This window comes from Empidonax traillii, unplaced genomic scaffold (genome assembly GCF_003031625.1).
Source record: "Empidonax traillii isolate 1590-97213 ecotype Southwest subspecies unplaced genomic scaffold, ASM303162v1 scaffold68:size1967880, whole genome shotgun sequence".
NCBI classification, from domain to species: Eukaryota; Metazoa; Chordata; class Aves; order Passeriformes; family Tyrannidae; genus Empidonax; species Empidonax traillii.
The window spans coordinates 1,380,706-1,444,911 of NW_020955261.1; the positions used below are offsets into that span (position 1 = coordinate 1,380,706).

Below are 64,206 nucleotides of genomic sequence, written 5' to 3' on the forward strand. Positions count from 1 at the left end.
CAGCTCACTGCGGCTAAAGCAGGATGTTTGCAGTTCTACAATCAGCCTCCCAGTCTCTGTGCAAACAATTCCACTAGGAGCCAGGAACCAGCTCAAACGCTTTGGCTCTGTGCTGCCCCACACTCCCTATAACCCCCAGGATGTGACTGACTGGAAAGAGATGGGTCTGGGAGCTTCAAAGGTGTGTCGACATCCCCGTCTCTGAATCAATGCACTTCTTTCCCTAGTAACAGGCAGTCAGATGTTCAGATGCAGATACTGGTCTTGCGTGGTTCTCATCTTGAATGCTGAATTTCTTTCAAGGGAAATAGCATCAGGCACCCAGCAACACTAAAAGTCTTAAGCAGGCTGTCTTAAGAAGGGCAACAAAAAGTAATATTAATATTATTCACCATGATTTTCCCCTTCTAATTGTGAAGTCCTTTCACTTCCCTTCCTTCCAAGTGCACAGCTTAAAAGAGGTAAGCAAAACTCCTTTCAGTGTCAAATTCCCCCCAGTTTAGAGGGCTGGGTGCACTGAGCTACCATTACCATTTAACACACATCCTGATTTTTGTGGCTCTCTGTCTTGCTTTTGCTTTTCTCCATTTATTACCTTCTTTCCTTTCTCCACTTTCTATTTCAGGCTGTCAAGGAGAAAGCCGAGTCCAACTCCCGCAATGAAATGCTTCACCTGCAGAGCCTGCTGAGAGTGAAATTGATAAAGGACAGCACCAGCCCAGACAATTTCACTCACAGCGGGCACTTGCAGGTGAAGCACTACCATAAAATGGAGCAAGGTTACTTGCCCGCTGCCTCCCAGTACAAGTAACCTGCTGATAGCTGCTTCTTTCATGATCTTTTCACGCATCTCCTGCCAGGCAACACTTGCTCCGACCCTGGTGCAAAAGGCAGGAATTGGCCATGTAGACCAGCATTTGCTACTGGGGGTTGAGCCCAAGTAAGTGCTCCAAATGTTGAGCATTGGGCTGAAGCGTGGCCCGGCCACAGGAGGCCTGGAGGCCCTCTTCAGGCCACCTTCCCACTAGTGGCATTCCCAGGGAGGACTCCTGAAGTCCCACCCGCCTCACTGAGTAGGACAACAGTCCCACAGGGCTGTCACCACTGCAACCACCTAATAGGACAATGGCAACTTGTATATGTTTCTGTAACATCTGTATAGGTTACCAGGCTGATGCTTGATGTAATTTAGGACAATCCATACATCATTTTAGCTGGTGGCTCCCATGGATTTATTTCAGCACAAGTTTGATCACAAGGGGCAGGGACATTGGCAGTCCAGCATCACTTTGCCCCAGTCCCACTCTCTCCACTATTTGAAAAACTTGTGTATTAGAGGACATTTTTTGCCCCATATCAGGACTTTTTATTTTGATAGGAATATTCCCCAGAGACTGATTGATACCAGGTCTGGGATTTTTCCCTAAAAGGAGTTAGTATAAGGAGGAGTCATAAGGGAAATGTGGTGATGCAAGGTAGGGAAACTTGGCTCTGTCATCCACCCCTTTTTTCAATACTAGGAGTAGAGGATGAAACTTAAAAGCTCCAGATTTGAAACATATATAAAAAAAAAAATCCATAATTCATCAGGTATTTATTAAGGTAATTACACTATTTCATACCCAAGACAAAAATATTTTGAAATCTAAAAGGTCTTAAGCCATTAAGGGGAATAGTCACAGCTGCAGTTAGATCACATGGATAAAGCAGGCTTAAAAGTTATGGCAAATAACCTTTCTCATACTTCAGGGCATAAAATTCCAGGAATTGAAGGGATTATTGAGAAACTCCCTTTCTAAACAGTCCTTCTTATGGAGTGCTCTATAGTCCTTGTTAGACACCTAAATACCAGACAGTGACAGACGTGGTAAAGCAATTTCTGCAGCACTGGAGGGGGAAAACATTATGACAAATACTCTTTCTGTGAGTTAAAAAGTACTCAGCATACCATTTACAAAATTCAAGAACTGAAATTAAGACCTAAGTAGCATGGTGTGAACTCAATGTACATGAATATCCAATTCCTAATTTGGCACATAATTCGCAATTGAAACTAGTGGCAAAATAAGCCTCAGAAGAATTTAACTGCCTCGATACTTTCATGTCTAGATTTCCAGCAGACGCATCCCAAATCAGCTCTGCAGCCTTTACTGAGTTGTTCCAGAAGGCTTCCCTATATCTGAATTTCATAAATGTGTTTTGCTTTACAAATGTGCAAAATTCACCACCAGGAACTGATCTTGGGTAAAGACCTTTATCAACGTGGCTGATTGAATGTGTTAATATATCATGCCACAGAAGGATACAAGTCTAGGGAAGAATAGTTGAGAAATGTGAACAGATTAACTGCTAATAACCAAATGTGTCTCTGTGTATGCGTGTCTATGTGTGTTCATGTGTACAGGCTAGAAGTAGATGATCACACTTTTTTTTTAAATTATTTTTTCCAAAAAAGATCTGGTTTAACTCTTGTCAAAGATTCCAGTCAGTATCTTCTTGGAGGAAAAAAAAAAACAAAACAACAGATTCTTCTTTTCCCATTTGATAGAAACAGTGACCACCACGAGTGATATTTAAGCTTGAAAACTTCAACAAGCTTGGGTATTTAAGCTTACACTGGAACTATTAATTACTGACCCTGCACACTGCTGAACAGGTAACCAGTTCCACTGATTTGGGGCTCATAGAGCTATAAAAAGAAAGCATTCCTCTTTGTTTTATTTACCAACATATTCCTGTGTGAAGGTTTGTTTCTTCGCAATCCCTATAATTGGTACTGATGTTAACAGCAATTATATTCTTACACTCTGAGGCCTGAACACTCTAATTGGTGCAGCCTGAACCTGGAGCAGACCTGCTCCAAACATGGGAGACGTGGGCCAGGGAGGCAGCAATCTTCCCACACTTCCTTTTGTGCTGGTTTAAAACCCACCAGGGACCTCACAGAAACCTTACCTATAGCAACTGCTGGAGAGACTCATAAATGTAGCTGCTCCCAAGGCCCTCAGTGCTCAGACCTCACCAGCTGGTGCCACGTGTCCTTCTCCCTGCTGGAGGAGTCTGGTTAGTGTTTGCTGCAAGGCATAGCCACATCCCTCTCGGAACACTCATTTCTCCAAAGGCTATGCCCCGTCACTCAGGCAAAAGAGTTAGCTGAGCTTAATTTAGCCTTAAATACACGGCGACAGTCTCAGTATTTTCCTTTTAAGTGTAATTCATTAGCTGCTTTTACCTAATAGAGCTCTTCTTTGCCTATTTTATTCAGTAATTTTCTCTTTTTAATTTGGTGAGTCAGGTACTGGACAATTGCATATTTCCAGTGCCCTAGGAAACAGATGGAGAAAGGACATAGGTCTCTATAGCATACCAAAAGCCTGAAAGAGGTTGTGTTAAACATTAATTTGAAGTTGGTCATAAAGTCACAGGAAGTGCTGGATCTAACGCCTGAACAAAGATTTTAAAAAAAAAAAAAAAAAAAAAAAAAGACACAAAACCAGACTTGCAGGTCACAAAAGCCAAAGTCAGCAATGGTACGACCAGATGAGTTTCTCCACACCCCGTGACTACTCTAAATGCTGCACTGATTACTTAAGAAGTGAATTGGCTGCTCTTTCTGTAACACTGTAGCTCTACTCTGACCTGAAGGAGAAGCACACCTCAGGTGCCACCAAGTCCTGCAGAGTATTCACAGGTTGCAGTCCTGAGCTGCAGGAGGCCAACACCTACCCACTGGAGGACCCTGCCTTCGGAAAAAGGCAAACCAGCAGGACTTTTGCTCTGATACCTCACAGATGATGGTGCCATCGATCTGTGTGGGCTGATGATAGGATGCCTCCACTGCCCCAGGGTAACCTGGTCAATCACAAGTTTCTATTGCCATGGAAGCATTGGATCCACGAAAGACTAGGGCACTCGATGTGCTCGACTTCCACTTCAAACATAGAACCATTGCTCTCCTGTAACTCTGCTCTGCTGCCATCCCACTGCAGAGAAACGCAGACCCCTCTGTTTTCAGGTTCAAAGCTCCGTAAAGGTTGTTGTTCAATCACTCGCAGAAGTACCTTATGCTTAGCAGGACGTTATTGTTCAAATCTCCTCAGGTCAAAGTAGAATCAGTCTTCACAAACCATAATCCTTCACCTATTTCATCTGTGAGAAGCTCTTTGACACACTTGATACTCCTGCTGGGGGAGGAACAGAAATTATTATGAGCAATGATTGTTGGTACTGCCATCGAGGACTTGAATTCAGTTTCCACCTCCAGCTGATGAAGTCTTCACCCTTACTTCTCATTTTATAGAAAAATGGTCAGTCTACCAGTGTAGGGGCTACTTAACAGCAGGGGATTTCCACCCAAATACGAAAGACAAATATGAACTTTGTTATTATTATTGCCAGTTGTTTCAGAAGAGAAAAAGACCAAACTTATTTACAAAACTCTGAATTTTAGTTGCTAGGGGAGATTCAGGTTTGAGGCTGCAAACAAGTAGTTTATATTAAAATTAAAAGAAAAAAAAAGGATGAAATTACAATTAGCAGCAAAGTAAAGTGGATGTTAGTTGTATCCAGGCAGCACCCTAAACATTATGCAGCAGAGTATTATTTTGCTCTTCTGGTACTAAAATTGTAGCTGAATTGTAACCTGTGCCTCTAAAACCTGTAGTGGAGGAAACAATTGTGTGCTTGCAGCTGCCACATCAAGGATTATTGATCTGTTCCACAGCAAGTGGAACAGCCCCACAGCTTGTCTGCTAAGGCGCTATAGTGAGAAAAGCGGGCTACAGTGCCTTCGGGCAGAGGAGGGAATATGCTAGGAGAAGGCATTAGCCCCTGAGCTGTAGGATACAAGGGACTTTTAAGACTTTGAAATGAAGAACTAAACTGCGGGAGCTGTGAATCCTCAAACGAAGGTGGCACCCCTTGGAGACCAGATATCAGTAGCAAAAGGTGGAACCACCGCACGAACAGCAAAAGTTATTCACAACAATTTCTGATAAAAAGAAAGGTAAAACTTTTCAAGGAGAGACACTTACTTTCCCATCAGTTTCTGACCACTCTATATTCTTATCTCCATATTTTTTTTTATCACAAGAATTTATCAGGAAGAAACGCAGGCTGTTCTTTTGCTTTGGCTTCTGTTGGTTCATTAGTGTCTGAAAAAATATTTTTTGTGTGTTTTATTTCTCAGTCTCATATAACCTTGGAATTTCTAGTGATAAAAACCTGTGATACTTGTTCTTCTGGTACTAAAACCACACCCCCTGAACTGTAACCTATGGCTATAAAACCCGTAGCAGGGAAATTTAAGAAGAGAAATTATCAAGCAAAGTACCGTTGAAGTTCTAATTAAATTAGAGAAGATGGGTTTTTCCCAGTCTCAAGTTGGATCTCAAGGACCATGGCCATTCCTGGGATCATAACCCATGGTTGTAGTTGCTCCAAAATAACACAGCCTACAACCAGTTTTTCCACATCACCTTTGCAGAGTAGAGAGGAGGGGGCATCATAGCATATGGCACCGCATCCACTGAAAGGCTGTTTGGATCAAGTGGCAGAGCATCCCTTAAAATGGATGTGAGTCAGCAGGTTTTGCAGTCACAAAGGCATAGTAAAAGGAGAGATTGAAGCAGATCACAAAATACACCACAACTCCTACCCATTGTGCAGCTTTTGGAGCATTCTCAAGGAAGAAGAGGATTAAATGGGCAAAGGCTTTTAAATATTCTCTCATGTGATGGAATGGAATTAGGCCCACAAAAGTAATTTGCTTGGAATATTAACCTGGGAAATGGGAGATATGTTTGAACTCCCTTGTGGCAGAAAAGAAACTGAACTTGGGTCATTTACAACCTGATTATCCTAACCATGAGTAATTTTAAATAAAAAGAGGGAACTGGGATTTCTTCTCCAGCTGTGCTTGTCATAAGGCTTGATCTTATAATTGTGCTCTTAGGATATCTACAGGATGAGGCAAGTAGGAATTGGAATGAGAAAGGTAGATGAACAACCTAAATTTTAAATATATAGAGAGTTCAAAAATATCTAATGTATATGCTATAAATGAACATGCATTTATCTCAAACTTGAAAAATGGCTTGTGTAATGTAGAAACTATATCAAAATTTATTAAAATTATCTCACCTAAAGACTACATTATGTGGCCTAGGTGCTTAGATGTGTGAATTGACCCACCTGAAGCTTCACCCTGCCCTAGACAGGTTGGCCACGATAGGCTGGTATCTGTCTTCCTGATTTCTCAGGCACTGGAACATTGTACTGCAGGACACAGACCTTAGGCAACACCTTAGCTGCCTAAAGACCTTGGCTGTGTACAGGACTGTGTGAGCAACAAGTGTGTTCCCCCAATTCTGTTATAAATAGAAGAAAGGAAATAAAACATGTTCTGAGAATCAAGGAAATTAATGGAAATGCTGCAACATTTATAAATATAGTTTTTCATGAGAGGGTGTTTCTGAAGCTGCACAAATTCAAACTGATGGAAAATATTAGGAAGCAGGGAAAGGTGAAACGAGAATCTGAGCAATGTCCTCTTCTACCTTATGAAAACAGACTTTTTATGTCTGGTCCTTCTATTAGTTTTTTTTTTGGGGGGGGGATATTTTTCGGTAGATTGTGTCACAGGATGGCAGCCATTGGTGACATGAAGGTAACATGGATTTGGGTTATTCTGAACATTTGGTTGCAATGAGAGTCCACCACAGCCAACACCTGTCTGTGTGTTTCCTCCCTGGCTCCATTCAGCCAGCAGGTACATCTCACCTGAGAGCTCAGTCTGAAAACAGTGAAGAGTTGTCCGTAGTGAAACCCTTGAGAATTAAAAAAAAAAGACGGGGATGTTGATTGCTCCAGGTCTGGTATGGGCAAATAAGGTGCCATGGCCACACACCACCTGGGTTTGGAGACCAGTGTGCCTCCTTAACTACCCAAACTTCAGGGGTGATTGCTCCCTGCCTAGCTGTGCCAGTCATCATTTCCCCCCAAGGGCCTGTGGGAAGAGAAGTGAATAATATAGACTGGATTATCTATTTGAAAGAGATTAGTTTACATTTTGCATGAAAGTTTTTATATTTTTGTAAAAAGTAAGCCTCCTTACCCCTCCCCTTTTCAGACCACAAGCATATTATGCTGGGGAAGTTTGTGGTTTATTTCAGTGCTGTGAAGTTAACTTTATATTCAAATAATGCCTTTCACACTTAGAAACTCTTGAATTGCAAATTATAGGGAACTCCAGGGTGTTGGCAAGGGTGACCATGTGCGGCAGATCTGTCCCCCTGGTGAAACCTTTAAGAATTAAAAAAAAAACCCAAACCAAAACCACAAAAAACCCCACAAAAAAAAAAAACCCAGACGAAATTTATTTTAAAAAAAGACAACATTTATTTTAGAAAGAGCAGGGACCACTGGAGAGGAGTGAAGCCAGTGCAGCCTGACCGGGATCAGTGGGCCCAGGCAGGGGGGCCCAAACAGCTGCTGAATGCTGCTCCTGTCGGCTGTGGATATTCACAGAAACACGGAACAGGTCAGGCTGGAAAGGACCTCAGTGGATCATCTGGGCCAACCTCTCTGCTCAAGCAGGGTCATCCCAGAGCACACGGCACAGGATTTTGTCCAGAGGGTTCCTAAGTATCTCCAGTGGGGGAGACTCCACAATCTCTCTGGGCAATCTGTTCACCAGTGTTCAGTCACCCACAAAGTAAAGATGTTCTTCCTCATATTCCCGTAGAACTTTCCTGTGCATCAGTTTCTGCCCATTGCCTCCTCAGCCATTGCTTGGCACCACCGAGAAGAGCCTGGGTCCATTCTCTTGGCACCCTCCCTTCAGATACTTATAGACAGTATGAGGTCCCCTCTCAGTCGTCTCTTCTAAAGGCTGAACAGGCCCTGCTCTCTCAGCCTATCCCCGTCCCCTGTCTCCAGTCCCCTCATAATTTTTGTTGCCCTCCACTGGACCCGCTCCAGGGGCTCCATGTCTCTCTTGCACTGAGGAGACCAGAGCTGGACACTGCACTCCAGGTGTGGCCTCACCAGCGCTGAGCAGAGGGGGCAGGATCAGCTCCCTCGTCCCGCTGGGAAGCTGTCGCTTACACAGTCCCGGTACCCCAGCTCCCGGGGCGCTCCCGCCGGGATGGCGCCGCGCTGCCATAGCAACGCGGTCCGCCACGCCCCGGAAGGGACGGCGCGCGCCGGCCCCGCCCCCCCCTCCCCGCCGCATCGTCGAGCGGCCCCGCGCGCCGAGGGTGACGACGTGTCTCGCGCGCGCGCGCGCGCGGGGGAAGCCGGAAGCGGCGCGGCCGCGTCAGGGCGGGCGGGCGCGCGCGGGGGGGGGGGGAGAGAGAGAGAGGCGCGGCCCCGCTGGCGCCCAGCACCGCCGGGCTCAGCACCGCCGGGCACGGCACGGCACGGCCCGGCCCGCCATGGCCCTGCCGTCGCTCCTCCTCACCGCCGCCCTGCTCGCCGCCGCCGCCGCGCCCGCCGCCGCCTTCTACCTGCCGGGCCTGGCGCCCGTCAACTTCTGCGAGGCCGGCAAGGAGAAGCCCGAGTGCAAGGTGAGCCCGGGGGGCGCCGAGCGGAGGCCCCCGGGGCCGCCCGGGGCGCGGCGCGGCCCGGCCCGGCCCGGCCCGGGTGTTGTCCCCCTGCGTGGCGGGTTTTACCCGCAGCGTTCGCAGCCGCCCCGCGGGGCCGCCCCGGTGCTCCCGGCGGCGCCGGGGCTGCGGGGGCTCGGAGCGCGGTCCAGTTCCCGCTGTGCTCACAGGATAGTTCGGGCTGGGAGAGACCTCTGGAGATCATCCAACTCCCCCGCCCAGGCAGAGTCACCTAGAGCAGGTGACACGGGAACATGTCCAGATGGGCTTGGGATGTCTCCAGAAAGGGAGACTCCGCGACCCCCCTGGGCAGCCTCTTACAGCTCTGCTACCGTCAGTGCAAAGCAGTTCTTCCTCATGTTGAGATGGAACTTCTTGTGTTTTAGTTTATGGCCGTTGCTCATTGAAAAAGAAATTCATGAGAAAGAGGACCCGGGGGCGTGGTAGAGCGGCGGTCCTGATTCCTGGTTCAGGTCCGGCCCTGCTGGGAAGTGCCTGTGGTCCCTCCGAAGAAAGGAGGGAGCTGTCGGCTCACCCCGTGAGTTACGGCCACGTTGGGGAAGTAGAAAACTCCGGCCGTTCATCTCTCGGGCCCTTGTAGGAAAGCTGCAGCAAGTAAGGAGGGTCGTGCCGAGGATGTGTGATTCCTGGCAGGATGGAGCAGCTGGTGGCTGCGGGCAGAGTAAGCAAACCAGAGTAAGCATCCTTGCCCTTGCTCTGTCTTCTGGACGGCCAGAACCTCAAGGGTAGAGGCTTCTAGGCCCCAGAGTCTCAAGTGAAGCTTAAACTTGGTTTTGTGCCCGCAAAAGTGAGGTAAAGTTCACATAACCAAATTACTTGTTTGGTGGATGTCGGTGGGTCAGGGGTCTCTATTTAAAATAGTCTTTGCTTCTTTGGGGCACCTTTTGAAGTTTTTTGCTGCTACTGTGATGGAGATTACACCAGACTGTGTTTTAATACTTGAATGACAAAGTTCAAGACCAGTCAATTTAATGATCCATGGTCTTACTGCTGTGGAAGGTGGCTGTCTTGCACTTTCTGAGCTCTCAGCTCCTGCAATACATGGAACACTGGTCTGTGATTCTCCAGAATACAAGCTTGTTTAAACTGTATGCTTTTGGTAAATGTGCTGACTTTATTCATTTGCTATCCTGAATCAACAGAGCAGGTAATAAGCCAAAGATGTAATGAAGGTGCTTTGGTTGTAGTAGTAAAACATTCTGTGGACATTCTTTTATAGGACCACAGAAATGATGAGACCTCGGGAGGTCACATATTGCAGCCTCACACTTGAAGCACAGCTGTTGTAAACACTAGGTCTGCTCATCTTTACCTTTGTTTCAGCCAGCCTTGGAAACATCCAAGCAAGGAGCATCCATGTCCTCCCTGGGTGACCTATTATAGTGCTGCAGTACCCTCTTAAGGAATGTTTTTTCTTCAAATACAGGCTAAGCATTTCAGGCTGCAGTTTGTATTTTTTCACAACATCATCGAAAAACATTGCTATGTTTGGATTATTCCTGTCTTAAACTTGTAGAAGAAAGATTTATTTTTTTAAGTCAGGTGAACCCAAGTGCCTACTGTCTTTTGTAACCAGCCTGAGTCACATATTGGGTGACCTTTCTCAGATGTCTTTGCATTTTTATTCCTCATATAGTGTGTACAAAATGTTTGTCTCCTGAGAATTTATCATTTAATAAATGGGAATTCAGGTACTTGGGTCATGTAAATGTGCCATCAGTGGGCAGCTGAGCACCCCAACAGGTGTAATATTGTAAAAATTGGCCACCTCTTATCAATTTACATACAAAGTGAAACATAGGCATATGGAGAAGTCTAAATCACTCTTCACATCCAGTTCTCTCCGTGTAGCCTGCAAGGGAATGCAGTCTGGTGAGGAGAAACAATATGTGGTCACGTAATTGCTATATCATAATATTTATGTAAGTGACTAAAACTGAGCTTTCCTGGACAGCCGTCTTTTTTCACATGTTCTCACAGAGTTCTTGCAGTTGTCACTGTTGATTGCAATGTCAGTAATAGTAGTGAATTTTTCTCTGCCTTGAGGACTTAAATCCACATACCAGATCTCTAAATGGTATTCTTTGTCTGTTATGATCCTTGTGGATCTCCTATCCTGTGTTGATGAGAAGGTATGGGATGCTGTTAATGGAGCTTGTAAGTAGCAGCACAAGAGTGATGAGACTCATGACTTTTCTCCCTTCTTCCAAGTTGCCTGCTAATCTGCTTGGGCAAACTCAATTTGGCTACTTTTCGTGGTTTTGGTTGGGATATCCTCAGAAATGGAATGTGATTTGTGCAGGCTGAAATATTAATTCTTGCCTGAAGATTAGGAATCCTTACTCAGTTTAAAAAAAATACTGATGGCTCCAAAGGTTACTTGCTGTTGTATGGGAAACTGTTTACCAAAGATGCTAATCTGCAGGAATGCATACACTTCCAATGAAAAATTGGAGCATTCAGGTAAATCCTCTCCAATGAAAAACAGCTAATCTGAGGCCATGGTTCTGTGACCAGCTGAGGCAGTCTAATTCCCTGCTGCTGGGAGTGAGAGATTTCATTCCTGTCTTCCCCTGGGCAATGTGTTCCTGCCCTCTGCGCTGACCCAGCTGTGATTACTTGTTATGACCTTTTTTGAGCTTACTAACATGTCAGGAAAGTATCCAACATTTTACCAGTCCAGCTTTTTGCAGCACTAGGAAGTTGACGTGGCTCACAGAATTATGCCAAGTGTGCATTACCCAGAGATGAGCAGCAGGTCTGCATGGATGGCCTAGAGAGGGAGAAAGAGGAGCTGTAAGGTGTGTCTTTATTTAGTGGGTCAACCTAAGAGCTCACAGCTGCCTACCTCTCACAGAGCTGCATCCTGACTTGCACAAGAACAGCTAAGGTATATTGGTAAAATACAATACCTGACTGAAGTATTTGAGCTACACACAGAGGTGAATAATTCTATCTTTATTTTTTCTTTTGCTTTCCTCCAGAATTTCTTGGTTTGTCTAAACTTGAGTGGATTTTCATAGGGATAAAAAGCTCCCCTGTTGGTGAGAAAATAGATGACTTGCTGTTGAAAGCGAGAGGTCTTGTTCTTGAGAGCACTCATCTTCCTTTTGCTCTCCAGCTCTTGATTACATAGTAAGACAGGTCAACTTGTGTTCTGGTTTAACCCTACCTGGCAACTAAGAACTACACAGCTGCTGTTTCACTCCCCGCTGCCCCTGGTGGGATGAGGAGAATCGGGGGAAAAAAAGTAAAACTTTGTGTTTTGAAATAAGTAGAGTTAAATAATTGAAACAAAATAAAAGATACTAATAATACTAATTATAACAATATCCATAATAATAGCAATAATTAATGAAAAGGTGAAAGACAGAGAGGGAGAGGAATAAAACCCAAGAGAAACAAGTGATGCACAGCACAGTTGCTGACCACCCACTGACCGATGCCCAACCTGTCCCTGAGCAGGGATCAGTGGCTCCTGTCCAACTCCCCCCTTTTTATATAATGAGCGTGATGTTCTATGATACGGAACAGCCCTTTGGCCAGTGCAGGTCAGCTTTTCCTGGCCATTCTTCCTCCTGGCTTCTTGTGCACTTCCTTGATGGCAGAGCATGAGAAACTGCAACCTCCTTGACTACCCTGGGTAAGCACAACTAAAACATCAGTGTGTTAGCAACATTATGCTCATACTGAATCTAAAACACTGTAGCAGCTACTAGGAAGAAAATTAGCTATCCCAGCTGAAATGAGGACTTGCTGTGGTATTAAGAACTGTTCTTTAAAATTTTTGGGGTAAGTCTTTTGCTGTTTTAGCCAGTTGAAGTGGTTTACTGTGCAAGCAGGTAACTGCCAAAAACAGTGTAAGATAAACACTTAAAATGCATTGGGATTGTGGGGCTAGAGTAAGGGAAGGGATTTTGAGACTAAGAGGGAAGAGTGAAAGGCCTCTCCCTTTCCATAGCAGCAGGCTTCCCCATCTGTAATTAATGTGTATAGGCCAAAGTAGTCAGACTGAATTTCAGATTCTTCCTCAAGAGTTGGTAGAGTTACTGAAAAACTTCTATAAGAAGTTAAATCTTTGTCTTCTCTTTGGAAAGAGCTTCTGTTGAAACATAAAGTAGTGTATCAATCTGAAAAGATTGTTTAAATTCTCATAGGTCAGTTTTCAGCTGGAAAACAGATAAAATTATCTACTACATAGATAAAATTGTGGAGTACCTTAATTATAGGAAGAAGTACTGATCTTATCTGTACTTTTATTAATGTTCTTTTAAGACTTTTATTACACAAAAGTTGTGGTGATGACTAATATAGCTCTAACGTGGTACATAAAACACTGTCAACTGTGCTAACTGTATTATTTTTGTGCATGATTTCTTGCTGTCCTGTAGTTGGAGTGGTTGTTAGCCCAGAGTGGTTTTGTCACGTGGTCACTGCCTTTGTGATGGTTTTACTTCTGCTCTCAGCAGATCCAGTTCATTACACTTCCAAGATTACACGTCTCACATTTCCAGCTTTCCTTTTATCTTATTCAAACAGATCTATTTTTATATATCCATGAGAATTGAAGGAGTGCTTTAATATAACTGCTGATTGTCTCTACTCTTTCAGTCTGGAATCGAGCTGTTTGTGAACAGGCTTGACTCTGTAGAGTCTGTCCTTCCCTATGAATATACTGCGTAAGTATATTACTCTATTTATGTCGTTTTAGTTGTCAGTTATTGCAAAAAGATGGATTTAATTTATCTAAAAGTGTTATCTATGTCTTGCTACAGTCATTTGCCTCTGAGGGATGTCTATTTATTTTGTTAACTTAAGTTTGCATAAATAGAAATATCAGTGAGTGTTAATAAGGGTGTTAATTAGATAAACAGAAATTAGACTTTGAAAAAAAGTATGCTACTGAATTATTAACGTCATTACATTACTTCCTTCTTCTCTTCTTCTCTTCTTCTTCTTTGCTCTTACTTTAGAAGTAGTACATGGATTCATAGGCCTTCATGTAGGTTGAATGTACTTTGCTTGAGTGTAATTTAAGATTAAATGTGTGTGTGTATATATATATTTATATATACTATTCACTTTTCTGTATTAGTTGTCATTTTGTAGATCAAAGTATTACTGCTGTCTTTAGTAGCCTATAGCCAGATGAGTTAAAGTGGTAATGAGGTGCGAACATCCCATCAATTATCTTAATGAGGTGTTAAATGTTTTCTTGATACACGTCATAGGAGCAAACAAAATGTATCAGTGCCTGGTACAAGTATGTAAAGTTTTTGCTTCAAAGAATATTTTGACTGTTAATATTGAAGAGATTAAACACCGATTATATCTATACTTTAGTGAACACAAATATGATATACTTAAAAATAGACTGGAAAATCTTGGAGGATGTGCTATTAGATGTTTTGGTGAATAAAACTGCAACAACCTGTTTAATAGTGCTTGTTGTAAAGGAGCTGTCTGTGTATTATCACCTCGCCTGCCCGGCCCAAGACTCTGGTCTGCATGCTTTTTTCTCACAGTCATCATGAATCTCTATGTAATAAAGGTTTAAATCTTGGCTAAAATCCCTATTCAAATAGGGATTTACTGCTACTAATTACTCAAAGAAACTTTCATGCTACACTATTCTGAAATAACTTTCTGAGATTTGATTGTTTGTTCTGTTTTGTTTGGTTTATTTTTAAACCGTGAGTGTGATTTTCAACTTTGCTTTACAGTATAAGGAAGAAACTGTTGTCTAAAGGAAGGCTGTATAGTTCCTTTACCTCTGATGAAGGTGCTGATTAGGGAACAACATTTGCGGTTGAGAATATGTCATTAATTTTTGTATCTTTTCTCTAATTCAGGTTTGATTTTTGTCAAGCAGAAGGAAAGAAACGTCCTTCTGAAAACCTTGGCCAAGTATTGTTTGGAGAGAGGATAGAACCGTCTCCATACAGGGTTTGTTCTCTGACAGGGGGTGTTTGGTAACGTGTATGTTCAAATGTAACCAGAGGAGATAAGAATCTTCCAAGAACATTTTCTGAAAGACCTTCGAAATCTGAAATTCCACATAATAGAAACCTCTCAGTTTAATTGTAACTATGTGCTTTGCACCATGGAGTTGTAGGCTGAAATGGTGCAGAGGTTGTCTTTTCTCTTTGGAACTGGACAAAACCTGATTATTGCTCCTCAGCACTCCTGTTTCTTGGAACCGTGTCTGAAAATACTGGATCCATAAAATGGAAGAATTAGAAATGGTGTTAGCCAGCCTGTCTTTTCTGGTGACTGAAGCTCTCTTGTTCTCTCCTACAAGTAGTAGGAGAGAAAGTTAATCAGTTGAAGCTGTCTAGTAAATCATGGCAGAAAACTAAATATTTTAGTCAGTAACAAGATGCTCTTGATGCAGGGCTTCTACAGTGAGCACAGGAGGGGTTTATACCACACATCAATATAAAAACCTCCTATGCAGGGTTAATATACCTAGTCTTGGTAATTTGTTAGGTGTTTTTATTGTAACAGTGTTGGCAATTAAATTCATAGGGGAAATCGTTAAATACTGAAATAAGAAAAAAATTTTTACAACGTTAATGCTTATATGTCTTTCATTCTTCTTAGTTCACGTTCAACAAGAAGGAGACGTGTAAATCTGTTTGTACAAAAACATATGATACCACAAAGCCAGAAGATAAACAGAAATTAGACTTTTTGAAAAAAAGTATGCTACTGAATTATCAACATCATTGGTAAGATGGTATCAAATTTCATAGATTGGTTAGTCTAGTATGTTGGTGATAAATTAATTTAGTTTATCATTTTTTATTTGCAAGTTAATACAGATTTAACACTAGGTATTTTCACTGTGAACATATTCCCTTTCTGGTTTTGCAGGTGTTGTTTGTTGCCTTCATAAAAATACTTCCTTTACCTGGAGGATAAACACCAGGCATAATGGAAATTAATCTGTTTTCGAACACAAAGCTTTGTGCTTACTGTAAAATACTATTTCTTTGCACCTGTAAATGCAGAAATTAGTCCTGCCTTAGCTAGAGAAAAGTCTTAAGGGGCTTTTATTCTATTGCTATGTTGTCTTTGTTTTCCTTGAGAGCTTTTGCATTCCCCTTCAACTGTTGTGTCCAGGAAACAGGATCAATGATTCTGAAAGAGTTTTATGCAACGTTTGTTTGTCTTCTAGGATATGAAAGGGAAAAGAGGCCAGTGAAAATTCAATTAATGAAATCATCTTGAGGAATGCATAAACACTCGGTCCTTTCCTATTCTCTGAGTCCTTCTGTAACCATCTGAGTCACCTTGGAGCCCGCTTGGGCTCCGTTTCTGCTTGGACGTTTAGGTCCTCTTCCCATGGTCATTAAGGGTGGGGCAAGGCTGAGCGTGTGTGCTTAATCTCCTGGAGGTTTTCAGTTGGGATGTAGCCATGTGCTCTGCACCCACATTCCAAGAGCTGCGAAATGTTTACCAGCAGGATCCCTCGTGACACTGGAAATACCCAGCCATGCTGTCGGTGTTTGTTTAGTGCTTTTCGTGTTGGTATGCTCTGCTAACAGCAGCCTTCAGGTGCAGGGATAGAAGGAACAGCTTGGGCATAAGTTCCTCTGGCATGTTTTTGCAAGGAATACATAAGCATCATTAACCAGTGTTGCCCACAGGTATTCCCTGATTCCAAATATGTGCTTCCTGCTTCTCTGGAACAAGCATTTCAATCTTCATCTAATTAGATTAAAATTATCTGGATATATTAGTAAAAATGCAGGTGAAATGTTGAATGTTGCCACTGTCATTAACTTTTCTGTAATGTTACGCGCTGTTTCTTCAATTTTGTAACAGCCACCCGTGCTGGAAAGGCAGCAAGTGCATTTTCTACTGCTCTGGGGAATTGATATGGGATATCCCTCTGTGGGGATAAACTATTTGGATCAGGGGTTGGACTCGATGATCTTGGAGGTCTTTTCCAATCCAATCTATTCTATGATTCTATGGTTCTGTGGCTCACTGGTGTAAATATTTCTGGGAATCTCTTGAACTTAGTCTAGTAGGAAGTTGATAGATTAGGTCAGAAGGGTTCACAGGCAATAGCGATATTTTCAGGTAGGTGAGCAAAGAAGTAATAAAGAAACCCTGAAAGGTACGGCTACTTTTGCAGGGATTTGAAGTGTAAATGGCTAATGCTAAAATAAGTAGAGCTTCAAACATGCTGGTCTTGGTTATATTCCTGTTAAATACTGCGTATATTTATAGTATTTTCACCACTTTGAATTTTAGTGATGCATGTGGATCTGGCTTAAAGCCTCAACTGTAAAAGTTTGTGTATGTCTTGGTTTATAAATTAAAAATATTTTCCCAAAGCTGTGATATTTGAAAGAAATTAATCTTTTTAGGAAAACCCATAGCTTAAGCTGATAGAAACTGAAACAGAACTTTGTAAAACTAACCACACGGAAAATTCTTCAGACTGTTTGGGTTTTTTCCCCCATAGATTACATTGTTTTAGAGATATAGGTAGTGTATTTAAGTAGTATTTTTAGCCAGTATAGGTAACTTGATATGACTGTTGAGATTTAAGTAAGATATAGTTCTGTTTTTCAGTGTGAAAGCTTCCCTTGAAATTTAGGGTATTTCTTGTATTCTTAGTCTTTTTAATGGCATTTGTACTATTTTTTTTTTTTTTGCTAGGCCCACTGCCCTAAAATTTTAGAACCAGGGACATGAAAAATCCCTGTTTATTGCTGTTACTCCTCCTTAGCCATAGCTTCACAAAGTGGCAGTGGCTGGATTTTGTGAATAATGATGCATGCTCCAGGAGTATGGTACAGAGGTATGTTGAACAGGGATCAACAAGGTAGCATAAGCGAGGATTTAATAGAGGTTTATTATCCAGCTTCAATTTATCATGAAATTCCTGGGGAACACAGATGGTGCTAAGTACTTTTAAGGTTTTAAAAGCCACTTAATAAGATTAGGAATTGACAGACTGAATTGGACTCAACAGCTATGCTGATATCTTGGCTGACAATGTTCATCACCAGATGTTCTTGAGAGACGTATAAGAGCACTGTTGAATAGCATATTTGCTCCACATGTATAATCTCTTCAAGTCATTTTAAATTTGAAGATTAACTGTGAAAAATGATTTGCTGCTTAAACTATCAATTTGTTCCAGCATTGCTGCTTGAAGGCAGCTCAGTATGTCTGCTGCAGAAGATGCAAGGGAAAGCCTTTTACCCCAGCCACATTTACTTGCAGTATATTAATGTTTTACCTGGTTTTGATTGTGCGATTAAAATACTAACAGAAGCAAGAGTTCTCTCTAGCATATATTATGCAAGTAAAATTTCAAATATACAATCATAGAATTGTTTAGGTTGGAAAAGACCTTTAAGATCATTGAGCCCAGCTGTGTGGTGCATTGACCCTTGCAGTTTTTTTCCCCTTTCTTAAATCTGTTTCCCAGAGGTGCTCCCACTCAGCCTTGGCCAGTGGCAGGTCCGTCCTGGAGCTGGCTGGCACTGACTCTGTCAGACATGGGGAAAGCTTTGGGCAGCTTCTCACTGAAACCTACCTCTGCATCCCCCTGCCAACTAAAATTTTGCCACACAAACCCACTACAAACATTAACCTAATACTGCCAAGTACACCACTAAACCATGTCCCAGAGTACCACATCTGTATGTCTTTTAAATACTTCCACAGTTGATGACTCCAGCACTTCCCTGGGCAGCCTGTTCCAATGCCTGACCACCCTTTCAGTGAAGAAATTTTTCCTAATATCCAATGTAACCTCCCATGGCACAACTTGAGGCAATTTCCTCTTGTTCTGTCTCTTGAGAGACCAACCCTGCCTCAAAGATCCTTTCAGACAGTTGTATAGAGGTATAAGGTCTCCCCTGAGTCTTCTTTTCTCTAGGCTAAACACCCCCAGTTCTCTCAGCTGCTCCTCCTAAGCTCCAAACCCTTCACCAGCTCCGTTGCCCTTCTCTGGGTATCCTCCAGCACCTCAATGACTTTCATGTGGTGAGGGGCCAGAATTGGACACAGGATTCAAGGTGTGGCCTCACCGGTGCCAAGTACAGGGGAAGAATTACTGCCTTAGTCCTGCTGGCCACACTATTTCTGATACAGGGCTAGGATGCCATTGGCCTTTGTGGCCACCTGGGCACACTGCTGTTTTATGTTCAGCCGCTGTCAAAGGACCCCCAGGTCCTTTCCCACCAGGCTGCTCTCCAGCCACTCTGCCCCCAGCCCGTAGGACTGCCTGGAGTTGCTGTGACCCAGGTGCAGGACCCAAGCACTTGGCCTTGTGGAACCTCATACAGTATGGTCCAAATGTAATCAATCTGCATCTGGAATGGCTCCTAATTAGCACCTTAATTGTACCCTGTAGTAGCACGATAAAGTTAGGAACTGGTTGGTACTGCCACTGTTTGTGGCTGTGATAGTCTTTGGAATCTCCTGAGAATCTGGAAACTCTGTTTTTGTAGAGCATCTTCACTTTTTTTATTGTGTCAGTATAAGCCAAAAACAGTGCTACTTACTTCTGCTGGGTAGCTGATGGTAGGGATGATGGAGATCTCTCTCTGTTATGTGAACAAAGGCAGCAGGTACCACTCTTTACCTGCATCTCTTGAGGCGCTTTAAAAAGTAGTGCTACTTTAGAGACTGTTCCAATGTGCAACAGACTAAATAGTTCTTTGTTTATGTTGTCTACAGTCATAATTCCTGTGTTTAATTAGGTATTCAGACATATCAAGGTATTATGAGGTAGCTGTTAACATTAAAAGCCTAGTGGTTATAATGATGAGTGGTTGTAAAGATGTTCAGTAGCATGGTAAGTTTTACAAAAGAATCCGTGGTGTTAATTGTTGGTGGCTTACAATTTTTTGCTCATGCAAACCAACTGGTTAAAATATTCCTTACTCTTGAGTACCTACAACTGAGGTTAATGGTCAGGAATTTACTTGAATAGCAAAAGAAAAAAAAGTTTAGGAGTGCCATGAAAAGTGTATTTTGCAATGGAAGAGCAGTGAGGAAGCTGGAGAATGAATAATATGTGATGTACGCTTTTTTTTTTAATTTGGTGTTTTGTCTTGAAATAAATTTTAGCTGGTTTAGTAATGATTTTGGACGTTTTTTAATGACAAAATAATGAAATATTAGATTGTTGTGACATTGGAGTGGGTGAGTTTTCTGCCTGGGCTATTTCTGTAAGGGGACTTCAGAAAAAAGTCCGGTGAACAGAGCTATATGCTTGTAACTCATTTGGAAATTGGATTGGCAATCAGTGGAATTCCGTGGGTTAAGATGTGAAAGAAGTATTATTCTTGGAGTTAACTTACCAATAATGAATGCTAGCAAAGTTTAATTAATGTTAGTCTGGTGTTGTTTCCATTACACCGTGTATTTTGAAAAATTGTCAAATGTCACTCTGCCATTTACAGGATTGTGGACAACATGCCTGTGACCTGGTGTTATGATGTGGAAGATGGCCAGAGGTTCTGCAATCCTGGTTTTCCTATTGGCTGTTACATTACAGACGATGGCCGTCCAAAAGATGCCTGTGTTATTAACGTATGTTTATGCAATTATATATTTTTTAATATTCCCTTTTTACTTATTTAAAGACTAGCATTTCTCCTAGGTATGTTTCTGTGGTAAGTCCTTGCTATCTCAAGAACCCATGTGGCCCAAAACCACGTGTTTTGGTATCTCTGCAAGTAAAGGTGAAGGAAGGCACATTATCTTCATTACCAAAGAAGTTAAATTTGAAGGTTTGGACTTTACATATTTATGGGATAGAACTGTTTTCATGGTATTAGGTTTGCATAGGTATGTTTGTAACTGTGCAGAAATTAATACTTTTTGAAGGATTGCTTCCCTAAAACTGGGGACTAATGGAAGAAGGCATAATGTAAGATTTCTGCATTATCAAAATTCTGCTGTGGTACAGCTATTGGTTTAAGTGGTGGAGGTCGAGATAAATGCACTGAAAGCAAGGGATAAGAATGCAATAGAAAGTCCAGGAGGTCTTTAGATTATTTGAGACCTCCTCCATGGAGAGGTCACTGAGAACTTGGAATAGGGTTTGTTTTTTTCAGAATGGTTGATTTTACTTAACAGATCTTAGCAAAGACAACAGTTTTTGCAATTTCCAGTTTTGTTTCCTTGCTTCCATAATAAATTGGTTTCAGGGGCCTATATGAATGGATGAATTTATGATCGAATATGTAATCTGTCGATATCCTTTTAAACTTATTTAAATACTTGCTTTTAATATAAAGAAAATAAGCTTTGAAGAGGTAACTGAAGGACTGTAGAAGAACATTTATAAAACTCTTCTTATAATTAGGGTGGAAAGGTTGGGGATAGAACCCTTAAGAGGTACTAATTGAGCTTCAGTAGATATAGCTGTGTTAAGTCACAGGTCATGATTTAACAACCTCTTTAAATGACTAAATTCGAAGGCAATGTTTCCCTTCACCTGAGGTTTGTATTCAGCATTCCCGGCTGCTGCATGCAGTTCATCCCTGTGCATTTTTGGTTTCAAATGTCAAGGTGGTTCTGTCACAAAGAGCATTTATTTGCATTTTATTTGTTGTTTGTCTTGGAAGATTCTGTTTAAGTTGCCACAGTTATCTATTCAGTTTGCTAGTTAAATAAAATAGGACATCATCAGTTCCAGAAATATATTTTATAAATACCTGAAGTTCATTTTTCTACTTTTCAAGTGTAGTAGACTGTTCTTAGCATTAACTTTTCTAGCTTGTCTTTTTAATGCAAGGATGCACTTTACTGTCTTTGTATTCACAGAACCTCACATTCATACTGTAGGAGAACTTGACAGAAAACTGTATGCAGTCTGTGTTATGTAAGCTTCTGCCTAAGGCTTTTAGATGTCTTTATCTTTTTGATTGTTTAATATCATCTTTTATCATTGCAGTCAGAATTCCATGATAAAGATACCTTTTATATTTTCAACCATGTTGACATAAAAATATACTACCATGTTGTGGAAAATGAAGCTCTAGGAGCAAGACTAGTTGCTGCTAAACTTGAACCAAAAAGGTTAGTATTTGGAAGTAATTTCTCATCAAAAAGTGATCCATCCCAGGATACTTGCTTTGATCTGGGGACCTCCTGCTAGTCAGAAATTTTTTCAGATATGTGACCTGTAGATTAGATGTAATGTAGTGTAGGACACTCTAATGTGATTTTGTTCTGAATTCAGTGGATCTTGGTGAACTGTTTCCTTTTTGGGTCAAGAAAAGATAAAATAAAACCTGGAAGTATTGGTGGGATGTGGGGTGTGTGTAGTGCAGGTAGAACTCTCATTTCCCAACTGGAGGACATTATGTCTTGTATCGGATACTCCACCAGTGCCTGATGGAAGCATAATTGGAGTGCAGCGTTTCATGTCTTCAGCAAACAGGATTTGAGTAGAATGATTTCACAGATACACTCATCACTTTTTCTGGTGTCTTATGTGGCTTTTGCAAAATTGATGTCTTTTATTATTTCATAGCTTGTTGTTTTTCTTTTCATGGTATAACTGAACTTGTTGCATTGTTGGTTCAATTGAAAGTATTTTTTTCTGACAGAAGCTAGTAATTCTGGTGTTGTAACTTTTTGAGTGTTTTGGAGTTCTTAGCAGTGCTCAGACCTGTTTCATTTTTGGCATGCTGCTTTAGAGACTGTGCTCTCTACATTTTTCAATTTAGAGGAGACAACTCTTGTTTAAAAAGTTAAAGTTTCAAAAAGTCCTGAGATTATGATACCTTCCTTATGAGTTCTGAAATTTATGAGGCATTAAGAACAATTTCTATATTTACGGGAAGAATGCTTGATATGCTTTTGTAAGATGAATGAATTCTTTCTTAAGAGTGTTGTCAGTGAAACAGCTTTCATTTTGTGTGTTTTCTTCCTGCAGTTACAAGCACACTAATCCAGACAACCCCGATTGCTCAGGACTACCTATGGATATAAGTAATAAGGCTAGTGGAGAAGTAAAAATTGCTTATACATACTCAGTTTCTTTTCAGGTGAGTACTAAGATTTCTCTGGTATTTACCTCTTAAAATCATGCACTAATACTCTGAATTATAAAGATGGACAACTAAAATTCGCTCAAAATAGTAAATTTGTAGTTTTAAAACTTTATTTGAACTGGAATGTCAGAGGGGGCTTGGGATTTAACCACACACTTTACAGTTTTGCGTGCCACCACACACAGATTGAATGTGAAAGGTGGTTTTTAAAAGAATCACATTTCTGTGTTTACCTAGTTTTTCTGGTAGATTATTTTTCAGTCCAGACTCACGAGTCTGAAAAACTGTGGGTTTCATCAAATTACTCTTGTATGTAGGTTGAAGCTGATTATTTTCTGCTCTGACTTTTCTGGAAAGCGCGCTTGGAGAAATTACTGAAATAACATTCTGTTAGGAAGACACCCAGCCAATCTTATTACTTGGTAGTAGTGTTTGTGGTTTGCTTAATAGCAATCTTCAGGTTCATCAGCACTGTCCATTCCTCTTTCCATATTTACTCTACAAAATAAAACAAAGAAATCCTCTTTTTGAAGTGTGTCTGATTGATGGATGAAATGCCTGAAGGAGTAATTTGTTTTCCCTCTACAAATAGTGTAAGTTCTGTAGTATCGTCTCCCCATCTGTCTCGCAGTAAAAGCTGTTTGTAACTGGATTGATAGTTGGTACTGAAATGAGGCTGTATGAAAGCAAAGGATAATTTGGACAAACCAATATCTAGAGAGTGAAGCGTTATGCTGGAGACTGTATAGCATAGCTTAGTTTCTCAATGTGTGGACTTAATGTATGATAAAAGTGCACATTCTTTTATTATTCTGGTGGTCATTTGAATTCCAGGTGAACTCATGTAATTCTGGAAGGGAGGAAGCAGAATTAAATTAAATTGATAGGCCTTTATGTCTTAAGAAGATAGGTGCTCAAATTCAGAAAGTATTTTGGTTTTGATTCTATGGTCAAATCTTATGTTTGTTATAGGTAGTTATTACTAAACTATTTTAGGCATGGAGCACTGAATTCAATTAGTCACAAGATTTAAGATTGCTTTGCATGAACATCAGCTTGTAAATGTACAAGTCGGATACCGAGTGTATCTGAAGCTCATGTGTTTACTCTTTCAGGAAGAAAAAAGTATCAGGTGGGCATCAAGATGGGATTATATCTTGGAATCCATGCCTCACACTCACATCCAGTGGTTTAGGTGAGAAGAAATTTTGCCTTCAAGTGTGCTGTACTGAAGTGTTTACATTGCAGTTTGAATTATGATTTTCCTTTTTTTTTTTTTTTTTAATTCAGTATTATGAATTCCTTGGTGATTGTCCTCTTTCTGTCTGGAATGGTAGCTATGATTATGTTGAGGACACTGCATAAAGACATTGCAAGATACAATCAGATGGATTCCACTGTAAGTCAAAAATGTACCTCCTAAAATTTATTCGGAACCTAATTTTTCCAGCTAAATGTATAGCTGTAACAAGCTATCTAAATGGCAATCTACTGTATTAAAATAGGTGTATTTCTTTTACAGGAAGATGCGCAAGAAGAATTTGGCTGGAAACTGGTTCATGGGGATATTTTCAGGCCCCCGAGAAAAGGAATGCTGTTGTCTGTTTTTCTAGGCTCTGGCACACAGATCTTAATAATGACTTTTGTTACCCTGTGTAAGTAATCAAGTGGGGAGGAGTTAGTTGAATACAGGTGATTTTTTCACTGCTAGTTGTGTGCTACTAGTAAGAATAGCAGTATAGTTTTTTCTAGAAATTTCCTAGAAGTCATTAAAAACACCTGAGCTGCTATAGTAGACATGCAACTTAGTATACACAGATTTTAAGATAACTGATGTACTAGTTTTAAGTTATAGGCACTTTCTATAGGTGTGCATCTCTATTTCACAGTTTTTGCCTGCCTGGGATTTTTGTCACCTGCCAACAGGGGAGCTCTAATGACCTGTGCTGTAGTTTTGTGGGTACTACTTGGAACTCCAGCTGGTTATGTTGCTGCCAGATTCTACAAATGTGAGTAAAAGTTACCGAAAATGACAAGGCTTAAGTTCATTAAAGTAAATTATCATCACAGAACTGATTTTTATTTTGCAGCACTGTTTGTAGTTTCCCTTAGGGCCAATTGGGGCAATGTACTTACTGTAATAACAGAAAACACATATAGAACATTATCACAGTTACACTCGTTTGGATGTAAGCATGACCAAAGCCCCTGAATTGCTCTTGCTACTATGTGTTTGTAAAATTGGGAATCAAATTTCATTTTACTAGTACTAAGCTCATTATGTCAGACAACTTTGTACTTCTGTTTCCTGTAGTTGGGGGGATTCTTTTGACAAAGATAAATGTGTTCATGGCATATCATCCTTAGGTATTTATTTCTGTAAGCATTTGTTTACTCTTGCCATATGGAAAGGTTGATTATGAAAAAGCATTTTGATAGTAGCAAGTTTTAGACAGATCAATTTTTCATTGCTTTCTTCTATTGTCTGCATTTAGTTTTAGCCATCAGTGTTGCTTGGTAACGCACACCCCCACCTCAGTCATGAACCTCAGTTCTTGCATGCCTGTGACTGTCACCTCTTTTTAGCTAGTTCCTAGGTCTGCGGGAGAATAGTGCTTATCAGACTGTGGCAGGAAGGAGGATTATTAGGTGTTCTGTAGTTGTAGAATCAGCCCAAAAGTGTTTAGGCCTCTGACAGGGGGGCCTGAAGTATCAGCAGGTAGTTGATACTGCTTTCCTTCACGAGTCCCAGCTATTGTTTCAAGAACTGTCTGCCAACCTCAAAAGGTTGACTCCTGTACCCTCTGGTTTGTTTTGAGGTGGAGCATGGCATTCTGCATGTAGCTTGTTTTAATTATGCAAATCAAGCTAAAAGACTCTTTGACTGAGAGAGGTGAATCTTTTGGACTTCTGAACATACACGGCTAGAGAAGGAGTTTATTTCTGAACTTCAGCCTGGCAGTAGGCATTGGAGTTGTTTCTTCAAACCATTTTGTAATTTTCATATGGAGAGAGCCAGTGGAAAAAGTGGGTTTGTATCTTGTAGGGAGTTTTTCCACAGTGGTGGTGATGTGATAACAAACTACTCCTCTTCCTAATCTCCAAGCCAGTTAGACTTAAACAGAAGGAGATTTTAGTATGAAGAGCATAAATGAGGGCAGAATTATTCTTTATATCGTGCTATGTGTTTTGAAGGATATTTTGAAGTGTACTGATGGTACATTGAATCCTGTTTCTTTGGTGGAGATCTGACTATTAAGGATTGTGTTTCTTATTATACTTACTGGGAATCACTTAGCTTATATTTGAATGTTGTGTTTAACTTCTAAGACAGTGAGTGACTGATCCAGTGATGTTTTTGTTATAACATAAGGTAGTTCATACCCTGTATAGACCATGCAAGCATGAATGTTTTTCTTTATAGTATACAAATAAAGTAACGTGAGACAAACTAAAACACAACTGAAATGGATATCCAGTTTTAAAAGTTGGGGTTTTTTTTTCAACATTGCATTCAAAAAAAGGAAACCTGAGTTGAAATGAAATGGTTAATCTTAATAACTGCTGCCATGTTCTACAAAGTTTTTATGAAGAAATAGAAACTTAATTAAAATCACTCTAACCATAATCGCTTCTGACTCTTGAAATAAAGAAGCATGTCATTATGGCAGTGCTCATATGAAATTATCAGCTTCACTGAATTCCAGCAGGATATTTTCATTTGAAAGTATACTGACTAGAATTTTTATCAGCACAGTGCAAATTCATAAAGATTTTCTTAATAAAGCTATCTTTGGTCTTTTGGTATCACCACTGCTTAGTGCTGTTAAGACTCAAGAGAACATCACTGCTCCTGTAAGCATGTTAGTCCTGAGTCTCTTGTAAGATTCACAGGCAAGAATTATTTCAAGAAAATTGTTAAGCTTGCTTTTCACATATTTCTGAATCTTTTCCTACTGAAACCTGCAGTCAAATGCTAGAAAGCTTAAACTTCTTAATCACTCCAGGTTTAAGATGTTTTTTTAAAGACTTAAAAGTACTCCAAATCTACTTCCTTCTTTTAGCAGATAAACTGGTCAGAGACTCAAGTTTTAGTTGGATACCTTTCCTGACTTTGGTCTGAGACTTTGCTTTGAAGCTCTGTGGCTAAGCAATATGATAAGGAAATTTAGTTTTATTACTGAAGATTTAGTCTACTGTTTTAAATTTGGGCATGATAGGACGTTATTTGAGTATTTGCAAGCTAAGTATAACAGGTAAATGGACTGGAAAATTAATAGTTGTGAGCCTAATGCATATTTTGATATCTGTCAAATGTTTTAATACAGCATTTGGAGGTGAGAAATGGAAAACAAATGTCCTGCTGACATCATTTCTTTGTCCTGGGTAAGTTGAGAAATACCACCATGATTAACAGAATTAAATTGCGTCTCTGACATGCATAGCTAATTTTTTAAGTTTCAGCCCTACACGTAAATCTTATTACATTGTCCCTTTATTCTGAAAGTTACAAGAGTATCACAGTGCTTTTGACAAAGATGAATATGTTCATGACATATCATCCTTAGGTATTTATCTCTGTAAGCATTTGTTTACTCTTGCCATATGAAAAGGTTGATTAAGAAAAACGCATTTTTAGACAGACCGGTATTTCATTGCTTTCTTCTATTATCTGGGCTGTTTCTCTCACCACGCTGTAGTTGGTCTTATATAGTGTCATATACTGTGTAGCCACTCTGATAAATTTTTCTACTTAATCACAGCAAGCAGTTGTACCCTTAAGTCTAGTTAAGACAAGCATATATTTGAAATACCTTAATTGGATCGTCAGCTCCTGCTGGAGCTCAGTCCCACTAGATTAACAAAGAATTTCTTGTTTGACCTCTTTGTTTTGATATTTTGTGTGTCATTTGGTTTTAACAAAGATTTACATTGAAATCTTAAAACAGTGCTACTCTTTTGTTAACATTATAAAATGTTAAGGAGCATTTCTGTGCTCTCTGTGTATTTTTCAGAATTGTATTTGCGGATTTTTTTATCATGAACCTCATTCTCTGGGGAGAAGGCTCTTCAGCAGCTATTCCATTTGGTACTTTGGTTGCTATTTTGGCACTCTGGTTTTGCATATCTGTACCGCTGACATTTATTGGTGCCTACTTCGGTTTTAAGAAAAACGTAAGTGTTCCTGAGAAGTTGTTTTGTAAGTGTATACACATATATACACACATAATTATTTTTCACTGTATAGGCTATGACCCCTAAGCTAGTTGCATTGTTGACTTTGGTTCTGTTCAGTTACTTTAGATCTGTTAAATATCTGATCTTGGAATTCCAAGGCTTTGATATTCAGTTGGTTGTTGGGGGTGATACTTCTTTGCAATAGTTGGAGTATTGTATTTTTTTTGAGTGACTGCTACAGGTAAATCAGTGATTTTAATTTTATTTTTCATTTAATTTTTATTTTAATTGGCATCTTTTTCATTACTGGAAAAATTAGTTGACCCAGCAAACAAAAGGGAAAACAACATAGGCGTTTGTGGTTTTCCTCACGTATTTTTTGTTCCTGTTTGCCCACTACACTGAGGATATTTTCTGATAAAATTGCTAGAGTTCTCCTGTGAATTATCCTATTATCATATTTTTCTTAACCAGAACTCAGGGGTTTTTTTCTGATAACCATCTTGAAATTCCAGCAAGTCCCCCTGCATTGTACAGGGGCATTTCCTTTAAGAAAGGATGATTTGATAAACTAATAGTCAGCATGGTAGGTGCCACAAAAACATGAAAATCAAATCAGAAAGCAAGTACCTAGTTGGTATCTATTGATGCTCTTGATGTAATCTTTATGAAAGGGGAAAGATGGAAAAGTATGCATTTATCTGCCTTTAAATTTTTTCTTCCACCATGCATGAATCTTAAAGTAGGATTTAATTGCCAGGTTGAATCCTCTGCATTTGTAAGCTTATCCTGATGTGATTCTTGAAGTATATCCTGAAAAACAATATGCAGAGGTTTTTAGAAGGGGAAAGCAGGAGTCTGCACCACCACCTCCGCCAGCTGAAAAGTGATAAATCAGCTCAGATCTGATGATAAATCAGCTCTGTAACAGATAATAGATATAATAAAAGGCAAAATCCAGAATATCTGTCTCTAGATTTTCAATAATAGCTGAAAGCAAATGTAGAGCTGATAGTGAAAGCAAATGTAGTGGTAACTGGGTATACACATGTTCAAAGCAAAGAGCAGACTTTTGTCACCACTCATTTTAAAATGAAAGCAAAAAAGGTAGTGCTGTAATTTGGCATTTTATTTATTTAGTTATTTCTTTTGTTGAAAGGCTATTGAACACCCTGTTCGCACAAATCAAATTCCTCGTCAGATTCCTGAGCAGTCGTTCTATACAAAGCCGTTACCTGGTATTGTCATGGGAGGGATTCTTCCTTTCGGATGTATCTTTATACAGTTGTTCTTTATTCTCAACAGTATTTGGTAAGTTAACCACAACCTGTTTGAGTTTTCTCTGTCACAAAAAGTGGTAATTTCTTTGTGTAAGCTTTTCTTCAAGATGCTTCGCCTGATTTTTGGTGATGCAGGGTTGCCATAATATTGGTTCAGTAACATTTTGAATGTTAACATCTTTTTAATATTTTGTGGGTTTGAAGATACTCAGTGCCTGTTTTGCTTGTTTTGGTATGTAGAGAGGTGGCTTGTCAATTGACAGCTGACCTACAATATTCAGATAGCTCATTTTGTCATGCTACTCCTCTGACTTCACATGGAAGTGTTTCTGAAGCTGACATACGGCATGTAACTTAAAAGTAGTAAGAATATTAGAATTGACTTTTGAGGGTGGGTTTTTTTGTAGTTGTTGTTAGCCTAGAAAAGTATGTATACTTTTAGGAGAAAAAAAGATAAATATAGAACAAATCCTTGTGAAATCATTATAAAGGAAACAAGAGTAATTATTTTAAAAAATAATGCACTAAAGACTAGTCCAGTATAAGTGAATTTTGATGTGAGCTCATGGCACACTGACAAACTAATCTACTGTGAGGAATCTGTCTTCCTTCTGGCACAATTTAGTTACTGGATCTTGTTAAACTGTTTCTGAACCTTGAATAGGTGCCTCTACCCAACACAGACAGCTACAGCATTTGACATTTGTTATTTTGCAGCTCTGCCCCTTTGATTGAAATGTGAGGTGAAATCCAAGTTCTGCTGAAGTCAGTGGAAGAGGTCAAACTGACTTCACTGGAACTATAGTTTCACCATTATGTAATTTGTTTCCTAAAATCCCAACCAGGAGCATACTTTGGGATTGCTTTCTTACTGTTGTCAGGCTGAGCTGCCAGGACATTTTTTCTTTAGTTAGAAAATAAATTAGTCAATTGTATGGCCACACAGCTGACAATACTTCAGTAGGAAGGGAAATACTTCATGTGAAGTTGTTATTATTGCATATGAAGAGATAGTATTACCACAGTGGCCATTTTAATTTTTTTAACTCCCTTTTATAGGTCCCACCAGATGTATTACATGTTTGGTTTCCTGTTTCTGGTATTCATTATTTTGGTTATTACATGTTCTGAGGCTACAATATTGCTCTGCTACTTCCATCTATGTGCAGAGGTAAGAAATGCTCTTCGGTATTCAAACTTGATACTGTTTTAAGAATGCTTAAAAAAAATGTTAACACTTTTCTCATTGAAAATAAGTATTCCAGTATTCAGTATGAACAACATGAACAACCTCACCTTTGGATAAAGTTATATAGAAAAAGTAGCTCTGCATTGAGTAGTAGAGTCAGTGTCTTAGAAGTGCACTATTACTAATACTTCTTTTTTCCTCACTCCTTCTAGGACTATCACTGGCAGTGGCGTTCATTTCTCACTAGTGGTTTCACTGCAGTTTATTTCCTAATATATGCAATACACTATTTTTTTTCTAAACTGCAAATCACAGGAACTGCTAGCACCATTTTGTATTTTGGTTATACCATGATTATGGTTTTGATCTTCTTCCTTTTCACGGGTAAGTACTGAACCTTAATTTTAAATTTTGAGTCTACCTTTAGTTTTGCACAGTAGAATCCTTGGCAAACTTACCTTTGGTTTTTTCCAGATAGTTGTGTAGCATATTGCAACTCTGATTCACAAATTTTAGTGAAAGAGATTAAGTGAGGACGAGGCAAAACTACTGTTAATTTGAGGTGTGGCCAATAATTAGGTCTTCATATATGTTATAAATACTTCTCCAGATTTCATTCTTATGTGAGTCACATGACAAACTCATTTTTTTAAATGAGTTGTCTTTGGAGAAGCACACTGCAAATCACACACAATCAAGTATAAAGTTACAGTGTCAAGATAAAAATTGCAACCTTTGTGGAATAGGAGGAAGGAAAAGAGAGGAGTAAAAATTGATAGAGAATGTACTTCCTTTTTTTTTTTTTTTTTTTTTAATTTGCTCTCTTCCAGAATTTATTTACCTTCTTTCCCAGTTGCATTGAAGTGACATGGGAAGCAGACAGAATTTCTCTGGCATTTTTTGTATCAGTCTCCTCAAAACCCTTGTAATCTCTATTGTGAGCTTTTGGAAAAACACCTGTCTTGGGTGCTGCATTTCAATTTCCTCTTCAGTAAGTGAGATGAGGCCTCAAAATCACACGTTGTCATCTTCAGTAGTAAGAAGCAATCTTTAGTCAGACACATATATCCCTTGGTTAGGGTGGAAAAATGGCAGTGAAAATGCAGAAAGTCTCTGCTGAAACTGATGCAACCGCCTCCTCAAAAAATCTTAAGAATTCTACTGGAGCAAAATACAATCTGTCCTTGTATACTTTACTCTATAGAGCAGTATTTTTAAAACTATTTTGAATCAATCAACGGTTTAAATAATTTCAAGCTTTACAAGTTTATGATAACATTTAATGATTCTGAAGGCTTTGATGCATATTTATGTATACACACTATATTCTGAGGCTTCCTAGAATACAAGTGGCTTGCCATCAGAGCTTTTAGTACAGATCTCACTGTAACTATTAAGTAGAATTTTCATTTCCACTTAGCACAGGAGAGCAAAAATGGTCTAATGAAAAAAGAACTGACATTTGAGAATGGAGTTCATTTTAAGTGTAACTGTATATTTGTCAAAGACATTGCCAGTTCAGCTAAGGAAACATTGAAGCTGTTTGTGCACCATGACAATGCAGATGATGATGAACAGGAGCAGTGGCCTGCAAGGATTTGCTTGGGTCATTGCCTGTTAAAAGGAAGGAATGGGGCTTAGGTACATTATATAATCTCATAATGAAATGAAATGAAAACTGATCAAACTGTGTTCCAGAAGTGGTTAGTTTTATTTTCCATCCTTTACTTTTAAAGTCAGAGATTCTGCATCCCTTGCTCACTTGGTTTTCCTTGTCACACTGCTTTTCTCTGAACCTTTATTTCTGCTCTGGGTTTACTGATAGTCTCATTGAACTAAAGAATCACAGAATGCATGGTTGTTCAACTAGAAATGAATGTGTAGTGCTGTATGTAGATCGATTTTTAAATGCAGTACAAACTTTCAAAGTAGCGTGAAAAATAATTAGGCCTTACATAAGTGTAAGGTCAATTAATTTAGTTTCACTAGTTTCATTGAACATCACACAGATGTTCAGCATGTCTGCTTTTAATAGTAGTTTTGCCCCAAACCAGGACTGTGTTAGTCTTTCTCCCTTGTTCCCTGGGTTTACTTTGGATGCATGTAGTAATTCTGGAGTGCACGCGTTCAGGGGAATTTACAGTAATTTTCTGTGCACAGATTTGATTGAGCTGCCTTTCTGCAATTCAGGTACCCATATAATTTTCATCTTTTGCCCTTATTCTTTCATGTCATGCAAGTCACATGACATTGTCTAGAGGCATTAAAATGTACCTGGTGCATCCCCCTTTTCCTTTGCTCATGTGTTCACTTTCTGGTGACAAAGTGGCTGTGCAGTGCCTGCCAGCAGATTCAGGGAGTCATTTTTAGGGTATGCATGCAAAGAAGAGGTGGTTTATTCTCAGCCCCCTTAGATGCTTTCTGTGGCAGTCACTTCTTTGTGACTGGGACAGCGGAGATGTGAGTTGTGCTGTGCAATTTGAACTCTACGCTTTCAGAGTTTGTATACTCTTGGTTTTTTAAATTTTCAGTTTCTATATTGAAATCAGGGAAGAATACATATGAAGTTAACCAAATGGTTAGAACGTTGAAATGTCATATACTTAATGATTTTTTTTTTTGTCTACTTCCCCCAAGATTAAATTGTCTTATCATTTAAGGGCATAATCATATTCCTTAAATTTAAGAATAAATTTGTCTGTTTAGGTTGATAAGGACTCAAAAGCAGGTATGTTCAGTTCTCTGAGATTTACTGAAGTGCTCTGAGATAAGGTTTTACTGAAGAAGTTAAGAGATGGGGTAAAGAGGGAATTCTCCAGTTTCTTAAACAAAAAAGAATATTAGCAGCCCACGGGCAACTGACTTTTTCCATGTCAAGACGATAAAGAAGCTAAAAGGAAAAAATCATAATTGTTGTATCAAAACTATTCTGCTGCTGCTTACTCATCTGTTAAAAATCGTCAGTATCAGGAAGGGTTTTGACAGTGCCCTGCTGCTATGTAACACATGCTTCAGGCACTTGCATCCATACTGCATTCCAGGTCATTGATCAGACTCAGCAGGCAAAATACCGGGAGCTACATGACAAATCTTTGATTCACAGCTGGGACCACAACTACGTATCATAGTAAATGAGTCAGTTAAACATCAGTAGTTTAGGAAGCGTAAAGGGAAAAAGAAAATTACCATGATATCATTCATGGTTCCTTTCAAGGTTTTATAGCGTGTGAGTTACCACACAGATTTTGTTGTGCCTCTTACCGGATCTAAAATGAAGGCGACTTTTTCCTTTAAAGATCTTCCTTGGCCCTTGCGTAAGTTGAGGCTGTGATTTTAGAAGAGGTACTCAGGCAAAAATCAGATAATCTTCAGGGCTTTTTTCCTGTCCTAGTTTTTGTGGGAAATTAAGGTTCCCGTAACAGGTGTTCAGAGCTGCTATTTAGTCCAATATCATTCTGATTGAGGCTGAATTTTGAAGTAATCCAGTTAGATTGACAACGCCGAACTGTATGAACTATTTCGCATCCAAAATAATATTTTTATTAAAAGCTTCTGTTGGTGGAAGAGAGAATGGATAAAGCTGTTTTTATTCTGCTGAGTTATCAGGGAAATGGTTTTCATCCTTAAGGTTCAGTTCAAACTTGTGTATACCTTTTGATTGCCTTAAATATTTCAGAAGTGTTTATTGTTGAGGTACATAACACATGTTTTCAGTAGGAACTACAAGTTGTGTAGTAACTGCGCTGTGGTTTGAAATTTCTGTTATCTTGATCTTTGTAGAAATAAAGGTAGTGCTCTAATTTTCCAAGACCTTAAATTATAACTAAGAAATGGGAACTCCCTTTGCTGTCAGTTTAATTGGTTTATTAAGTCTAATAATATTCTGACAGCTGAGTGTGTGTGACTAGTCACTGAAGAAGGGTGAAATGGAGCCACGTGAAGGGGTCGGACTGCAGCATACTGAAACAACAAAGAATGAATATGTAGTAAGATAAATAACACAGGAACATCTTAAAACAAGAATCTTCCACGTGATCAGTGATCGTAAATTTATTGAGATACTTTATAGAGTAGTTGATGCTTGTAAAGACCAGGTACTGTCTGTAACTTTCCATTATCTGATCTGATTAATATAAAGACTATAGATAGTAGATCACATATACCTATGTCCTGATTCATGGAGTACAAGTAGAAATGGGTGTCTCTTGTGTCAGTGTTTCTAACATGTAATTTTTTATCCTTTTTTTTTTTTTTTTTTTTTTTTTTTTTTTTTTTTTTTTTTTTTTTTTTTTTAGGGACAATTGGATTCTTTGCATGCTTTTGGTTTGTAACCAAAATATACAGCGTAGTGAAAGTCGACTGAAGAAACCAATGTAAAGAATAACACAGAAGAGGTTTCATCTTCATTAACGTAACTTAAAGACCTGGTCTTGCTGATGAACTTGAGCTTTATCAGAAGTATTGGCTTCCTGTTCTTTGAGAATAATACTGAGTATGCACCTACTTTTACACTAACACGTTTGTATTGTGACTTAACAACCTGTTTTCATTCAAATCTTAATGAAGATCAGAGTTACAGTATTTATGCGTTTGTAAATACAATTATACTTTAAAAGAAATGTTAAATTCTAATGGCAGAGTAGAAATGGCTGTATTACACAACTTTATGATACTTCTGATCAAAGTACAACTGTAAATAGGTTTTTCTAGCTTGGTAGGTGGGATGAATTATTTTTCTTTGAGGGAAATGAGAACTTTTTATTATGCTAACTTTGAAGGATGACTCTTAAGAAGTGTTGCTTTTAGGCTGGATGTGATTTTTATTTTTTACTGGTATTACATCCATAAATATTCTGACTTTTGTGACTTAATTAGTTTTGGTGTTCTTGGCCTTTTAAACTATGTGCCTCTTGAGTCCTTGAATTTATAAATTCATAATCTAATAAAAATTGTAAAAATGTCTTCAGTGGCTTATTACATAAGTTCATTAAAATATGTAAATACAGGTATATTGAAGATAGATGCTTAAAGATTGCATAGAGTATTTTATGGCATTTTCTATGGTCTAATATATATTGACACACCCTTAGATCTGCAAGAAATGTTATTTGTGCTACATGGCTATAACATGGAAATGTGATTGTGGTGCATGAGAACTAAATTATACACACATTTAACGAAACCACTTTGCAGCATTAATCCAGTCCTTAACCTAGAAACGTTTCCAGAGTTGCTATGGAATTGTCAGTATGTTGAGAAGATCTTGCTGTGCATGAGTCAGCATTCTCTGCTGATCTTGCTTTTAGGTCTCAATGATGCATATTCTACAGGGCAACTATTGCTGATTGTACTTAATGTAGGTTAAAAAATAAAAGAAAATTACTATTTTTGCCTTATATTAAGAGACTAATGTCGATTTTGGATGACTGGCATTAAACCTATATTTGCTTTTTTTTTTTTGGAAATGGAGTATTTTGTTCAAACCGTGTTCGGTAGTTTTAGGCTCGTAATGCAGTTTGGCTTTTGGCATGTTTTCATGAGCCTGGTAAAATTTTACTTAAAATTAAACTTCATATACCAGTTGTCATTCATAAGGTTTGGGGGGGTTATTCTTACCAGTTTACTTTTCTAAAGAACTTTAACCTGGGCACTCATGCTCTGCCTGTCCCCAGCCACAGCTCTTTTCAGATGTCATGAACAGGTTTTTTCTTGTGTTCCTCCCAACATGCAGTCACTAGGAAATGCTGATTTTAGATAAATCTTGCATGTTCTATGTTGAAAACAGGAAAAGGGGGAATGTGGTAAGGCTTTGGTTTTTACCCATTGAATAAACTGCAGTATGACTCAATTCATATTTTTTAAAACTTGTAAAATTGAATATTCTTCTTATCCCTGGTTTTGTGATCACCTTCTATATATATATAGTCACTGCCCAAAATCTTCAGTAGTTAATACACAAATGGGAATACTTAGTTTGAGAAACATTATATGTGTACATATATATATGAAATATAATCGCTGGTCAAGAGTTTTGATGCAGATATACGTTTATTCTGCTGTTTAAAAATCAGATTAATAGAAGTGACATGAAGCCACTGTAGTGTGTTATATGGGTTTTAAACTGATGGGTGTATTTCCCTGGGTTTTTTTCTACAGACTAGTTGATGAGCCATGCTAACTTCTTAATTATCTTATTTTCCCCTTTAAAGGCAGTTTGTGAAGTGTGTCATTATCTTCTGGAATTTAAACCTACAGCATACACAGTTTTTCAAACAGCTTTGCATTGTAATAATTGCAGCTGTTTTGCAACTGAAATGTTAAGGTTTCAGCGTGGAGCACTTGAGACAATGCAGGAAGTTTAATGCATCGTGGTTTTTGCGGAAGAACTGTTCTAAACTTGTCCCTGCTCTTGTAACCCATTATTGCCTTAGATAATTTTAAAAGATTTTCTGTAATTTAGGCTTCTGGTGTGTGTTAGGGCATCTAAATGTTCTTCTGTATACTGTATCTGTTCTTCAGATCTCTTGGGAGGCCTGTGGTTTTGTCCCTTTCCAAAATCTTACTGTACTACCTGATATTTTCTTAAAATGGACTTACTGCATGGATATCTGAGAAAATGTAAATTAATAGGAGGGTTAGGAGGTTGGACAAATTGCTGAGCTTCATTAAGACAGAGCAAATTTAGAGAAAACGTAACAGTTCAGAGAAGTGTCAGTTTCTTGGTGGCTGATAAATAATTTTAAAACTGATTCTTTGGAATCTGCAGAGAAGTGACCGTCACTGACAAATTTAGTCTGAAAGGAATCCTTGGTCCCAATCGCATATGAAAAAATGATACAGGAGTTAGTGGTTTGGTTTTCTTTCTCTAAGAAAGAACAATAAAAAAGCATCTTTATGGCAAGCTGTCTCTCATGGCAAGCTCCCCAGCCCATCTTTAGTCTTGTAGCTTCCCTTCTTATTCAAAAGCTTGGCTTTTGGTGTTTGAGCACCCATAAGAGTCCTCAGATTTCTGCAGTCATACAAGATCGCGTGTGCCCTCAGCTGCTTGGGTGGAGTCTTGCAACCATTATCGTAAATATCAGGTGGCTGTAAGCTAGTCGTGGACAGTATCTTGATGCTTGTGCAATTTTCTGGTAAAAGGCAGTGAGGGATGACTTCAGGAAAAGTCTGGAAGTGAGGACAGAAATTCAGGTAGGCATCTGGGGCACTCACTTATACTGGATTTGAATATCTGTTTTGAAGGAATGGGAAACACCAAGTCCTGTTTGAACTGACATACAAATCAAAAATGTGAAATGCTGTGGATATCAAATACTCTTTTGCTAATACTAGTAAAGGCAAAAATACCAGTCTAAGAAGAGTAGACTGGACAACGTCTGTACTTCGGGCAAGACGGGAGAAGTGAGAAACCTTGAAAGGGAGTGATTTTGCTGTATCTGACTTTGGTCAGTAGAATTGGAAATGGTGGCCAAATTTTTCTGCCAAGCTTTGTGAGATTGGTGGGGAAGGGCTGCTGCAGCCAGTCCTGATGATGTGGGTAGTGCAGAGTAAGTAAAACTGAAGTTGCTTTGTGAGTTGTTACTCAGCTGATTAAAAATCTGGAGTAATTACCTGAAATCTTGTAATAGATGTATGGTAAATCCTTAACAGCTGATAGATGTTTTTTTATTTGATGATTAATTAAACATAGTCCTAAGCATAGAATCACAGAATGTTAGAATTCAACTATTAGTTCAACTGTTGATTTTTTTCTCTCTATATTTTTTTTTATTGTTTTGTTTTTCTTTTAATTGAATGATACTGCAGTGTTTGGTTTGGTGTTCCTGTTCCAGGAAATGCATGAGCTAAAACTTTAGTAAGCTTAGTTGGTGTGGGACATATGTGCCCATGAGTTTATGCTATGAAGTTACAGGCCATCCTCTTTTGGTTTGGACATCCTTAACAGTTTGGACAACACCTTTATTTCCGGGGGCACCTGTATCTCCAGCTCTAACCGCACATGACAGTTATGTATTTTCTTAAAGGAAGGAAGATTAGTTATGCAGAGATGTTCTAGTCTTCTCCCAGCTATGCTGTTTCCTACTAATTTAATTTTTTATTCTCCATATCCTGCTGTTTCTCCTTATGTCAGACAGTTATTAGTGATCTACTCATTTATGTATCTCCATAAATCTGTATTCCTCAACAGACTCCTGAAATATTTCTGCTGTTACCTCATTTATTGACTTCAGGTACATGTGCCTACACAAGTGAGTGACACTTCAGATTAAAGCACAAACCTTCAGGGACTACTGAGGACTTAATTTATCGGTTGATTATTGTATAACTGCCATTGTGCACTTTCTTTCTTCTTATGGGAAACATCTGGAACTCACTGTTGATGAGATGAAAGTAGTTAACTGCTTGTAAATCAGGTAAGCCAGAAGATTACAAATGAAGCCTGTCCTGTTTGGGTGATGGCACATTCCTGCCATTTGACAGGATTCCAGCACTTTCAGTGAAAATATGGTTGAAGTTCTTCCCTCTGAGGTATTTGAGCATCGCCTGCTGGCCACAGCACACACACAAGTACGGGGTGCAGGAGCAGAGTCAAGGGGATGACAGGAAGGCTTTACCAGAGCAATCTACAGGAGGGGCTTACCCTTGGCATTAGATCTTTAAATATGAATGCTCACTTCAAAGTTTCTGGAAGTGGGCAGCCAAAAATCATGGCAAAGAACAATAATAGTAATTATACAAGTAATTTATCAGTGAACGTGCTGACATTGTGTCCCCTCCATCTAGTTTGGCCATGCTGCTGGCAAGGGTCCTTTACAGTTCACTGTGTTTCAACCTTGCTTTTATTGCTTGTTTCAGCCTTACTCAGGAACCTGTTCTGATACCTTCAAATGGTGTTTCTGAGTTCACTACAAAATGGTGCTCCAGAGGGGGGTCCACAGTGTGTCCTGAGAGGCTGGGCAGTGAGAAGGGCCAAATGCCATGTCCCAGCTTCATATGTTCAACAGTGTCAGCTCCTTGTTTTTGAACAGTTCAGCATGACTGTTCTTTTGCTGCCGCAAGACTTAGTGTGGCTTGTGTGGGGTGGTTTGGTTTGGGTTTGGCTTTTTTGGGGGAGGGGAACTGGAGCGGGGGCTTTGTTTAGGGTTGGGGTTTTTTCAGTGATTATATCAAATCAAAGACAGTAGATTTATTTTTAAATTTTATCTCCATTTTGGAGAAATTATTCAGGTAGGGAAGACATTCTTCATGATATTTTTCCCAACTTTCCATGACTGTCTTTTGATTTGTTCAGTATTACGCATTTGGTTGAGGTACATAAAATCATTAAACTGACTTGGCTGCAGCTGTGCTGAGGAAAAAAATGTGCCTGTGAGAAGAAAAGTGTCATCCCAGCGGGGCAGGCACATGCACGTGCACAGTCTGACTTCTGCTTGCCCTCGGTGTGGCAGAAGATGAGCGAGCTGCTCATTCTCTGAAGGTCGGTGAGGGCAGGTGGGCCATGTTCTGCTCCTGCCTATTGTATGCACTAGGAATCAGTTGCTCAGTGGACTTCCAGGGAGGCTCATTCTCTCTCTTTGCAGCCCAAGGATACAAGAAGTAGTAGGGTGGTGACATTTCTTCTCTGGCCTTGCTTAGGACCTACAAAACGAAGCAGTCAGAAAGTCAGATGCTTCCTACCTTTTTCTGCAGGTTCTCACAAGGAGCGCTCTCTACTTTTCCACTGGAAACAGCTCTTCTCTGCCCACTGCAGCAAGGCTAGCAAGACAGCTGAGAAGAAATTATTGGTTTGTTCTGTCACCCTTCTCCCAGTGTCTGCTGGCTGTACTGTCAGCAGCAGAGCTAAATCACGCAGTTAAGTGTGTGCTGCTGCTGCTGCAGACCAGTGCAGCCCTGAGGCAGGTGGAGGGCAAGGCACAGGGGAGGCAGCAGGTGGCCTTAAATTTGCTGTTTATCTCAGAAAACCGGGTGACTGTAGTAACACCAGGCAAAAATTACAGAGAGGAAAAAGAGGCTTCCTTCCCTTCAAGAAGGATGATATCCAGGCCCAGGAGGGCAGAGCCCAAATGAATTTACTAACATACCAGGAAAATTATGGTTTATTAAACCCAAGTCTTTTCTGTCAGCCTGTTACCAGTTTCAAGTGGGGGTTTTCACTGGAAGAGACATGTTAGGTCCAGAACTGGATTTCTGAATAGACCAAGACAAGCAGACAAATTTAGGCAGATTATGATGTGACTCTAAATCCCCAGAGATTTTCTTGACAAGTGGATCATTTTAGGGTTACTATGTCTATCTTTTCTGTCTTTCAAAACAGCTTTAACAACAGGTGTGTGAGGTCATGACTGCCCAGAAAGGTACAGAACTTGCAATCTCAGTGTTTTGTTGGATAGGAAGGATACTGTCTCCCTTTCACTCATCCCTGACGCTTTCGAGGAATGTTGGTAGAATAATCTGAGCAAGCTATCTGCCATATCATTTGATGCAGGAAGACACTTCTGGTTGCTGTAAGTGCACAATGTCCAAATAAACAGATACCCAGCAGAAGCCCCTACAGTCTTAAGGGCCATCTCTGTGCAGGAATGGGAAGGGAAAATTGTAGCCATGGAGTCCTCAGTGAAAACAGTGCCAAGAGGAAAAGGGGTTAAATAGGAAACAGAAATCGCATGAAAAGTGTTAGAGTTCTAGGGCTACAGATAGAGGATAGCAAAGACGAATACTCTCTCTTGCATTTTTCTCAACTTTGAATTTCACAGTCTGAGAAAATACAGATAAAGCTACAACACTGCTAGTTCATGTACAGTATATAGCATAAATCCATCTAAGTCAAGGCTAGACACCCCAAAAGAAGGTCATGGAAGAACAAATCAATATGCTCTCGGAAGGTTTACAGGAGTCAAGTGCTCTATATAAGCTTCAAAAGAAAATCTGAACTGTCTGGAATAAAAGGGAAAAGGAACCAGGGTAATCTGAAAATTTAAGCTGGTATAAAGTATAAATTGTATTAAAACAATGTTGCTTCTGCAAATAATTTGTTGAATGTTTTTTCATGGGTCTTGGTAAATTTATTTGGAATATCAAGGAACTGGGCATTTTCAGAAAGTCATGATGCAGAAGTTGATATTGAAGAAGTTTGTTTTTGTTAAAAGGACAGAATACATGAAGAAAAGTATTGTCATAACCCGTCTTGAGCAAGACCATTGTCAGTTCACAAGCATGCTGGTACACAGCTCTCATGCCTCCTTGAGTTACAGATCCTTGAGAACTGTAAAAGTCTTGGCATCATGCCCTCAGCTCCACCAAGCTCTGTTCTTCTGCAAGGCTATGATATGATAATGTTTCAGACTTTCTTTTGGCCTCCTCTCTTCCACCACCCAGAGAGGCTGGACTTTCCAGACGTAGCACTAGCCAGAGGGCCTAATTTGGTAGGGACAAGTTCCAGCCCTTTGCATTTATTTGTGTGGGTGCTAACAGGTTTTTTTTCTTTTATTTTTTAACACAGCTTCAATACAGTAGCCACATGTTGATGAGTGAAGGCATGGGAAGGAGCAGGTATGTCTCATGCCTCCATGCCTTGCAGGCAATGGCAGTATCAACAGCAGGGGCAAAAGACATTTGATAGGGCTAACAAATCAGAGAGCAATAATTATCACCCACCCCTTTCGTTATAACTTTGGGCCATTTGTTCCACCATCTCACTGCCTGTCCTGGCAGTTGAATGGTTTTTGTTGCAGTTTTTTCCCCTCTCTCTGTTGTTCATTGTCACAGAAACTCCTGTTGAAATTAGTAGTTAACACCTGGAGGTCTTTGGGAAGCAGCACGGAAGTCTGTAGTAAAGGATCATAGATTGGTATCAGTGAATTGGTAACATCACAAATTAAATTTCTAAAATTTGGCATTTTTTGAGGGGCTAGGTTTATTCCTGTGGATGAACACTGACCAGATTTTTACATGTGGAGGAGACTGAATTCATACTGTGGTCACCAAGCAGAGCAGTTCTCGTTTTCAACTATTCTGTTAAACAGTGAGTAACTGAAGGGCACTCCTAAATAGCCCAACGCCATGATGGTTAATCAGGCCAGCCGTCATTATCTGGCAGATACACAGGCGACTGTCATAGTAGCTGTCACTCACAGCAGCATTAAGTATAAACCACAGCATTAAAATAACAAACAGAAGAGGAAAGCTGGGCTGCAGAAGGATTATCCTGGGTCCCGTCCATACTGAAAACACCACATGACCTTCTTCACAAAATGGTAGTCAATCACTTGGTTGTGTGGCAGTGAGTGAAACTCTGGAAGGCAGCCTTTTCTCAAAATTACTCTTGATAGAGGTTTTTCTTGGCTGCTTAGAGCACAGATTTGGAAGCTTAATTCAGTATTCTGAAGATGATGATGATCTTTTTTTGATGACTGTGTGCTTCCACCATGGATGACAATGTGGTGTATGGTCTACATCTACTGGCCAAAATTATTTGTCATTTTTACTTTCAGTTTAACTTTGGTTTAATTGTCTTGATTTAAGCCTCTTGCACTAACACTAAGCTGCTTTTGTTTTTACTTTGGATCCAATAATTTTAATGTTTCCTCCATATGGCAGTGGGTTTTCGAAGGAAAAAACAAGGTCTGAGATGGAGTTATTTGAATGGATTGAAATTTGGAAAGTGAAACTAAAAACATAAATAGGAAATACCAAGATATTGTGATGTATATGTAGGAATTCCTGTGTGATATAAACATATGCAAAAATTTGATGAAATTTTTTACTTTTGTGTTCAATCCTTTTGTATCTACAGTGGATTTTCTACACCTTCAGTAACTGGATAAGCAGCACAGCTACTCCTTTGGGATGAATGCCAGAGAATAACAGTTATAAAATACATTTCAGTGATTCTAAACAATGAATTAGACCTCCTTGTCAAAAGCATTTTTGTCAACCGTAACTGGCCTGTGGGCTTATTCTCGGAGTGTGGTGTACTTAGCCAAGTTTCCTTTGTAGTCACTTGGATTATTAGCATAAGGAAAAAATACAGGTCTGTCAACCCAGTTTTTTAGTCTGATAGGTATATTGGTAAATATTGTCCCTTTGAGAATATTTAACCATTTGTTGGATTGGTAAAACCAATATCGCTTTACTGGGGTCTGAAATCTGGGTCCTCTTCCAGTTTGTGGTTGTGTCCTGTGAGGCCAGACTAGGGGGCTTCACTCCCAAAGGTGGTATGTTGGGGACTATATTCCTGTTAGATCTGTAGGCTGAAATGTTCATGTGACCACCCCGAGTTCATTTCATTTCAAACACGCTTGGTTAGCCAAGGTCTCCTACTTAAACCAGCCGATTTCAACCAAACACCTTGTGGAGTAATCATATGATCCTTTCTCTCAAGTCACCCACCAGGCAGTTTGGGCAGTCCTGCAGGTCATTTCTGCTAGCAATTACAGTCTGTGCTTAAGGACGGCTCTAACAGAATTATGTCCCACTATTCATCAGATGAAGAGTCTGTGTTTTTTGCTGGGATGCACTGGTACCTGGGTTAGTTGAGGAATAACATCAAAAGGATGTTTCAGACTCTATAAACAGAATAATATATTTAGAGTATGCACTATATTTGGAACATGTGTTCTTATCTTCTTGATCTCAGCAAATTTACTGGTTGAGAAAATCTTACTGGCAATCAGTGAAAGCTCTATTTTTGGGTTTTCTTTTTCCTACTTTTTACCTTTTGCCATTAAAGGATAATGTACTACGTGCAGTCTTGTATATACAGATTTCAGAAATGTTTAAAAATTATGTAAAGTCAGTCAAAGTGCTAGGTAGGCAGGTCATATTTAACTTCTCTATGACTTCTTTAAATGTTTCTTTCATTTACTATTGAAGTAGAGCATAACTTCTGAAGCTAGCAAATCCAAATTGCTGGTACCACTGGACTAAGTTATAAAAGAGTTTTTAACTAAGGAGAAATAAAGGCTAAACTGTACAAACCTTTAGATTAGGCTTAGTTAGAAATGGAACGTTCCTTAAATGTTGTCTCATGGAGAGCTGTGCTGGTAAATCAAGCTCACAAGCTTTTTTCTACCTATTTCCCCCCTCCAGTTTCCCAGAACCGGTTCCCCAGTTCTTTGGCCAAAACTGCTCTTTTGGAGACGCACTGAAAGGCTGCCAAACGTCCTTCTTTTATTTCACGTTGATTCATGTGACACTTTTTAGAATATGAAGGTTTCCTGGTCCCTGCTGCACTGACCTGTGCATGAGCATCATGGCCTGCAAGTACAATAGTCTTCCTACTCAAAAGTCACACTTGCTCCCAGAGCAAGGCCTCTGTGAACACCTTGTGCCAACTCCATTGGCCGCGCCCTTCTGAATGAGGTTTCATAAGCTTCTTGCAAACCACTGCATCACATGCCATGGGGCTGTACATCTATAGGAAGCTGACCTGAAAACTAACAGATACGATCAGCTGATGGATAGTTTGTGGAAGAGAAATCTCCAACACCAGCATGCTTGCGAGAATTTAATTTGTGTGATTTCTCCCTTCAGAAATATCCAGACTCCTCTGTAAAGTGCAATAGGGACCTGGACTAGCAACTACAGGATTAAATAAAAATACCAAACAAAACCACAGCTAAAACTGGGATTAGAAACAATTTTTTTTAAGTTAACTTGCAGTATAACTGAAATTTAGTATAAACACATTCTACCGTGGGAAAAAAAATGGCTCTGTTTTACTTACCTTCTTGTAAATATCATGATTTCTATATAAAATTTTTTCTTTTCATGTTGGAACTTCACTACTGAAATTTTACTTTGCCCATTAGTTTGCCTGAAAACAAGTGTCAGCCAGAGTTCAGCTCTCCATTACAAAGAGCGAGCTTTAAAGACAGTGATCCGTGGCAGGCACACAAACAAACACAAGGGTCTCTGCCTTTTAGACAAACCCATTTTCCTCCCCCTTCAGCCAGTAAACAGCTTCTGGCTGCAGATTTGGTCCTATATAGAAGAGATTTTTAAGATGCCAGCTGACCTGTCCAACAGCCTGGTAATCCTCAAATCATCTGCTCGCCGTGCTCACATGGAGATGTCACCAAAAGGGCTTGTTGACAACCTTCTGTTGCATTAAAGATAAGTCTGTAAAACTGTGACTGTGTTACTCAGTTCAACTTCACCACATGGTTGAATAAAACTTCCCCTTCTGACAAATTCAGAAAGACTGTTGACAACATTGTATGAAAAAAAAACTTTTGGCTTCCAGTTCGGTTTAGATTACATTGACAGTTTTCTGTACAACAGCAAGGAACCCTTTTTAAAAAATAATATTAAAAAACAAACAAAAAAATCATTTCAGAAGTCTGAATGTTCTTTCCATGCACATTCTCATACCATGCACTTTAAACCATCCAAATACCATATTTTGTATTAGTGTGAAGCTAAAATATTTTAATCAGTAACAGATTTATGCCAATTATTCAGTTTTTACTTTTGTCATGGAAAGTGACAATTCTCAGGTCTTAATAAGAACTCGTATGGCAAGAAGTCAGTAATTTAGTGATCAAATACAAACTGTGATATTATAAGCATCTATGAATCCTTCAATCAAATTTTGCATTGAGTAATAAATACTAATCTCAGCTAAACTGTTTTGTTACACATACAGCATGCTCTGATCCCAAACAACTCCTTAATCCACTATTTTAATAATAGTCTATGGATTAAGGGATCTATACTGTGTACTGATGCAATGTATTGAGTTCAGGTTCTACAGATGAATATTTCCGTGATCCATTTTAATGGCACACAAGCCATTGTAGCATTATGGTGTCAACAAGCCTGCAGATTATCTCCTGACTTTCAAAGCATCTTGCAGGAAAGCGAGTTTAATGAATCTCCAAAAAGGTGAAAACATTATCAAATCTATGGGAGGAGAGGACTTTAAAATGAAAGTTGAGATTCTATAATTACCAAGTATTTATATATAACTAGCTATAAGATATACAGAATGTTTCGAGTTTTGAAATCTGTCAAAATAACAATGTTAAGAAGGACAGTCTGCTTTCTTGGCCCCCTCCACATGTGCATCACAATTTTCTCCTAGCATTCTCATTTTCCTCTCACAGCTTACCAGTATTTCACGTAGGAAACCCATCATGATGGACTTTACTCTTTTTAAAAATAAATTTGCTCCAATAGCTCCATGTCTGTTATAGTCCTACTTCTGAACTGTAGTATCACCTGCCTCACAATAAGTAAAATCATTTGCGCTGGCGGCAGAGGTTCTCCAGCACCACTAATGTAGGGAATTGTCCCTACCACTCAGCTTCACCTGGCAGCCTCACTAGGTGTTTAAAGTTATTTTTCTCAAGCCCTGCCTGTAGTCAGGGAAAGAGCACACCGCTGCAGGAGTAGGAGTTGTTGCTCTGAGGTGCCCTCTTCTCCTTGAGCAAGAAAGGTGTTGAGGATGAGCCAAGGCAGGCTGGAGTCAGTGCCCATACTCAGCACCACATCCTCTGGGAGAGGCATCAGCACCGCTCACAGTCCTCGCTCTGGGCTAAAGTGCTGGGACTCCTTCTCCCCAGTGGGCATTGTGTTAGCAAGCCCAAGGTAACACATGCAGGGGAAAGCATCTTTCACCATCCCTATGCATCAATCACCACTACATGACCAGATAACACTTAGGAAATATAGCCCCACTCCAATCCAGTTAAGCATCTACTCAATGTACAGCACCAAATGAAATGAGTGGATGTGTGAAGAATGAAGAAGAAACCAAATACAGAAACCACGCCACTTTTTGCAATAGATCACCTGCTCCCACCTGGAGGATTGTGAAGCACATCCCTCCAAAGTCTCTTAAAAACTCTTGTTTTCTCTTTTCCTCAGTTTCCTCCCCCTGCACACTTCTAATCTCTCCCAGCCAATGTACAGAGCACATGCTGCTTCCCAGCATGGAAATATTTTGACTTTTCTGAACACCAGTGATTTCACAGAGCCTCTTTTCAATAATCTCCTCCCAAAGTTGCGTAGTACATAACAGCATCCAAATAACAGCATCCAAACTGTACGGCAAAACAATTCACTGTAATGTTCTCCTGATGTTGGGAAACAGGAATTCTTCATATCACTTACCAAGCATTTTCTTTAGATTATGGCTGAACCTCTTCTCATAGCTTCTACACCCTGCAGTTTCACCTCGGCTACTGGCCCTTTGTTTTTTCCAGATGCTTCTCCTTTCTTTTACTTTCTTTTTCCAACTGTTGATGATACTTACCAGCATCCCTAGCTTACTGGGGAAGAGTTTGATTTCAAAGGTGGAGAACCAGACTTGGACAAGCAGCCTTGGTGATGAGGTTGGGACAGGCAAGGGGTATTTATCTCTCTTGAGCAGCTTCCTGTGATCTGGGGATCCAGGAGCATAAGGATTTCCCCTGGTTCAGAAGGATGATGGTAGCAGAGTCTCTTGCACTCCCCAAGAGGAGGAAGCAGCTGCCTGAGTGGTGCTTTGAGATGGCTGAGAAAGGGAAGCTGGGGTGCTTTGGGCCCTTCAAGACTGCAGAGAAAGCTTTTCTTGATGACACAATCCTGTCTCGATACACCAGGCCTAGTCAATCCATTTTCACCAAAATCCACTTTCCATTCCACTAAATGCACAGGCTCCAGATGATGTACTCTACATGGATTTGTGGTAGATTAAAACTCTACGCACTGCTGAAATACAACACGCACTGCAATTCTATTAAACCTAACAGTGCAATGAATAGAGACTGGACAATTTTTCACCCATGAAAGCTATACAGTGTTTGCTGGCTTATTTTCAGTCTTATGTAAATAAAGTTTTGCAGGAGGTCCCTAAGATTTTTTTACTGTTGGAAAGCAGGTTCTTCCTCTGGCTCTCCTTCTCCTACAGGAGTAGGATGTGTAATTCGAGGGAGTGCTGTGAGCTGCCTGGTGGCATGGGAGGCACTGCAGGAGAAAGCTCCTATGGGTGACAAGTGGTCCCTGAGCCAGGAGGCAGCAAACACTTGGGCAGGTAGGAGCTGAGGCCCAAGGTAGCATGTTCACCACAGGAGCACTTTAACACTGCTGGCCAGCAAAAATGAGTGCCTGTCGGAAGGAGGCAAGAGAAATCTCAGCGACAGTGGTGCCAGCAGTTGTTTATTTCCCGTTCTTGCACAATGAGCTGAGGAGGACACCCCTTGGTGTTCAAAACACCAAGAGGAAGGCACAACATGCCTTGGCTGTTATGATGCTCATTTCTTTCTTGAAAATCAAAGTAAATGAGTGTAAAGAGGACACTGACATGCAATAGCTTCAGGCAGCAGCAGCACAGGTCTTTTTTCTGCTCAGATTCCAATAAAAAAGTTATTTATTTTTATCAGCATGGCTTATTAATAGTTCTACAGTATTCCTGTTCTATACTGCTTCTTTTTTCCTTTCTCATTCAAAAATACTTGCTTTAGTCACTAATCATACCACTAAGAGATCATTAAAGAATTTGAAAATGACTGTAGAACAATGACCAGCACATATTCTTCCAAAATATCTGGTTTGCTCTTTTGTAGCAACCTTATGCTTTCAACATTTCAGAAGATACGAGACCAATATTATAAAAAAGGTGTTTGAAGTACAACAGTTACAAAAACCAGTGTACATTAAATGTATATTGCAGCACTGTGGCTGGTGGGATGCTTTATTGAAATAAGAGAAGGAAAACTGGTAGGCAGTTACCTTTTTTTTTTTTTTTTAGATATCTTGCCTAATGCTTTATAGTTGCTAAATTATTTTCAACAGCACAGTCTGTGAGTAATTCAACCTTTGTAATTTGTTTTTTATCTGACAAGATGCAGGATCGTTCTCTCGGATTAATTTCTGTGGGTAGTTATCTCACATTCAGCTGAAACACTTGTGCAGGTGAGTTTTTGCAAGGAGACACAAAACCCAGTAGCACCCACAGAAGTATCATAACACTGATGACCAGCCCCCCATGAGCCCAGTGACCCTTTTCTGCACGTATTCTTCTTGTATGTGTGGTTCCAGGGGTCTTAGCCCCAACCATACTGTTGCTATAAGACTCACATCCTCACAACCACCTGCTGCTTAACTCTTGAGGATGTCAGTGGGAGTTAGGCTCATAAATACTTTCTGAGCATCCTGGAAAATGTTACATTGGCTTGATCCAATTAAGCGAAAACACAGCATCTTTAAAAAGGCTTCCAATTTTAAAAGGGCAAGGCAGATGAACAGTATTTTTCTCCAAATACAGAAAGGAAAAGACAGTAATGAGATTTAATGAGTGTCCCTGTGGTTCTATGATCATTTACAAGTCAAAGGGGCATACACCATTTGGACAATGCTCCCAGGCACTTGGTGTTACTCTTGGGGCTGTCCTGAGCAGGGCCAGGAGTTGGACTTTGATGATCCTTGTGGATCCCTATCCAGTATAAGGATATTCTATGAGTCTGTGATTCACATTCTGGGGTCTCTTCTCCTGTCTAGCTGTACCCCTGCTCACATCCTCTCCAGGCTGGCATGGGGAGTCCTAGAGTGACAACAGCCAAGAGGGTCTGCCAGGTGCCACACATCTCTTTTTTTTTTTTGCCCACTGCAGGCCATCCTTATCAGCAAAATGGGGAAGGAGAGCATTCTGTACACCTGGGAGTCTTGGAGCTGGAAAGGGAAAAGACAAGAGAAGTGTCAGAAAGGAAATGCCCTGTTCCTACAGAGGTAGGAGAGGGGCAGGAGACAAAGACTCTCCTCCACCACCTCATGCCATATCATCCCTCATGAGGAAGCTCCCCAAGGAGATAAGACTGGTGGGAGGAGAGGTTGAAGGGAAGGAGGCATTAGTGATAGGAGGGAGAAGAAATAGTCTGTGCCACACAGAGTTCACTGGACCTGTGCTGAGCAAGGTTAACCCTGTCATGCTGCTGGTGATAACAAGAAATGTTTTTTTGTTATCATGGTATGTCAGATTCAAGTGGTATCACCCATGACTTGCACGCAAGATTACAGAAGGAAGGGAAGCTGAGTGCAGGTCACATTCATGGTTCAGCACAGCTCTTCAAAACAGCGTATTTCATTTTTGCTAGGAGGGGAAACTCACACTTTGCTGGCACCACTTCCCAGTAAAGGGATTCTAAGCTAGACCGGAAAATTTGTACACAACCCTCTGACAAACAAAACCAAATCATGTGTCAAAGAAAGAGGAAAGTTAAACAGCAGAACTCAGTGATCCTAGGAAATAAAGAAGCTCTTCCATGAAGACTGGAACTTGACCAACATGGATGCGAACCTTGGTTTTCCGAGGAGTGGGGGCACTGGTTTGGGGTGTTGCTTCATTATCTTTCTCCTGTTTTATAAAAGCAGTAGAATCCGAGTGTCTTGGGGATGTCTCTCACGGGGCCAGACTTGGTCCAAAGTGGGCAATGTGTTCAGCAGTTATGGGAGGGTGGGGATGGGAAATGACAGGACAGAGAAGGTGGCATGATCCGAGCTCCTGTCTTGAGAAAACCTGGTTGAAATATCGACAGTATTGAAGGAGCTTACTGGGACTATGCTTTGTGGCCTCCTGCACATTCAAGCACAGCAAGGAAAATTATATTCTCAGTCAAGTTTTGGACTGATGGGAAAAAAAAAATCAGAATCCCTGTTTCATTTTCAGGACCCTCTTCTTCTCAAGTTCATTTCCTTCCTGACCCCTATGCTGCTACTTCATATGTTACCCTTGGTCTCAGCTCTTTATCCACTGAAAGAGCCAACTACTCCCACTCAAGGCAGTAATTCCCACACGGAGAGGTGCGGAGCTGCAGCATCCCAGCCAGAACTGGCCCCTGAAGCTGAGGGCATCTGTGCCAAAGGCCTCTGCTGCAGCCACAGGGCTGACCCACCACTAAGGGTCAGCCAGCATTACCACAAGCATGTGCTGGTCCAGCAGCCTCACCATAATCACAGTCATAGGTGTAAGTTTTGCTGCTCTAGGGTGCATATCCCAGGGGGCCAGCAGACACTGCCTGGGCACAGCTGACACCCTCTCACAACTTCTGTCCCTGACAGATCCCAGAAGATAAAGGGCTAGCTTTTCCAATAGCTGGATGGCTGTGGAGGCAACCAGGGATTGTTGGTAATAACAGACAAGGATTGTCAGTAGTAACACTCCGTCAGAAAGAACATACCCCACCAAGTACAGGGGGCACCTCCAGGACCCAGGACATCCCATCACTGGAACGAGGACTGGGGATTTCCTTCATTCCTTCCTCTCTTTCTTTTTCCTTCTGTTTTCCTATCTTTCTTTCCTTTCTTTTTCATTTCCTTCCTTTCTTTCCTTATTTCTTTCCTTCTCTCTCCCTTTTTTATTCATGCCTTTCTTTCTCTCTTCCCTTTCACCCTACCCCGTTATCCAAAGCCCACCGCCGTCTGCTTAGACAGCAGCTCAGCGACTAGCGCATCAATTTCCATTCCAAGTGCGTTATTTACTAATAAAACTTTGAGGTGTTTTTTTTTTTTTTTTGGCGGACCCTCTGACTTGCGTCGTTCCTTTCGACCACGAGTATTTACGGATCCCGGGCGCTCCCTTCCCCTTTAGGGGCACTCTGTCACAGGCAGCTGCGGCGGACGCGACCCCTCCCACCCCTCCGGCCAGTGGGCTGGCTGCCTTGGAGCAGCGGGAAGGGGCGGGAGCGCTCCCGGCACCCCCGGCCCCGCCCCCGCGGTGACGCACTGATCGGGCACGTGGGGAGAAAGGGGCGTGGCTGAGGGACCGCCCCCCGCCGCAGCCAATGGGGACTCGGGGGCGTGGCTACGGCGGCGGCGATGGCGGCGGCGTGGCGGGTGCTCGGCCGGGCCGGGCCGCGCGCGGGGAGGCGGAGACTGTGAGTGACGCGGGAGCGCGCGCGGGGGGCGGGGCCGGCGGACCCCCGGACCGCCCCTCCCACCCCTCGCAGGGATGTGGCGCTCGGGGGTCCCCCCCGACACCACCTCCCAAAGCTGAGGAGCCCGGGGCGGGGGGGCAGCAGGGCCCGGAGACGCCTCCCCAAGGACTGAGGGGGGCGGCGGAGACCCCCCGCAGCCGTAGCGCCGAGGGTTCTGGCGGAGGAGTTGGCGCTCGGGCGTGGGAAGGTGGGAAGGTGGGAATGGAAATCACCTTCCTGGTGTGGTGAACAGTGTCCCTGCACGCGGCAGGGGGGTTGGGACGAGATAATCTTTAAGGTCTCTTCAAACCCAAACCACACTTGGTTCATCCGGCTACACAAAATCCCCCGTGCCTGGTTGTCCGCTTTGGTGCAGCTCCTCCATGGGAAGTCACCTGGGTCTTTCCCATTCCTGCACCCAGCCGTGGAATCTAGTGGGCTCCACGTGGTCGCTGTGCCCCATTTCCCGCAGGGGAAAGCGAGATACAAGACGGGCTGGATCCACACCGTTGGCTTTCCCCTTCCTAAAGAGCATCCTATGTTGCCTCCGCCATCGATGCCCACTCTAGACGGAGCTGAGGATGAGTCGTGGTGTGGGCAGAAGCGAGGCTGTCAGAAGCCCCCTTAGCATCCCTCATCCTGGCCTTTGGGAGACCCTTGTGAGTCCGGAGGGGTGCTGAGGGTTTTGTAGGCAACACATGTCTGCTTCCCAAGTGGCCAAAATAACCAGGTGCTTTTCCTCAGGTGGGTGAATAGCTGTCAGGGCTCGAACTTTGGGCAAGATGCTAGGAAAACTGCACTGTAAATACTGGACCCCCATGCCAGACAGTTTGCAAGGTTAGGCTCTGACTGGCATATGCTGTGTAAGATGAAGGCTTCGCCACACCTTCCCCCTGGAAATCTTATACGTTTGATGTCCACCTTTCTGCTTGCAGGTGTGGGCCTGCGTGTTCCCTGTAGACAGAGAATGACTTTTGCCAGAGTGAGTGATTGTTGGGTCCGTACTGATTTAAAGAAGGTTTTCAACAGCACTTAGAGCACTTTTTTTTTTTTTTTCTTTTTAGTACTGATATTAGGAAGGCAATCAAGTGAAGCTTTAAATTCTTGCAGTCTCTGCTGAGACCATGATACTGTAAATATTTTATAGTTGAGTGACAAAAGCCTATGCAGTCTGTAATAACTGTAACGTAGATGTTACCGGGAACATGCAATATTGATGCTGGTGTTCTTGGGGAACCTCAGGGACAGTGGGAATGCTTTGTGTTCTGCTAGAGACAGCGTGAAGAGCCCAGAAAATCCATGTCAGCCATTCCTGCCCCCTATGTCCTGCATATTTCCCAGCATTCCTCCTTTAGCGCACTGATCCAGCCGGTTTCTGAAGACAATGCATGAAAGTACATGCCTGGTTTTTTCCTTAGTTTCCCCCTTTCCCCCCATGTTAGTGCAGAATCATAAATGCTATGCCTTCATATTTCTGACCATGAGGAATTTTGAATATTTATACCGTGGGGAGGAATCTACACAGTGTGAGGGCAATTGGGAATCATTTATATGTACACAGCACCTGTTCAGGGCTGGGAGAGGAGGCTGACTATGTGCCCGTGGTGAGGCCGCTCTCTTCCAGCTGTGGTTAGAGGGGACTTCCTTGCCTGGTGGTACCAAGGAATCACAATTCCCTTGCTTGATTCGCAGAAGAAGTGATGGCCTCCCTGTGTTGGGATTTGCCTGCTCCTTGCCATCAATGCTGTGGTGGAGCGCAAGAGGCCACTGGGCAGGTGGAGACCACAGAATTTTGGTCATTCAAGCAGCAGAGACCAGGGCAGGATGAGGCATGAGAGAAAATACAGGAACAACTTCAAATGTCATCAATAGATGAACATGTTGGTTGGATTTAATTAGCAGCTCCTTAATCTTTAGCAGGAACTGGCAGGTGCCCCTGTGTCCAGACCATGGTGCCTGGGTTCCACAGTGCTCACTGCCATGCTGTTTGGCTAGGACCTGATTATAGCAGGTACCTCCAACGTAGTGCAGCTGCCTTTCCAGCCACTGCCATCCTCTCTTCACTTGGATGTTGCTGCCTCTGTGAAATTGCTGGGCAGTGCTGCCCTGAAAATGTGGACCAAGTACTTACGTCATTATCGGGCAGGTGAAGCATACAGTACCCAGAGCTGGTTTTGATTATTTGCAGTGTTCCAGAGCCTGTTGGGCTCTCACTGCCTGTGAAAGATTTTTGTCGAGTTGGAAAAAGTTAAAAAACCCCTCCATCCAGCTGGATTTTAATAACAAATTCAGCTGGTTTTTTTCTGTTGTTGTCAAGAGCTTCAAATGTGTTTTTAAAGACAATGTAAACATTAACTGTGAAAATTGCCTTGCTGACAGATCTTTGCGAAGGATTCTCTCTTTGCTTGGCAATTATGCTGCAAGAGAAGAGCGTTGCGCATGTAAGCACGATCACCTTTGTGCCCTCACCGAGCCAAGGGCACTTCTGCTTCACTCATGTACGAGAGGGGTTTTTACAGGTATTCATTTACCTGGCATGTTCCAGGCAGATCCATATCCACATGCCTATACTAAATCTATCCAAAACAGCATCCACATCTCAATGGAACACTACAGAGTATGGAATATCCAGCATGGGCTCATAGAGTGTGTTGTGCCAAAAGTGCAGATAACAACATCCCTGCTAGGAACAAAGGAGCCTGAGAAGAGTAATAACCCCGCGTCAGATCTTGTTCATGGACTGCGCCCATGTCATTTAAAATTTCTATCATTGGGAGTTTCTTCTCTCATCTGTGATTGCCATCTTCCCTCTCAGGAATCCACCACTTCCCTTTCTTGTGTTTCATGCTCCAAGTTTGTCTGCTTGGCAAATTAGTGAAGATGTTTTTCAGGGATTGGACACTGGAGGGTGCTAATGCAATGGGAGCTGAAATTGTTCTAGCAAATTAAAGGGTACCCCTTTGTTAGTTGTGAAATACTTTTATATTTGGTTGAAACGTTTTAATGGAAAGACATGAATCGTGGTCCTTACAGTAGCTGATCCTGCTTGGTGTGTGTAGAGGTATGACCAAGAATATCAATAAAGTGTTGTGTCTGTGAGGGATTTCTCTCCTGAACCTCTATCCAAAAAAATCACTCATTTTATGTTCTACACATTTTTAAGTGTGTCTTTTGAGATTATAGCCTCGGGGTGAAAATTATTTGAAAGTGTGACTTCCTAGTGATAACACTTTATCTGGGAGAATTGTTGAGGTGTTTCTACAGAATCTGCTTTTCTACAAGGTCACTTTGGTTCACCTAAACTAATATTGTCGGGTTGCTAGTGAGGTGAGAACCTGATAGTAAATCACACTGGGGAGGGAGAGGACACCCTGAACACTGCTGATCAAGTCCCTGGCATTGTGATCCTCTCTCTGGAGATGTTCCTGATGGAGCCTCAGTTTACCTTTCAACCACCTTTCAATCACTAGGCCATGTGTGAGGGAGCATGCAGGATGGGGCCTCTCGTCAGCCACCGCTGCTAGGGCGGGCAAAGCACGTTACAAAACTGAGCCCTAGCTCTGGTGTTTCAAATTTGCTCAAACATTTTTGGCAGGTTAGCATTACACTGGGAGGACTTACAGCAAAGGAGGTATTACCTGTTTGCTCTGCTCCAGCTTTCTGCTGAACCAGGTCTCTGCTCTCCTCTGCCCTTGGCAGAAAGACATGGGGGCAAACATAAGCTCCCCATTGTGCACTCTGGCAGCTCCATACTCGGCATTAAGGACTGTGAAACTACTGCCTGAGCCAGTTTTCATCCTGGCAGCAGCAGAGGTATGATGATGTGTAATTAATGCTAATGAGAAGCAGGGTGCAAAGCTGAGCATGTCCAGCTAATCACCACAGGCACCCCAACTCGTCTGCTTAAAGCTTACACTGTTCTGGACAGTCCTGCATGGTCCTGCCTTTGCAAACTCATTGCCCAAATGAAAGCTGGCATTTGTAAAATATGGGAGCAAAGCAGAATTGGCTACAAATGCATTTTACTTAGAAGCCTTTCTTGTTCGATATGCATGGGAAATGCGTTACTCTTCTGCCTTATTCCTTTTGCAAATGGATTGCGCTGTCCTCTCCTGGAAAATGTTTTTATCTTGCTGTATTATATTGGCCAGGTTTTGTTCCCTCCCAGGTGTTGCAGTTTGCTTACATATGGCTGCTTCAATTTTTATTTCTTTTAAAACTACACTTTTTTTTTCTGAACTCCTCCTTAAACTGAAGATGTGTAGGAGCATTGGAGAAAGAGCCTGTGGATGAGGAAACCAGAATCTCCAGTGGAGACGTGCTGTTCATTTTGCAAACAGAAGCACGGACAGTTTCACAGCAGAGTTGCTTGGGTGTTTATCAGAAGCAGCACAAACATATCCAAACATTTCTTTTGCAAAGAGTTTTAGTAGCTTACCAGAATAGAGTTATAAGGAAATGTGAGCAGAAAAGCTTTTAAAAATCATTGTTAGAAGTGGTGGTACAGAAGACACTCTGCTTAAGGGGAGATAGTATATTCTAAGCAAACAAAAAGAGATCTGGTTGACAGTGCATTTGTCTTGTTTACCAGCTATTAAGAGAAGTCTACTTCTTCCATGACACCTCCACACTTGTGAGCAGAGAGCCAGGGCACACACCCTGGTGTCATTTCAAGAATGGACAGGCTAGCTGTGACACCAAGAGGATTTGAATTTGTGCATTTTATGTAGGTGGTGCCCTAATTTATCCTGGGAGACCTTTCTCTGGGAGAGAGGCTTAACAGACCTTGCACCAAACCTATGTGTGATTGCAATGAGTTTAAACACTGCCAACTGCAGGATGGCATCCCGAGGTCCAATGCCACCCCTGCTTGGTGGCCCTGCATGGGAAAGCAGGGTGCATGTTCCCTTGGTGGGTGCTTGGTGCCTTCCAGCATTGAGCCTTCACTCACTTGTGCAGTATTTCTTGGCTACTCATAAAGGCTGGCTGTGTGGGGTCCCTGGGGTTTTCATACCTTTTGGGGAGGAGGTTGGGCTGCTGTACTTGAAGTCTCTTTTCTTAAGAGCCATTCTAGCAGGTAGAAGCCCCTTGATGCTAAGAGCTTTGTAGGGTTTCTGCCGATGAACCCGTGTGTATCTCCTCCTGTCCTCTGCACCTCCTTGTTTGGAAAGGGGAAATACTCAATTTGCGCTTATTTTGTCAGCCAGGCTGTGCATGGAGGTGTTTCTTCAGCCACTGCCTTTCTCACATTTTCGTCTCCTGCCCCACAAGGACAAGGAGCATGTCAGGTCTGTGGAACTTCGACTGCAAGTGGGTCTGCAGGTCAGCTGTGTGGTTGCTGAACCCCTGGATGTGGAATAAATCCCATTCATATTTTTCCCTTGTTTTCTCATCGCACCTATATTTACTTCTCAAATCTCCCTGTGCCCTTTAAATCTTCTGCCATCATTGGTGTAAATAGGATTTGCCTGTCCCTGTGAAACAGGCATCACTGTGGCTGCCTGCCTTGCCTTCTCTAACTCATTGTGGGCCAGGGTCGTTCAGTTGTCATGGGCTGAGTGGCCAAATCCGCTTTCTTCTCTGCCTTTTTAATTAAAAATGGTTGGCATCGGGGGCTTTGCAGCAATGAAAGGGAAACGATGAAACTTTGAAGAATTTGAGGCATAAAGTTGATCTCTAAATTTTAATGTACTCATTGCACTTAAACAGTTGATACATTTTATTATTCAGCATTCAGGTGACCTAATTTCCCTTAGTACTGTACTTTTAGCTTTATACATCTGCACCTAATTTGTAAAAAAGGACTTAATGAGAAACTTCAAACAGTTTAAATGTCAATTACAAAGAAAGCGAGGTTTTAAAGTTCCAGTAATCTGTCCATATTGGTCATCGAAACATGATCCCAGGTGGACGTTAATTCAAGACAGATGGCATTCCAAAGGCACAATTACAAAGAGCTTATATATTTTCAACACTAACAAGCTGTCACGCAATGTTGTAGCTACACTTCCAATACTGTATAAGCACAATTGCTGCTTTATCTGCTGTGGACTCGGTAATAAAGGGGTTTGATTCCCCACTCTCGATATTGTCAGTGGGATTTTGGAGGGGGGGTGAACTGGGGAGCAGGGTTAGTTAGTGTGAATATCTTGCATTTGCTCAGTCTGTTGGGTCGGAGGCTTACGTTTGTTTTTATGGTTTTTGTTAAGTTGGTGAAATGCTTTTCAAAGAAAGGAGGGGAAACATTGAATATGGGCATAACACAACTAGCTCATCACAGCTATATTTCTACTTCCTGGATGTTTTCAGTTAAAAAGTCATCTGAAAGCCTTTGGAGTAATGCACGTGTTACTTGGAAGACTGAAGTCCAGGGGATTAACAGTGGCTTGACTTGCAATGGTGTAAATGGGCAGCAGCTTGGCTGCAGCCAGGCAGGAGCACTACACACTGTGTAAAAGGCAGCTTGAATTATTTTCAGTTTCTGAAAGTATTCCTATGTCCAAAGGCACAGGTGGAGGAGCTGGACGACGCAAGTTCAAGGTAGGGCTTCGATTAGACTGAAGAATCAACATGTGGTGTAGTTGATTTAGTTGAAGATATCCCTGGCCATGGCAGGGGGGTTGGACTAGCTGGCTTTTAAAAGTCCCTTCCAATGCAAACTATTCTACGTGGTAGATGGCAAGGATGTTGTAAAAGGATGATGTTTGGTATCTAGTTAGTAGGTGAGCTGAGAAATGATCCATGCAGCCGAACAATGAAAGGTAATTTGGCATAATTTCCACTCGTTTTTTGTTTGTTTCTTGAAACCAGGTTACAAAAAAGCAAGACGTGTGTGTCTATAACTAGACAGTGTTTTAATAAGCTTTAAAAATTCTGTGCTGTTAGCAGCAAGATTAATAACGCTCCCCAGGAATGTTTTTAAGCTCCTATGGGCACGTGTATGCTCTAAGAGATGCTGAGAATGAAGAGCTTATATTTCTGCTCATTTATCTACCTTTCATTGGAAAGTGGAGAAGAAAGCAGAAAGGCTAAGATGTTCATCCTCAGAAGACGGGAATTAAATGGTGAGCTAATACTCCTTAATTTTTGTTTTTCATAAATGAATGTCATAAATGTGTTTTTTGAAAGTATCTTACCTGGCTTGCATTTTTGGATGAGATGTAAGTGCTATATGAAATATGCAGCTCGCCACCAGCAAGTCAGTTGGACTCCTGAGCCACACTTGAAACAAAATGCCAATTTTACCTACAGTTTTACTAGGTTTCCTGGTTTATGCAGTGGCATTTGAATGGCCTCTAGTAATTGTTTTTAGCAGGAAAAAAAAATCAAACAAAAATGAAAAACACAACCCAAAGCTCATTAGCACTGTATTTGGCATGCCATGAATCGTTAAATCTTTATATAAATGCAGAAGTAATTTGTGACAAACTAAATCCTTTCTTTTTTTGGAAAGACTTTCTTCTGACTTTTTGTTCATAGTGCTGAGGTGCAATGTGTTTTCCAAACACTGGATATTATTACCAGCACTGGGGCAGAACCAATTAATGTTTTAATTAAATATTATCTATAATCCTCGAGTGTCAGATATACTTAGTGGTGATAAGTGAATAAAATTAGGTGGAAAACAAAAGGCAATAAATAAATGCTTAGATAGGGGTTTTTTACCTAAATTTTTTTAACCTAGATTTGATGCTAGTGTGTGTTGCTCTCAAGTTGTTTCCTCATAAATTTTACCAGTCCTTATCAGGGTAACATACTGCAGCCTTTTTATTTAGATCAGGTTTTGCTTTGAGAGTTAACTAATTGTTGAAGCCCAAGTGGGAAACTTTCTTGCACCTGGAAAATTAGGAAAGCAAAAGATGTCCGCGTCCTTTCCCTGGTGGTTCTTCACCTGCAAATTTGAACTGCAGTGGTAATAAAAGTTTTGTGGACCTCATTTTATGTGAGATCATTAAGCGACAGGAGAATTCAAGACTAGTTGCCCTTCATAATTCAGGACACTGAAAGGTGCCATTTATAAGCTCGAGGTGCCTGCAGGAAGGCAAAACAGGCTTGTAAAACCCATACTTGAAACCCTGAAAGGGAACCGGTTTGTACTGCTGGCTGCAGCCTTGGAGTGGCAAAATTGCAAAGGTGGTGGGGATTTGGTTTAAAGAAACAAAAAAACACCTGCCTCTAATAGTTAATGTAACAGCCTGGATTTTCACACTTCTTGTGTTGACATCTCTTTTGTCTAAAATGACCCCAAAACATCCTGGGTGATGATACCAGTAAAAACCTTATCAGTTGTACTGCCCAGCTGTTGGACTTACTACCTTTCTTGCTATAGCCCACTGTTTTGCTGGGCTGTTAATTTGGCCATAAAATAACTTTTTCCTGACCTTTTAGTAATATTTTGCAACCGGTGACCGTTGCCCCTGACGTAGGCCAGGCATTTTGTAAGGGAGAGCTCTTGCCACCTTATTGCTCGAGAAGGAGTAGCAGCATGCGCAACACTTGAAATGAAACAGGTGATATTCCATCATACCCAGTCATAAAAGTGATTGTTACAACTCTAAATGGGCAGCATAATCTGCAGAATTCACAATATACTGCAGCTTTATGGACTTAGAAAGCCTGAAAGGCAGCTCAAGGAAGCACTGAGCCCAGTGTTTGTTTTCAGAACAGGTACTGCTGTCCTTACCTGCTACTCTGTTACTCCTCAAATAAGAGCTGGAGCCATAATTTTAAAGTTTATGACCAAAATGTGGCTATTTCTACCCGGAATGAGGCATCCGTATCTGTAATCTTAAATGGCTGGGGCTGAACTCTCTTAGTCCAGCCAACATAAGCTAACTATTCGTGGTCACATTAACGTCCCATGATTGAAGTTACTTGGGTGCCCATTCGTGCCATCAAAGCCTAAATTCCAGTGAAGACAAGAGCTGACTGCTCATCAAGTCTGCCTGCAGCATCTTTGCTTTATTAATCTGTATTAGTTCCATTCCTGTGTGCTTATGCACACCAATTTTAGCAGCATCTGGCTATGCAGTGTGGCATCCAACTTGCCATCCCTCCTTTTGTCGATCACATAGGAGCTGGTGAAGCTCCGGCTGTGCTTCAGAAGTGTATTGATACTATTCCATGATATTTTCTGATGCTGTTTTTGTTACCTGGATTGATGTGCCTTTGGTTCCCAGATGCTGCACTGAGCTTGGTATGACCCCAGGATCTTTGCAGGATCGACTGCAGGACTCAAACCTTTATATCCACTATTAAAAGGCATTTATGTGACTGTTTACATTAGAGCCAGTTGCTTTGTTGCCTGTGCACATGCTGTTACTTGACAACATTTAGTATTTTTTTTTAAATTTATGGTCAAAATGTGATGCGTATACTTACTGGAGTACCTTGCTCTGCGTAAATGGCCTGGCTACCTTCAGATTTCTGTGGGAGAACGGGAGTTGGGGTTTTCTGGCTCTCTGTAGGGATGTGTCCATGGCAGCATTCCTGTTATTTCTATATTTTGTTTGTAAAGGACATAAAGTTTCTAGATGGCATGTTGTCAGTATATTTTTAAATGACATTTTGGGGGTATTTTTCGTACAAGTTCCCTAATTTGTAATACATTTCTAGGTTTTGTGAGTTCCTTTATTTAGGCTTTATATAGGAAAGCATGCTTTGTGAGCTTATTGCCTTAATCATTCACTGGCTTTTGTTAAATCTCTAGCAGTACTAAAGTACTGAAGGTTCTTTGGGCTGGGTAACTACCAAATAATGTATTTGGCACACTAGAAGTATAAAATCTGTTTTCTTACTGGTTTGTTTTTTTTTTTTTTTGAGAAGTTGATAGATGTGAAAACCATTTAACAGCTGGGATTTTTTTCTTCCTTTCCTGTTAAACTAAGCTACTGAGGAAATCTTCCTACTGCTACATGCTGCAATATGTCAGAAACACCGTTATGTTATAGTTGCATCATTATCTAAAGGAAAAATTGAGTGTGGGTTTGAAGTCGACAAGTGATGAAAGTAGCCCTGAGGTTGTCAATTAGAAAGCCAGGGCCTGGAACTGATAAGTTAATGGCTAGTTCCCTTCACACCCCCTCGCTTTGCTGCCTGCTCCTGCCTCACCCTGCAGCAGCTTTACTGCTTGCAACAGAAACAAAAGGCTCCCATTGCTTTGTGTCCCGAAATTTATCTCACTGATATGACTCACTTAAATTCTTGTCTGGTTGCAGTGTTCTTAGTATGAACAGATAGTTAAACGAGGAGAAATGAGAGGTAACTGGTTAGAAAATTCGAACTCAAAACCATCCCTCCCCTCCCCCCCCACCCCCGCCCCCCGCTTTTTTTATTAGTTTGTTTATTTTTGTTTAAATGTTGAACTGTTAACACGGTTGTTTCAGACCATCATCTTGCAGTATACACAGCAAATTTAGCAGCAGTGCAAAATTTTACCTTCTACCGTATGTTTGTTTGCAAGTTTTAAAACCTGAAATTTAATGGCAGCCAGTTGGAATCCACGTGTTCCTATTAAAGGCAGAGGGCAACACATGTGGGTTTTCCTGAAGGGAGACACTGGTTACCAAAGTTTATGATATAATGTAATATAATACAAAGTGTTTCTATTTGCTTGGGCAGGAGGGAACTAATGTGTTGGCATTTCTCCTAAGGAACACATGGGTTTAGATAAATAGATAAATTATGGAAAATAACAAACAGGATTTATTCAGATTTTAATCATTTCTTGGTGTTCTAAGTTGTGAGAACAACTTATGTAAAGAGCTTTAAACTAGTATTGGAAGTAGAAGTAATTCAGCCAGGTGTTGTGCAAAACAAAACATGTAATTCATCTTCAGTTTTTTAAACTTTAGGTACAGTGTGGGATTTTAGGGCTTGTAAAAATTTGCAGTTGGGCACCCCCTCTGCAACCTGAGGTTTCTGCTCGTGACACAGCGGCTCCAGTGACAATAGAAATCCAAGATTTTTTCCACATAGCCTTGTCTCAACCTAGAGCAGATGAATAATAATCATGAGTTTGTGAAGGCAGTTTAATTTGTAAGCACGTTCATGTTTTTTACCCTTCTGGTGGTTTCACCATAACTAGCAAACATCTATTGAGTCATAAACAAACTGCAGTTGCTACTTACCTGCCACAATCAAATGAAACAGGGTGCTCTGAGCATGGACTGCTGCTCTTGAGTCCCTCTCTCCTCCAGACTGATTTCAAAACATGAAGTAAATATTTTTCTAGCTTCATTCACAGAACACGAGGTGTGATCATATTAAACAACTCAGCATGGGATGGCGCTCTCCCCTGATGTGCTAGCTTGGCCCAAGACCCACATGGCTGAGCTTTTCCAAGGCTTCACCAGAGAAGCAGTGAGGAAGAGGTAGTACATGATTTTCCGAAAGCACATGTTCCATCTGTGCCCTACTTTGACTTATTCCTTGAGATACATGTTTCACAGTACCCATAAATAATGAAAATCAATGACATTTTTAATCAGAGGCTTTGTTTTCTTACACATTGTGACACTGGTGTTTCTACTGCTACAGGATAACCTGCTGTGGTGGCCTGCTGCAAGAGAGGTTGTCTCAAGATGAAGGGCATTGTATCTAGTTTAGCCTGGGTTGTTCAGATATCACACCTACCAGAAAGCATAATTCTGTGGTTTCCTCCTAAACTGATGCTTTCCTTGGTTTGCAGTTTTGTCTTTGCAGGAATCTTCTGTAGTTATTTTTTGAATGAGGTTCTGAAAAAAAAGTTAATGGCCTTGTGTCAACAAAGCTCATCTTCCAGGGGGATAGTCATCTCTGTCTGGATTTTTCTTTCTTAACCTCTTTCATATGCTTTTATATACCTGTCAGGTATATAAAACAGGTATATAAACTGCAGGGCTGTTGTGCAAGGTACATTCACATGCTGTATGGAAGCCAGGCAACCAAATTTTGGTGAAGCCAATCACTGCTCATGCCAAAAATCTCAATCCCTTTCAGTGGGTTGCTCCAGGATGCTGA

At 41.0% G+C, this 64,206-nt stretch overlaps 1 protein-coding gene across 1 annotated transcript; it reads left to right on the forward strand.

Moving 5' to 3' along the window:
* Positions 1-8,288: 8,288 nt before the first annotated feature.
* On the forward strand, positions 8,289-35,770 carry TM9SF2 (transmembrane 9 superfamily member 2). Its single transcript, XM_027880364.1, has 17 exons — positions 8,289-8,567; positions 13,236-13,303; positions 14,477-14,570; positions 15,228-15,355; positions 20,063-20,192; positions 21,562-21,686; positions 22,549-22,660; positions 23,782-23,861; positions 23,957-24,065; positions 24,189-24,321; positions 24,556-24,675; positions 26,995-27,052; positions 27,682-27,841; positions 29,004-29,155; positions 30,184-30,295; positions 30,526-30,697; positions 34,609-35,770. The coding sequence occupies exons 1-17, from the start codon at positions 8,436-8,438 to the stop codon at positions 34,674-34,676; spliced, it is 1,953 nt and encodes a 650-aa protein (XP_027736165.1). The 5' UTR covers positions 8,289-8,435; the 3' UTR covers positions 34,677-35,770.
* Positions 35,771-64,206: the final 28,436 nt, after the last annotated feature.

Bases quoted from the DNA above. Each gene is read 5' to 3' on its own strand.
- TM9SF2 (XM_027880364.1), top strand. From the start codon at position 8,436: ATGGCCCTGCCGTCGCTCCTCCTCACCGCCGCCCTGCTCGCCGCCGCC. The intron at 24,066-24,188 runs GTAAGTCAAAAA...TTTCTTTTACAG, and splicing joins ACAATCAGATGGATTCCACT to GAAGATGCGCAAGAAGAATT. The intron at 29,156-30,183 runs GTAAGTTAACCA...TCCCTTTTATAG, and splicing joins TTTATTCTCAACAGTATTTG to GTCCCACCAGATGTATTACA.